This window comes from Diadema setosum, chromosome 9, assembly GCF_964275005.1.
Source record: "Diadema setosum chromosome 9, eeDiaSeto1, whole genome shotgun sequence".
NCBI classification, from domain to species: Eukaryota; Metazoa; Echinodermata; class Echinoidea; order Diadematoida; family Diadematidae; genus Diadema; species Diadema setosum.
This window is the reverse complement of record NC_092693.1, coordinates 33240128-33312216: the sequence shown is the minus strand read 5'-3', so window position 1 is coordinate 33312216 and position 72089 is coordinate 33240128. Positions and strand designations below refer to the sequence as shown.

Here is a 72089-nt window from a genome sequence, read left to right as displayed (position 1 = left end):
CAACCCTGTCTCTCCGTCATCAACCCCCCCCCCCCCCAAAAAAAAAAAAAAACATAGTAAAATGGAATCTCGTCGACAGGAAACAAATCAAGGAAAGCATGTAGAGTAAATAACATGAAAATATATGAGCAGCCGGCATTTACCTATTGATTACTAGTATTTGATCATGTTTTCTTTCTTATTTGCCCTTTCCCCCTCTTCCTCCTTTATCCTAGTTTACGTGGTCATAATATCTCTTCTTCTACAGAATGCTGCATTTTGCAAAGAAATTAGCCGCAGTACCTTATAGGAACATATTGTGTGTACAAATATGCTATAGCAAAATTGATCAACTGTACATAGAAATGATGAATGTTGGCGATGAAAGCGTTATAGAAAACAAAGACTCTAACAGCTTCAAAACTCATTTTCATTGTGCTCCCATGGTCTTGATTGGGTAGCAACTGACTGATAAAGACTGAAGTAAAATATTTCATGCATAACATGTGTCTTTGCTCATCAGTTCCTGAACATATTTTCTTAAAATAGCCGCATGTATTATCCACTTTATAGACTGAAAATAGAGTGAAAATGACAGTAATTGACAACGCCGATAACAGTTTAACGGATATACTGGTATAGAACAATGCCAGCAGGGATGCAGTTATTATCTGGAAAGCTGACACAGTTTCATCATTGAAAAAAAGAAGATATATTCATATATACATACGTCCATTTCACTTTCACGAATGGTGCCAAACAAATTAAAAACTATTAAAAAAAACCCTCAAAACAATATCATAAAAAAGTACATGAAGCTGTCAGTCAAAATCACCGGTAAATCTACAAAACCAGCTGCGTTGTCAGACATTAAGGTGAATCACGCCGGGGCATAGCTACTGTGACTGTGGCAAGACTGTCAAGACTATTAAGATGCCCAAAGCTCCCTGAGAATATTCTTGGATCTGTTCTTGCTCCATGGTGAACGCTCCCCCCAGCTTAAGATGGTTCATGACGTCGACAAAATCAAAAACCTCCGGAGGATTCTCCAAGTGTGTATGTCTCATGGCAATAACGATAAGGCCACCTGTGTTAATGACAATTATACAACACATATATAGAACCTTGCCATCTGATTGGATGAATACGGGCCACATGTCATGTACAATCCCACGCTCACTCTTAACGGCAGTGCATTTGACATCTGGTGAACGGTAAATCAAGTTGTTTGATGCTTCCGCGCCAGATCTAAATCTAGGCCTAACCGTTAGTCCTCCTCCTACCTAGATAGGCTTAGTCTAGTTCTGGACCCTTTTTATCGATTCTTTTTTTTTTTCGCCGACTATACGCGTAAAGCCGAGTGAAATAGACTAGGCTACGGTCACAACCCCTAAATCAGCCTGCTGGGCGACCGGTCGGCGAGTTTTTAGCCAATTTCGGTCGGACACCCACCGATGACTGACCGGTGACCGACCAGGTACCACTGATATTTAGGGCATTGGTCGGTCGCCGCTGAAGTTTTAACCCGGAGTTTAAATTTCAGCGGCGACCGACCAGTTTTCACTAGCTGCCCAAAATACCCTCGGTGTCTGAGCGGCAACCGCCAAGGCACTGACCTAATCGAGCGGTCGCCGCCGAACGATTTATTGGACAAAAATAATAGAGACAAAAATGACAAAAGAGCACAGAAGAAAATCAAGGGAATAGATCGAGCGGTCGCCGTCGAGCGATTTAGACCCTAAAAATCACAAAGATAGAAATGACAGAAGCACTGAAGGAAACCAGGGACTAGATCGGGAAGAGAAGCCAGGGCAATGTGGAAGAAGCAGGGGGAGGGATAGAGGCAAGGAAACCCCACTAACATCTCAGCATCTCAATATCTCGGCAACCAACATGAGGGAAATGGGAGACAGGGACAACCACTTTGGGGCAAAAGAGATGAAAGCTAAAAATTAGTGTCGATATGTAGACTTAGTAATATATGGTTTGGTTATCGTATCAATTATTAAAGGCCTATTGAATGAATTAGTAATGAATGACAGATAGGGAAATGAAAATATGAAATTGAATAGGAATAGAAAAATACTGTAAATATATAGAAGCAAATAAAGATATTTTGGAAAATTCTAATCTATTCTAATCTTTGTTCCATCTTGGGTTTTCCTCCCTTTTGTTTGATTTCATAATTTTTAGTTATCTGTGGTTTCACATAGCTGAGGTTTGGTAGTTGGTAATATAACTCTTAATAATTCTTTTGCCTCGAGTTTTATCTTAATGAATTGATTAATTATTTAATTATCACATCACAAATCACATAGGTATATGAATAAACCCAGGTAGCTCGTTAGAAAATTCCGGCAGAGGCCGGCGGGTGGCCGCCGGTACGCCTACGGGACACCGGTAGATGACCTATCGATCACCTGTCGGTCGCTAAGCGATTTCGTAAAAATCAGCAGGTGGCCGGTGGGAGATCGTCCAGTTGCCAATGGGGCATCGCTCGGTGACTGTTCAGTCTCTAAGCGGAGAAACCCCCATATTTCGCAAATTTTTCACCTAAAATCGACCGGTGACCGATTGAAAATCGCTCGGGCATCGCTCGGGCATCGCTCGGGCATCGCTGAGGTTTTATAGCCTGCTCGACATCTTCAAAAACTGCTGGGCGGTGCCAAAATTTCAGCAGCGACTGAGCAGGCTACAAATCGGTCGTCGCCGCTCTGAGTTGTGACCGTAGCCTAAGATAGGCCTTAACGTTAGATCTATTTTGGTCTAGACCAGGCCTATATCGTGTGTGTTTTGAATTTGACAGTCAGCAGGTGCTGGTTTAAACCTACAGGAGCTTTAAGTATTGAACAAATCAGGCTAATTCAAAACGATACTAGAATGATCCATTAACATAGGCATTGTTATCATCACATTGATTAATTTGCTATCTAGGGTGATTCTTATGATCAATATTTACCTGGTTTAACCAATCTCACTAGCTCCTTGAGACTACTTCCATCACAATGGCCGGGTAGAAACGCACCACTCGACACAGCAGCGTCAAAGGAATCTAAAACGAAAGGGGAAAATTCACATCAACAAATCTGCCTAACTAAAAAAGCCTTTTAGTCACACCAGGGAGGTGGAAGGGAGAGGTCAAACCACATAATCATTGGAAATATTCGATAGCGAGAATACATTTAAAGCTACTAAATACAGAAAAAAATAATGAAAATATGAGATATTTTTATCATAACTTCAAAAAATTTTTTGTTAGGTATCACTGGAAAGGTTTTATTTTGCGCTATCTGATCATGGACTATAATTAGATACGTTTAATTTTTTGCGATCAATTTCTTCATTTTGTAACATCTTGACTTAGAATTTGCAGTTGAGACATGCTTAATGTCTTTTGAATCGAATGTTAATTCTACTACTGAACATCCGCAGCAACATGAACAATGGCGTTACAAGAGCACTGAGGACTGAATCATTATCGAGTTATTGAGGGCTCTCAATAGACATGATAAATCATATTCCCCAAATCTTTGTGCTTTCCATCACTTGTTCGCTTCCGCTCAGAGCGATGGCCTAAGTCATGGCCTTATGCGTATCCTTAACAAATATCGGTTTCCTTAATCCAAGACATCAAGGTATTGCGTTATCCTGTATTCATGAGACCAAACTTAATTCATGGGACAAAAATCAAACCTAGGATATTCATTTTTGTAGCACCATATCATACGCATTCAAAATTCCAAGCTCAGTAATGATTGCCTATCAGTAGTATCTGCATTTTCTCCTGCCAGGGTTACCCTGACTCGTCTGAATTTTGAAGTTTGAAAGCATGGATTTAGTCATAAGAAATGGTACTCTGTAGAAAAAGAAGAGTGAAAATATTCACTCTTGAAGGAGTGAATAACAGAAAAGAGTGATTTTGGAGTGAAATTGGAGTGAATTTTGAGTGAAAATATTCATTTTCACTAATTTTGGAGTGACCTTAGGGATCACTCGAAGATTTTGAAGTTGGAGTTGGAGTTGGTGCTTTTATAAGATCCCCCATACTTTTATGTGACTTTGAGTTAACTTTAACAGATGTATTTGTAAGTCTTTACATAATTGATAATCTTGTGGACCCATATGGAAACCTGCTCTGCTGATCAGGGTGTTCCATCCCAGAAAGTGGTAATAAATTCAAATCAAATCAATTCAATCTTATAACATTATGTTGCACAGTACGTCACTACATCATGAAATCTAATACTCAATTGCCGCGGTTTTGAAGAGTTCTCGTGATTTACTAACCGTCCTTCAGAAGGAGTGGTGTTGGTCCGATGAAGCCCTTGATCAACTCCGTGTAACATCCTTTTGATTTGCAGACGTCGAGAAGTTTCTGGGAGGGATCGACGGCGCAGATGTTGGTAAAGCCGCTCTTGCAAAGCTGGATCAAAGAAGGAGTAAAGATTCTTTACCCGATATGACGTCATAGAATGCAGTTGAAAGAAAGCTTGTGTAGCTCTGGTCACAATATTGATTAATTTAAGTGCGAGCCCACTCCGTGTAAAGTTTACCTTATATGGATTAAGTAGAAGTTTAGAAACAGAACAGTAGACATCCGACAGAAGTTAAAACTGGACTCAGAATAATGAAGTTTATTCCAACTTTCGAGGCTCTTAAAGTATGCAAATTGTTAAGGCAATTATGTTATTCAGTTCTGTTTTCAATTAGACAGTTTCTGTAATGTTTATGATCTATGATTGTTTATTTTCCTAAACCTATCATTCACCTGCTCCCTTCAATGAATTTCCATAGGCAGAAATTCACTTAATTGTTGCGAGGTTGGGCAAGTCTCCGGGGCAGACTTTTATAGTTGTTAAGGGCAACTTTTCAAAACATAGCAGGCATAAAATTTGAATACATTGCCGAAACGGTCTTTTTCACATCTTTCTTAGTATGGTGTAATTTCGCAAGGCATGTAAGATAGATTTGAATTGAATTGACATTGAAGTGAATTGAATACAACTGAATGGAAGTGGAATGGAATTCTCAATTGTGCATTGTGAAAACCATTCAATGAACTCAAGATTTCGGCAGGAAATCCTCATTTATGGGAATTTAGGGAAATCCCATATACACATACATACACGCACACACACACACACACACACACACACACGATATGACCCGTCAGCAATTCGCTAACCTCCTCTCCGACGAGTCCCGTTCCGGCGCCGGCGTCTACTATTCTGGCATTCTTTTTGTCCCCGAGCAGGATGTCCAGCTTTCGCGCCACAGCAGTCGGTCCTTTGTAGCCGGCATCTGAAAGAACCTTCGAAACAGAATTAGATAAGGACCTTAAATGCAGGGTTTCCCTTCGATCACTATCAAAAAATTATCATCATTGGATCATGTAAAACACTCTGTTGCCGTCAAAATTATTTTTGACCGATGTGTTGGCTCAGTGAGTAGAGCGGCTGCCCTCACAATCGGGAGGTCGTGGGTTCAAACCCCGGCCGCGTCATACCAAAAGACGTTAGAAGATGGGAGTTGCTGCTACCTTGTTTGCTGTTCAACAGTTGAAAAGGTTAGAGCAACGTCGATCTGGCGCTGCTCAGTGGCTGCCGGGCCCAAGATCAATTGGGCAAAATGAATTTCCATTCTTGGACAATAAAATTTGGAGTTTATATCCAAAACAATTATTATTATTATTATTATTAAAATTAGGAGACGCAACAACAAGAACAACCACAAAATAAATGAAAGAAGAAGAATGAAACGAAAACAAAGAGGATTTTGTCGAGAACGACGACAAAAGCTTTAATACCTTGCAACATAATTATACCATTCAATGGCAGGCATTGATGGACGAAAACGAAGAAATCGACCTTCTCGTTTTATCTGTTTTCCATAGCAACACGATTACTATGCCACGGCATCTGGGCACCTTTCCTGCTAAATGTATGTCAATACTCAATTCTCCACTTCTCGAGCTTTAAAGGGTTATACGCCAGACAAGGATTTTTGTTTTTGCTATCAAATATAAATCACATCTGATTAAATCACAAATAGTGTATTTTCATATGGAATTTTCTTACGACTCCCCGAAAGGACAATGTCCACGCAGTCGACTATTGGTAATATAGGTCTACCAGGTACATGGTCCGCGAGCTACAGACCCTAGGCAAGCAATGTCTACGAGATCGACACTAGGAAAAAAAAAGGCCCACGAGCTGGACATTACATCACGGGGCTTTATCTACGTATAGTGTCGTGCTTGCAGACCCCCCTTTTTTGCCTGTAGTATCAAGCTGGTGGAACTTTATTTCCTAGTGTCGAGCTCATGGACCTTAATATAATCCTAGCATAATACAGCTCGTGAGCTGTATGACGCGTGTGCATTAGTGTGTGTATGTCCCGTGGACATTTTTTTCAATGTCTATCCTGTGGGCCGTATGACCCGTGGGTATCAAGGTCGTGGGGTGACCCCTTCAAATAAACCATCTATGGGTGCAGGTGGTTGTGTCCGCGAAACGACAGCTACATTTAGGTCTAATAAAATATGACAGCGTCTCAACGATCGTACGCGTAATGTAGGCCTACAGCACCCCTATTCTGAAACATAGACGAGCCAAACAGATTAGTAGCCTCCGTGTGTCCGTATGTCATTGGTATACGTTGCACTCTAATGAGAAGATTCTTGTCCACGTGTCCAGTGCAGAATGTATCTTCTTCAGTTCCATGTGTAATTTAGGCCTGATTTAGTTTTGTTATGAATAACACAAAGCACAAGAGGACATGGCAAAAAGTTGCATGTTTTAGATCACGCACCACTACAAGAAAAAAAAAATCGTTCTACATGCGCATTAGGAAACCCTGGATAGTTCAGCAAAACAAACAAAAAAAAAACAAACAAAAAAAAAACAGTGTCTACAGCTTTGACATTGGTTTAGATATAAGTTTTAGAATGACGAACCCATCAAGTTTACGTTTGACGCCACTCTACCTGGCCATGACCCAGCTTATTTCAAGAAGGATGGAATCTCGATCTGAATACATGTATATAAGGCCTGCGTTCAGAACCATCCATAGGTATCCATACGTAGGTATAAGTCCTGCATACTGAATGAATGCTACTCGTAATTGAGAGATAAGCCTTACGTCCCGCAGCGGATCCGCCCTTAATTTGAGTGCCCATTTTGCGACCTTTAAAATTACACTTCCTTCCTAAGTTGGCACATCACAGGTTCAGAGAATGTGATCTTTATAAGTGCATATGTTTATGCAGTTGTTACGAATTTGCCCATGTAATCACTTAACAATGTGGTCTTCATGTCTTATGATCATGTGTATGCGATCACACGTGCACGATCGCGAATGTTTGTAAACACCACCAGTTACGTAATCTCCTTTCGAGTCATTCGTTTTGAACCGCAGCCTAAGGCTGCGTTCACATAGAAGTATACTATTCGGGTATTCGGGCTCGTTTTTCGAGGGCACGCGAATAGCTTGAATCGAACGATAGGATTTCCTCACACCGGTTCACATAGGAGGGCACTATTCGAAAGTACCGAATAGCTGCGAAAAGTATAGCAAAGTGGGAATCGAACTTGTTCGATTTTCTTGCAGCGTATACCGTCTCTCGTTTATGAAATAATGGCACTTTTGGTCTGGATTTGCCCGTTAGCAAATATAAGCATGTAGACCGACATTCTGATGCAGTTTAGAAATTGTTAATAAGATTTGCTACGATGTACGAGGAAGAAATCCTCACTACATGGGATGGTGAGTTGACGGTGCGGGTGATGGTGTATTCGGTGCTCGAATAGCGAATAGCGAATAGCGAATACCGAATACCGAATACCGAATACTTCTATGTGAAAGCAGCCTTACACACTTCGCCCAGGTTGAGTTTAATGTTATGAATATATTAAGCTGGGCGTGCCTGACGGAATTTTCCATGTATGTAATAATGTTCATGTTAAAAATACATTGGTCGTGTCAGTCGACAATCGGACTCCGGTTAGAGAGGACCGTTATCACTTTCTCGGCGTTCCCGTCTACAATCTTGGGAGGAATTGCTTTCCCCAAGGAACGTGCTCTGCTAGGTGAATTTTAAGTGCTAAGAGGCGAGATAAACCAGGACATGCCGATTTGCCTCTAGCCCGTTTTCTTTCGACGACGACGGCGACAATAAGTCTTCGTCGATTTCCAGGTGAACCACCAGACGGTCTTGAGCCAACGCCCACCTGTGACTGCTGCACGGTGACTAGTGGGAGCCGCGCCGAGGTCGATACAGGGTGCCGAGACGCTGTGAGGGACCACGCGCACCCAGCGGCCAACGCCCTTCTGTCTGGCATAGTCACAGCGCTGCAAACTGTGCTGAGATAGCGTCGCCCGCTGATCCGACGACGTCCCGTGTATTGACGCGTTCTCCACGTGGTAGCGTCTTACGTCGCCTCCCCGCCACGTCGCAGATGAGTTGGGCCCCGACGTTGACTCTCTTAGGGTGAAACCCTGGCCAGGTATTACACAATCTGTACTTATGTTTTCTTAGTTGAAACGATCCCGTCTATCTTTCATTGTTATGGTTGATTTTGTTATTCCGGTTGGAAACTGATTGTTAAATAATTTCCTAATAAAAACCCGGAAGATTTGTTCATTTCAATTCACTGAGACCGCCTTGCATTCATTTGTGTGAACTTGACCGTAACACAGTAGAGACAAATAGTCTGTAAAAAAAAAAATGAAACTTTCCAAAAATGAAAATATTGTGAAGAATTTTCCTTCTGGCGCAGGTGTAATTCTTGCGTTTCAAAACCAGCCCTACATCGGAATTTTTATGATTGAATGTTTATGCGGTGGCGTGGCCGTGTGCATAGATTCAATGAAATTATTGTGTTTGTGGTAACAGGCAACCTTTAATTCAGTTGGAGGATACAACGCATAATGAGGGCTTTACATAGAGTTGGCTTATTGTTAAATTTTTGAACACATTTACACTACCAAAGTTACTGCCGTATTTACTGCCGTATACTCTCTTTGGAAACTCGGCTTTGAAAGTCCGAAAGGTTTCCTCCTGCGACTCAAGTTCCCCCTATCAAAAGTACCCACGAGACTCCCCGAAACCTTAGTAACAACAGGGAGGTGGAATCCACCTCCCTGGTAACAACAGGGAGGTGAGAGGAAAAGGAGTGGGCACTGGATTAGTGTCTTTTGAACCATCCTCGGAGCCGCACTCCCCAAGAGACCACTCCACTAACTAGATTACTGCCGCTTGGCCGCACAGTGCACATGCGCAATCCTTGTCAACAGGCTGGTGGGTCTCACCCCTCCCTGGCCAGAACCTGGATTACTCCACGTGGTACTGGTGGGTGGTGTATACTGGTGCATTACTGGTGCATTACCCATTGCTGTGCCTGCCATCAACACTGGTGCATTGTGATGTGCAGTGAACTGGTTGCATGGTCACATTTTGAATTTTGCAGCTAGTATTCCAGGTATTATAACTTATGTGCATTTACATGTCCATGTACTATAATATTTCTTGGGAACAAATGTACTTTGCATGCTATTATGGTGAAATAACTTTTACATGAAATGGAAACAAATTAACACAGACTTAAAAACAATGAATAATAATGATTAGCAGCACCAATAATAATATACTGACTGTAAGAATATGAAGGAAACATGAACCGCTGAGTAGTGGAACACAGGCCCTAATAATGTCTGATGATAATAATAATTTTAATACCAAGCTAGCACAGAAAATACCAACCACAACAGCAACAACCATCACAAAAATACCCATTCAGCTTTCAAATAAGAATAAAACAAAAACAGAGAGACAGACAAAAAAAGCGCCATGGTGAATATCTTATCAGGCATACAGTGATACAGGACATGTGAGATAGTTCAGCTCTCACTGAACTCTCACATGTTTTCACCATACACCAGGCAAGGAGGCAAGTTATTTCACCAAGATTAGGTCCTATCCAGTAGTCTCCATCATGACCACTCTGTTGTAGATTCGAGCCCTCCTGCCTCAATATATCCCCAGCATACAACAAAAAAACATTCAAATAGTGTTTTCATCCCCTGGAGAAGTAAAATTGTTCACAAAAATATGTTAGTGGGACCAGAAAAAACGTTTTGTCTCACCTCCCTGGTAACAACAATTATAGTAGCGGGTTGACTATTTATCGAGAGTCCCTGTCTTACGTAATGCAAGGTCGTAACAACGGTGTCGAGCGACGTATGACGAAGGTCGCACGCGACCAGATCACATCAAAAGGCGAGAGTGAAATCATGAAAAAGGCCAAAAAACATGTGTTTCTTTCCAGAACTTGCTCGGACCATGGACCTCCTAGGTCCATGCTCGGACAGCCGAGACAGCATTTCAGTGCGTGAAGTCGGAATGCCAGATTTGAGCGAGGACGAATAGCGAGGCCGTAAAGCATTCCAACCTCCCTGGATGTAGCGAGGACGGAAGAAAGGACACAGACGCGAGGTCGAAAGCAAGGATGAACTACAAGTAGCTCGGAAGAGGAGCACAGCTAATAATGAATGGTTAAATCTTACAACACAGACAGCACCGCAGTTTACATGAAAGCAATACACAATTCATTTTGGATGAACGAAATGAAAAGCAATCATACTCTTCTATCACTAACTTAAAAGGGCATTGAAGACGATTTTCATAATTTAATATCATATAGTGAATAAATCGACAACTCCATGTATAGATTAGTGGAAGTTTAATATTGCGGCCTTTGAGTAGGGAAACCAGTAAACCATGGACCTACCACACGCATGGACTATGAACGGTCTTTATTTGATCCCATCGTCACCACCGCCACCTGATTATGTGCATCTTACATTCGGACGTTTGGACAACGATGATTATGTAATTGTGCATTGTCACTGACAAAAGAACCGTTTCCCTCATTTCGGTCCTATTTGGCTGTGGTACCTTTTCAGACCCAACTGCCTTTGAATAAATAACAATGATGGGGAGCAGCAAACCTCAAACGAGGACAAATTTTGTGTCACAAAATTGGTAATTACTAAAGTGGACACTTTTTTTTTTTTTTAAGATTTCTCAAAGCGCCGTCTTGTTTTTAGCCAGGCTGGCTGTCGGTGGACAAGACTGGATCAAAGCAGGAAAGCATGTTTAAAATGTTTTTTTTTTTTTTTTTTTTTTTGTGACGCTTCCGCCAGAAACAGGTGCACGAATTAATCAACGAGCGATGAATGTCCATGTGTGTGGTAGGTCCATGAATAAACAAATAACACTGAAACTCTATACTCAGCATAACTAATTTATGGTACTTGTTCACATGTAAAAGTCTGAAAATCATCCGGAGGTCTCCTTTAATAACACAAAATCTAGCTATTCAAATTCCGTTACAATACTCATTCCACGCACATCAACATAATCTAATACTGACAGCAATTATGATAAAAATTATTGTACAACGAACCTAATTACATTATAGTAATAATAAATAGTCGAGGCTCTGTGGTAGAGGAGATAAGACGAGTGTTATGATACACAATAAAATTATACTCATCTGTAAATACACACAAACAAATAAAAGTGCATGTATCATTTATTGGCCTACATAAAACGTTTGTAGCTGACGTAAAAATAAAATCAGTTACGGAGTTTTCGGGTACGCTGCAGTACGACGAATCCAGTGTGCTTTCAGTATGCTGTCTGAAAAATAAAAATATGTATACCACTTCTAGATGCAATGGGCTCACACTGTAGTGTAGGACCCCATATCCTTTTGCTGATTTTTGGTGAAAGGGATCACAAACATATGGGCAAACGTTCCCCTTGACACCACCCAAATGTGCCTGCGTGCATCCATGCATAAGCTGTCAAGGGTATGGCAGTATAAGTGGGGTGGCTGTCCAAAGGAATTCTTGCCTTATACGTTTTAGTGTGCGTCCAAAAGAAATTCTTGCCCTCGTTGTTAGCGTAGGGATCAAAATAGTGATATAGTGAATACTTGGGCTATGAATTCTCTAACCTTGTCATAGCTGCCCTCCTCGGCCCAGTCATCGTAAAGTTTAGTTAATACCTCGGGTTGCACGTCTCTGCCGTACCTGATAAACTGCCCGATCATGCCCGTCATTTCCTCATCCATTTTCGCGTCAGGCGCAGTCGAGACACGCAGGTCAGTTTGCAAGCACAAGCCAACACAAACGCTCGTTTTGGTCGTAATGGCATGACGTTTGTGCCATACCAAGGAGGCATGAGAGCCTCCTTGGCCATACACAAACATCTCTTTGAGGGTTGTTGCATAATCCCTCCTAGTAATGGTAGCTGCTCCGGACAAGGGCAGCTACAGTACACGTGCTATTGGACAGTGCCAGTGATGCATGTAATCTTTTCGACGCAGACTCCTTTACGACCGATTTGTGTCTGCAAACTACAAAGGGTGTGTGTCTGCAAACTACGGCAATGCTGGCAGGATGCTGTCTTAAAGAAGAAGTCTACTCCAGAACTTTGTTAATTTCATAAGAAAGAGAAAAAAACACTTATATTTTGGTATGTAAATATGTTTTTGCCTGTCATAGCTAAAAAAAGACTTTTTTTTCGAATTTCATATAAATTGTGAGGGCAGGACATCATCAATTCTCTCATTTGAATAGTCATACCGAGTTGATAAGAAATGTTTTCCGAAAAAAAAAATGTGAAATTTCAAAATGTCGTACCTTTCTTATTTCTTATCCTACTTTGGTAATTTTTAAGGAGCGTTAATCGGTACTGAGGAATCTTGTTCTCTTTCTTTTAGAGTTTAATTTTGGATGGATCCTCTTTAAAATGGTCTGAGAGAAAAATGTAGTTTTCAGTGCTATCCCAATCATGGCTGTGTGGGTGAATACAATCGCTGAAGCAAGATTTTCGACAATGTTGCGTAACAGCTGCGATAGCTTGTTTGTGGCCGTTATCACCGAACTATTCAAAAGGTTACACTACCGTATACTACAACACTACCTATCAGCAGGGAGGTGGCCTCTCACCTCCCCGCTATCAGACAGTTCCGTTTCATCACGAGCATCGGTCGAACCCCTTTCGTGTATTGGAGTGGCCTAGGCACGTGGACAGCCAATCACGACTAGCAAGAAATCAACAAGGCAACTCGAACTGAGGCCAGTGAAGTGGGCTGTTGGTGTATAGATTATTTTCTGAATTGATAATGATGATGATAAAGCTGATGATGATTATAATAATAATAATGATAATGATAATAATAATAATAATGTAGGAAAACAGATTTATTTGGAATTAAGTAAAGTTCTGTAAATAAAGATTTGGCGTAAATATTTTAAAGGTAGGGAATACCTTTTACAGACCTCCCAAAATGCAGCAAAACATTAAATATGAACCCCAGGAGACTTACTTAGGCCACTGCTTAGAAATTTGGAAGTCAACAGTTATCTGAAATTTGAATATTAAATGCACAAAACTCAACAACTCAGTAGTTCTGTGTGTCAGCCACACTTAAGCCTTTTTGTTGCATTCTTCTGTATTTGTGATCTATAAACACAAATCTAAAAGTACAAGAGCTGATGTAATAACATATAGAGTGTGTGGCAAGAATGTATATAGAAATGTTTGTAAGTGTTGATAAACTTTCTTCACAAAATATACATGGACACACATGCAGTGTAGCGGCATAAGAAGTTTAATATTGACAACACTATCCCTCAATAGGTAGTGATTAACACCCCCAAAATAAGAGAGCAACCCCAAACCCCAAAACAATGCATGCTCTGTTCAGTACCCTAATTTGCATAGTAGAACACCCAAGCTAATTTGCATAGAGCACATGCCTTCACCCCCAAGGCAGTGCACAGTCTTTGTTAGCAGAGTGAGTTTGGAAGCTTTGAGGACAAGCAGTGTCTTCTAAGAGCAATGAGGAGAGTTATATTTAGTGACCAGGATACGTAACAGTTGGTAAGTCCAATTTATATTGATATCCTTCTTTGATTTGTGTATACACATATATTCCTCATTAATTGAGAGCAGAGTAATTAAGTTGTTAATGAGTATCTGAATGAGAGTAAATCTCTATGTTTCATTCTCCATGTCGATGTGTAGACATATTCAACCCACACAGGGTAGAATGTATTGGAATCAACTTTCCATGAGTACGAGAAGAATACTTTGATTGGTATATTACATAATGTATAATATGTGATGGAAAGGTGTTGTATTTCTAAAGTGTTCCTAGACAGTTTGGAAGACTAACTTTAATGACATATAAGATAGATTAACTTGTTTGGAGCATGGATATTCAAAGTGTAGTACATTGCACTTGTTCACTGTATATAGTGTATATATGCCTGTGTGTGTTTTAGGACCCAGAGCATGGCTGGGGGAGAGAGAGAGAGAGAGAGAGTGGTGGGTGCAGTGCAGCCCCAAGTAGAGATAGTTGCCATGGAGACCACTCCAGAACAGCGAGATGGTCTGTGTAGTTAGCTGTGCGGTGCACAGGATAGTTTGGTAGGGGGATGTAATCCAGAACCCTGTACAGCTGTACTATATAGTTCAATAAGGAAGTTAAGTACTGAAACAAACAAACAAACTGCCCAGTGAAGCTTAGGGGCTTTTGCCCATTGTAGTTGTACCAACACTGGCAGTGGTAATCAAACAGTGTATTTAATTTGTTTTATTCAGCCTGAATGGATAGGCTTCTACACAATTGCCACAAATTTAAAGTTATATGAAAGTTTGACGGCAGTTGGAATTAATATACTGACAGATATATGTCATATTCAGATCGACTACTGTACACTGAAAATGCATGTTGCATTAAGTAATTAACAGGTTTGTGATAATATTATTCAAACAGTAATAATAATGAACAATTTGTCGTAGAGCGCAAGCTACATTTAAGTTTTTGAGCGCTAAGTAATATGTATGTTAAGTTGGTGTATATCAATTTGGTTGAAGTTGATACAAGTGTAACTAATATGAATGTTTTTTCATGTGTTTCTGTCACAGTGAACCGCTACACTACACTACACTACACTGCACTACACTACACTACACTTCAATTCACTACATGTCGCTTGACATCGCTATACTCACGTCACACAGATGACATTATGCTGTTGTGAGCTGCATGAGCCGGATAACTGAATAAAGTCACTTTAATAGCCAGTGGAAAGCAAAGGACTGCGTCTATGACAAGTGTTATGATTCAGATTCTGACTGTGCGTGTATATGAACAGTGCGTTTGCAACGTTAAAAATCTACAAATGTAGTAAGGTCCTGCAAACTGAGATGAACTAAGAAAATAGTTTTAGATGAAATCCTCGAATTTCAACAACTTCACCGATCACAATGTCGGTGAAAACGGAGAAAGGAGTTGCGTTTCCCTTTTCAATGTGCTTGGACCAGGATTGTGATTTTGTTTTTGCTGTTACTCTTTATATGACTGCTTTTGGTTGCTATGACACACAGAATATTTTTTTTTTTTTTTTGTTGGGAGGGGGGGGGGGGAACACCATTCACCACAGTGATATATTTCAGTTCGTAGGTACAATTGAATTGAATTTAAGATTATCTTTTATACATTTTGATTTATGATTGATTGATTTATATAGTTTTGTTTCCGATCCAACCTTTTTGTCCCTGGGTTTCAGACTTTATGTGTAGGACATACATTATAATTGATCCAGTATTTCACTGTTTTTGTTTTTGTTTTTGGTTGGTTTTTTTTTTAGTCATTCTTCACAAAACCCAATAGTATTTATGAATTTCGGTGCATATACATTGTTAGTTGCACAGTGGTGTTACCACATAAGGATTTTCATAGAGAAAACGTTGGGTCATGGAGTCTCAGGTTAACGATACACGAAGCTAAGGTTTTGAAATCATTTTTTATTTTTATTTTTATTGTGTATCTAAGATGGTTTGGGTATGTTGATGATACCTGGTATCGTGAATTTGTTGTCTGACGGTGATTTTTTTTTCTTTTTTTTTTTTGAGGGGGGTGGGGGCAGAGGATTTGGGTGCTAAGAAAATATTATTAATTAGCAGTGCAGTTATATTTGTTTTTGTGGGTTTTTTTTTCAGAGATGTACTCTGATAACACTTTTTTTTTTATACTGGAGTGACTTTTCTTATGGGGGGGGGGGGGAGGGACGAATACCATTCCCCACAATGATATTTCTAATTTTTATGTACACTAATTCACCTGGTGTTCATGCTCAATTTGAAATTATTTGTATTATTATCTATACTATTATTATTTTTTATGTGTGTGTCTTCAAGTACTTCCTGACGTGCTTTGATCGTTTTTTTTTTTTCCAACCCGGCAACATAGGGAAGCTCACCATTAGGGAAATCCTGACATTTTGTATCCTTAAAGTAATTTGTTTGCTTTGTTTCTTTATCTGTTATCACTTGTATTGTATTGCAAATGTCGAAAAAAATAATAATGATAACAATAATAACTTCGTTTTATGTTCACCTTATTTCTTCTTATTATGTGCAAACATCTAAGATTAGATTCACAAATTTATACACAAAACATACACCAAATGAAACACTCTGTTGGTTGTGATTCATCCCTTTTCTCACCATTTAGTTCTTTAGGTGCCCCTTCTTTTCTTGCTTTTTCGCTTTTTCATGTGATCATTTCGTTTCAATTTCATGTGATGGTGCATGTCCAGAAGTAACCACCAGGTGGACCATGAGACTACACTCTATTTTGTTTTATGGACTGTCCACCTGACTGGTCATGACAGAAAATTCAGTGTAACATACCGTTAATAAGGCACCTTTTATAGAACAATATTAAATGATTCAATCAAAGATACATGTCCAACAATGAATTCGAGACAACTCACAAGCGCGCATACATAATCAAAGAAAGACAGTTTTCCTCTTTATTATTTTTATTTTATTTATTCGTTTTCCACTCATGGGAAGAAATTGCCCTTTCAGCTAAAGTTAGGGCTGATTTTCAAAGAGAAGCATGAAAAGTAGGGGCAGCTAAAGAAACATGCGGTGAGAAAAGAGGTGAATCATAACCAACAGAGGATTTCACTTAATTGGTGTATACATTGTGTAGAATATGATTATAAATTTGTTAGACTAATCTTAGATGTTTGCATAATAAGAAAAAAAAAAACTTAGAACGAAGTATGTAGCGCAATGGTCTGGTCATAAATAATAAACAAATTCAAAACAGAGTCTTTATAATCATATAGAATTGCTGAATAGGTTTAGAAATGAGAAGGGCCTACATTGAATAATTTACCAGTTCCACCCCCCCCCCCCCCAAGAAAAGCTACGATTGGTACTATTCTCCCTGTTGTCCTGGTACAGTGACAAAGGAAACGCAACTCCTTTCTCACGGTTTTCACCGACATTATGATTGGTGAAGTTGTTGACATTCGAGAATTTCATCTAAAACTATTTTCCTAGTTCATTTCAGTTTCAGTCGGAGGAGAAAAAGGTTTTCAGTAGATGGAAATATCGCATAATTACGGTCGAAAGTCTCTACAAACTTGTCGTTTCGCAGCAGAGCACGTCGCTACAAAGAGCTACACGCCATGTGCCTGCTGGATAGTTTGATGAGGTGCGTAGCATATCGTAGCCAAGGTATAGTCTCTTCATCTAGACGCTGAATAATACCGAACCGCTACCACTGATTTATGTGTCGAAATAAAGTGGCCGTTGGGGGCGGTCTTCAATATCCCGTCGCTCGTTGCAAATGGAAAATGGAAAAACGAATATTGAACCGATATCCTGTTTTTCATTTCCTATTTTTTGAAATGCTCAGAAAATAGGATTTTGAGTCATTTTTTTACATTTCATTATAATGAAACGCGAAAAACAGAATTTAAGAGCAAATCCATTATCCTGTGTTCCATATCAGTTGAAAATAGGATATTGATATTTTATTCATTTTTCCGTTGGAATAGGCGACGGGCAACGGGATTTCCACGCAATATTCGATTTTTCGACACCAGTTGTCGACCGGTCACTGAATGGTACTTTAATACCCTGATTTTGCTGCCCCGTTGTAGCCATCATACTGCGCGAGGGCCTTGACAAAAGGTTAGGTTTTTTGGCAGTATTAATAGCAAAAGTTTGAGGTTGTAATACATGTACTTTCAATATGCAAACTAATGAAATGGATGTTTCCACAAGTGTGAATGTTATCGCTGGATCAGTGTGATTACCTGGTCTACGCAAATTCGTTCTTGTTTTGAACATGATTGACGAATCCAATATTACGGTGGACAGACTTATGCTGTATGTCACTTTGAAAAAAAGAAAGTGAAAAAAAGAAAGTGAAGTACCTATTACATCAACTGCATGCAAAAAGTAAAGTCATTTGTACCACTGTGCACATGAAGTAACTCCGAACTTGCTTATTGTTATCGCTCGAAGCGACTTATGTGGGAAGATGGAACTTCAGACCAGAACTTTGAGGAGCATTTGCAAGTAGAAGTTTGATTGTCTATTATTTTGTGTTAGTGTACCAAACGTGAGCCAGTAATGAGTTTGTTCATTTATCACAGATCACTTTTTCTGAAATACCCTGTACCATCAAGGTACAATAACGCTTTACGTTGTCACAAATAAATGTGTGGAACACGCAGTTGACATATTGTGGGACCTGGGCGCCTTTGAATGGTCTTTACAGACAAATGGACTATATCAATGCTGTTCACCATTACAATCATCATCATCATCACCACCACCACCACCATCATCATCATGATCATCATCATCACAATCATCACCATCATCATCATCGTTTCGTCTGCACGCGTAATGGTAATCGTATTTGTGCAAATTATTCGGAGAAGTGCCATGTCACCTCTTCACATATATGCAGCCCCACAAAAGGATACGAAATATTGACAGGTCAGCTGTACCTAAACCATATTTTGAATTACGATTTATTGTTTGGTTTTCATAAATTTTCTGCGGATAATACCACATGCCTGATTTTGCATGTCAGGTTTTGTCACCACACTCGTCGCAACTTTCAGAACGATATCAAACGGGAGACGTAAATGTTTTTAAAAATAACATTTTACCCCATAGATACATATGATAACATATTAATAATTACTGCATCCAAGAATTCATAAATATATTGTATTCTTTGCCTGTAAAGTGAATAATAGGATATGAATTCTCTAACCTTGTCATAGCTGCCCTCCTCGGCCCAGTCATCGTAAAGTTTAGTCAATGCCTTGGGCTGCACGTCTCTGCCGTACCTGATAAACTGCCCGATCATGCCCGTCATGTTCTGATCCATTCTCGTGTCGCGCACAGCCGAAACACGGCGAAGCTGGAACACTGTGGAAGGACGAAGTTTTGGGTCTACTGTATTTGAAACGCTTTGGACTCCAGCTCTGTGCAGTCATCCATGCTGTGTGGGTATAGCATGCATACAATTACCGAAGCAAAATTTGCCAGTTTTGAATAAACAACTGCAATTTGTATAGAGTAAGTTATAAAAAAAAAGAAATAAACTGAATACGACCTTTCCAAGAGCTGAAGGGGTTTGCTTTCTCTTCCATCTGGAAACTGTGGATAAACAATTTACGATATTCTGCCTTTGTCCATGGTCCCTGGGAAATGCTGTGTGCGACCTCTTTTACCCAAAGTGTCTGAAGAGATGTATAGCCTTGTGACTGTGCACATTCCATGTTCAGTGAATGCACAATTAATTTTCTGTTTTTTATTTAATTATTTATTTGTTTATTTATTCATTTGCTCATTCAAGTATCTACGTGGAATCTTATACAAGACTATATAATACACTAGTCGATACTGGGAAGCTAGTCTTAAACCTCAGCCCTTTCTACAATGGCACACTTATTTTGTGATGAGACAGAAAAAGAGAGGGATAGAGAGAGGGAGAAAGGTGGATAGACAGACAGACAGACAGGCAGACAATCAAAGTGACTTAAAGGGAAAGTTGAAACAAATTCATACTATATGTGTGCATGGATCGAGTGAATGCAGCAATATAGTAGAATACATCAGCGACGTCTGAGGAAAATCAGACAATCAGTTGAAGTTTTAAAGTTTCATCATCACCATTGCTGAATGGAAAACTACAATAGTTTGTGACGTCACTGGATGCAGGGCAACAATATGGATGAGATACATAAGGAAAACCTTCAAACGTTATTGATGTGTTCTACTATTAAAGGGATCGTATACTTTGGTTGAAATCTAACTTCAGGTTTCTAACATTTCTTAGTGAGATAATAAGAAACCTCTTATAATATGTGAGAAAAGCATGTAATTCTAAAAGGAATTCAACGCTTATTTGATGAAAATTGGTTTTGAAATGGCTGAGATATCCAAAACAGAGCTATCCTAGTTAAAGGTCGGACCCATCTTTTATTACGATCGCTCTCTTTAACTTTGTGTTTGGATGTCTCAGCCACTCCATAACTGATTTTTATCAAATAAACTTTGAATTCCTCTTAGAATGGTATGCTATGTATTATTTCAAAAGTGGTTTCTTGATATCTTGCAAAAAGTTGAAAGCCCAATTGTCATCTCAACCAATACTATACCATCCCTTTAACATTGGTGCATTAACTCAATCCACATATATTTGGGCGTAAACTTTCCCATTGAAGGGAGGGTATAGTCTAGGTTGAGACCTGGCTTCAGGTTTCTAACTTTTTTGGTAAGATAGTATGAAACCCCTTATGAAATATGAAAGAGCATGTAATTCCAAGAGGAATTACAGGTTTATTTGATGAAAATTGATTTTGAAATGGCTGAGATATCCAAAAACAAAAATAGGTGGGGTCCACCTTTTATTAGGGTATCTTTCTTTTACTTTGGATATCTCAGCCATTTCAAAGCCGATTTTCATCAAATAAACTTTGAATTCCTCTTAGAATGATATTCTCTGTAACATTTCGTAAATGGTTTCTCAGTGTCTCGCAAAAGTTAAGAGCTCAACCCTAATTCCCACCAATCTATGATCCCTTTAATATCATCACGCGTATATAAACAGGTAAAAAAAACAATCGAAATGTTTAATCCACTTGTGGATACATGGGAATTTACAAAAACGTATCTTGGAATATTTCAAACCAAATATCAAGTATGCAACATACAACCGATATTACTGGTTTTTGTTGTTGTGGTTTTTTTTTGTAAATCTTTCATTCAATTCCACTTCGATTTCGACCAGTTAGCATTATAATAATTACTGGTTGCAAACCTCAGAAATGGCTCGTAAAGGGCAATTCTGCTTGTTTATGTGATAATGCACTTTATTCGTTACAAATTCAATGTTTACAGAACAATATTGAATATACTGCTTCTGATTTCATATTACGTGCAAATTTTTCTCTGTTTTCTTCTTATTTTGAGTAAAATACAGTGTGTAGTGCGTAGTTTAGGTAGTCGATATTATATAACTTGTATATTGTATAACTGATCAGTGGAATCAGTGGGAATGCTGGGGGATGATTGTTCCAATCCTTGTGGGATTCATTTAAGAGTACATTATATATCTATTGTTGTGTGAAAATTATTTGCTTCAGAATGGTCTCATATTCAAGTAATGTGCAGATCAATGTTTCCAGGTTAGCATGCCTGTACAGTGTCGGGGCGATTGTTAACGGCCCGTTAACGATCGCCCCGACATGAAACCATTCTGAAGCAAATAATTTTCACACGACAATAGATATATAATGTACTCTTAAATGAATCCCACAAGGATTGGAGCAGTCATCCCCAGGATTCCCACTGATTCCCACTGATCAGTTACTAGCCATCCCCTTTAATCTCAGGTCAGTGTAAAAATGTACAATCTTGTGAATATGAGTGAAAGAATGTGGTGTACAGCATAACAAATCAAGCTCATTGAACCAAAGCTGAAGGCACTTGCCACAATATCATTACATTTTCACATTACTTTTGAGGAGGAAAAAAGTAAAATGATGAATTAAGTCTCGTAAAATAACACTTTTAAAGTACTCCCTTAGTCAGCCTGGCATCACAAGTAATACAAATATGAAGACATGAGAAAGAAAGATTGTTTGGAATCGCATACCGAGAAAACACAGTCTACCCACAATGTTATACTGATATATTGTGGTCAGGTTGAATGGTGTATTTTCGCACGAATATTTTCTTGCCACAATGACCCAACTCTATCTTTCCTAAATCAATAAACGACCCAAAATCAGTGTAGTTTAGGGACTTACACTGCCTATGGTCTATTTCTATCAACATGTACTGCTGGTCTTAAAAGTGACAGTATCCCATTCTCAACAAGTGCTTTAAAATTTCATTGAAATTCTATGCATCACATCTGGATCTAAATTTACGGATATAATGAAAAAATACAATTCCATGCCATATTCAAGTTCACTGTCATAGCGTTTATTAAAAAAAAAAGAAAAAAAAAACACTAAACAGTCAAAATTCACCGTCGTAATCGGACACAAAGTAAGAAGTTAAGGAATATCTAATCTTCACATGGCTTGTGGTACAGCCCTCTCTTTCACTATATAGCTTTATATCGTTGTTTATCGCCCAGGAATTATCTTACAAGATCACTTTTTGACGATCGTTTCTCAGCTTTATTGCAAGCTAAAGCTATGTAGCCCTTGGAAGACTGCACTAAGTGCAACCAGAGGTGTACATATTGTGCACATACATTAGGCTGTGAAGCACAATACTCGCCGCTTAATTCGTAATTGAAACATTTTCCAGCAATCAGTAGGATTTTCAGCCCATCAGTCACAGACGTTCAGTGAAATGTTGGATGGAAAGTCCATCCTTGCAACTCCATGTATCTGCCAGTCAGTGCAAATTTGGTGCCGACTCTAGTACACGATGGAACTATACGGCACCACTATAAGTAACTCAGCGGAACTACGCTTTTAATTGTCTGACAAAAATTCATACAGTTCCAGCTCACTTGAACTCAGTGGTCGTGACCCAGATGTGCATTTATTTTATGAACCAGGATTCTTTGACTTTTGATCTGTTCTTCTGTGACCGCACTCTGCAACATTATACCAGCAGTCTATCATGGAAAATACACTCTTCACCAGTGAACCACATTGCCCCGACTAAGCACACAGGCCTACGTTACCATTTCACTACGAGACATTCATTCAGTCTCCAATATGACTGCCAACAGGTCTCCTGCCGTGAAAACAATTCAATCAAGTCACAGCAAAACATTATGTCAACTGTTATCAGAGTCATAGGGGCCGCTACTCTGAGATGAAGCCATTCTTGCCATGGTCGAATAACAAGCCTGCAAATGATTACAAGATTCAAACTGAGAAACAAGAACAAGTAGAATTCTGGTCCTAGAAGTCAGCAATGACAAAACAATTGAAAGAAATTGAGAAACTCTCAAACAAAATTTCCCAACAGAACAGACAAGATCCATTATGTTGAAACACCACGTAGATCTTCAGGAACAGTACTCCCGACGTAACTGCCTACAGTTTTGTTTCGTTTTTTGTTTTGTTTTGTTTTTTTTTTTTGCAAATGACATCAAAATAACTGTTGATGGTCTTCAAGTGACATTCTGATATTCATTCTTGAATTACCAAGGAAATTATTTACTTATTGGGGACGAAATTCTTGAATTCTTGAAATATTACGGAAACGGCGTAGAAATGATGCTGTCAAACGCCAATTTTGAAATTATTGCTTGTTCAGTCGCTTATCACTGCTTATGACTTATAGTACAGCTCCCTTATAAAAGTACATGTGTATTACTTTGTAAGTCTCTTAAAATAATACAGTCAACGTTGTAATTTTGTTCAGTTAAATTGCCAATTCCGGCTGCCTTCTGTTCTTCACAGAAACTGAGTTCTCTACGTTCCTTCTGAACAGTCTTCAGAAGCACCTTTTTTACGCAGCTTTTCCCCCCAAATTTCTAGCCTCAATCGGGAGGCCCTCCTTTCAGTTGCTTTGCTGTGTAGTTGGAGCTTCCTTGTCCGGGTGACATCCAGGGTGAAGTGCAGAAACTGTGAAGGCTGCTCCGGGTTCATCTCCTTGCATAATTTCTTGACTAGGCTCAGAGGAAATAGGTACGTCTAGTTTTGTTTGTTCGTGTGCTTCACCGCAGACAACGTCATCCACGGATATCGGTGTATCATCTTCTGTACGACGTGCTGCAGAATCGATGCCGCGTGCATCGGCCGTCCTGCCGGCCACTTCTTTGCTCGCCCGGAAAGGTTCCTGCTCCCTCTCTCTTGCCACTCGCTGGGAAGGCGGACTATTAACGGCGTGCGAGAATTTTGTGTAGGACTCCTTGGCGCTGCTCAGAGAGTTGGCGGGAAGCGTCAGCTGACCGTCCGGGTTTCGAGGGATCTCCAATTTGGAGTGCCTGCCGGAGAGCGAGTGCAAGACGACACCAGCTAAGGGGTTTCCCGCCCCCTTCTGGATCTTCTTAAGGAACAACGGGGTGCTACAAGGATTGTCCTCGTGGCCTGTCTCCCGAGTAAGGGGTCCTCTTGATTGCAACACCACAGTGGAACTGGGATCGCATAGTTGATCGTTCTTGGAGATTCCTAGCTTGTAGCGATTGACGATGCTTCTGTTTACCGGGGCTAGTTTGGCGATTTCTTTGATGTCAACCAGTTCTCTCCGCATCCTACTTAGCTCATCCTGGTTGTGTGGAGGAAAAGAAAAACACGAAAGACAATGGAAAGAATGATGTACAGAGAACATTTACCAATTAACAGAAATGTGGGTAAACATGAGAATAATTAAGTAACTGGGAGGGGGGATTTAAGATCGAGAAATTATAGTTTTATGCAATGTACCATGCGATTAATAAGAAATGTACAAATGCAACAGAACACGGATCGGATCAAGGGGCGCGCGAGGCCAGACGATTTCGAGATCCTTGAGAGGATCCGCAGTATCCATATTAGGACCACGTACTTACCGATACTTCTCGATTTTCATACGTGAACTCTATCTTATGTTCGGACGTATCGATGGTGAAGACGAGTGGAGTTTTCCTGCCGCTATTACTGGCTGTCCCGTCTGACTGTGACTTCTCCGTCTTTATCACTAAAACAATCTGCAAGGAGAAACAGAAAACCAGGAAACAAACAAAAAGAAAACAAAAAATAAAAAGAATATTTTACCCCATCCGATAATCAAATAAACGACTCGTCAAAGGAGTATAACCCTGCGTTAATAAACACAGTGTCCCATAATATGAAACATAGTGTGAACACGTTGAAAACACAATGTGAAATCTCTTCACACTGTTGAATTCGAGCGTTTTAACATTGTGAACGCATTGTGAATCATGAATTGACAGCGTGAATCATCAATTCACAGTCCGTGAAACAGAAAATTTGTATGTAAACTCTATGTGAAAATCCACGCCCCCAGAGTGAAATCATCTGCGCGCTGTTAACGGTTAAAGGTCCTGTTTACCTTTGAGAATAGTAATTTAAAAGATTTTAAAGATATGACATTTAATGCATTATGTGTAGGTCTGTTGTACCACAAAACATCCTATCATATAAAATTTTCGCGATAAAGCCTAAAATATAAGGAGATATTTGTATTTTTCTCAATAAAAAGTAACTGTAGATGGTTTAATCTCGAAACATTCTTATCATAACCGTTGTTCACATTTTGTGTATTTAACAATATTTAACATTAATTCTACCAATTCAAATTTTTACAGTGGTTGCTTGTATCCCTAACTCACATTTTAGAACTATTTTAAAGCACTAGTGATGGGTTTTTGTTTCATCTGCAAATGGTAAATTATGCATTTGGGTCAATCCACGTCAAATCATCCAATTTTCAGAAAAGTTGTCACCCGACCCCCTCCGATTTTCTTAAAAATCGCACCAAATGTTCCCCAAAGTGTCTGACGGAAAATCCCAAAATATTTTGCCCCAAGGTCAATTGGTTGCTAAGATACAGCCTCACATAGCAACCGGTGCGCATTCCAAAAAATTAGTTAAAAGAAAATTAGGCATTTTTGATTGACTGTTTTAGCTTGGATATTTATGCAAAAGTGTTCATTATCTGGAAATTGAGAGAACTTTATAGTCTTTGCAAGAAAAACTGACTGTAACGCGAAATTGACTTTTCGTTAACGTGCACGAGGTCACCGAAAATGGTGTTAAATGTTAATTTTGAATATTTGAATGCATATTTAGAAGCTAATATCTTCCACATTTCATCACATTAGGTTCTAAAATATTATGCTGTTGAAGGCTTTGACTTGCTCAGTAATTTTGAAAAAAATCGGCGCATTCATGATCACCGTTTTTACGGAGAGCGCCCTCAAAGTTGACAAAAATGAAAAATGTGCCAAATTCAAGGTCACGGATCACCCTTCGTCCCACCTAGGAATAGCATCAATTTTTGTATATTGATAGACATTTACCTATATTATCTTGGGTTACCAAAGAAATTTTGCTCCCGGAATGTTTAATGGCAAATTTACCCCACCGAAAATGGTCGTAAACGGCCAAATTCCCACGTAATATCACATATTGGGTTTAGAGGACATTTCAAATATCCACGCTTTCAAAATGAAAAGCACTAGCCCTGTGATATTTGCAGTAGGGATAGTCTGTTATACATATTTTAGTAATGTATACCACAAAACACTTTTATTACATAATAATGACCTTGAAATTTAACCCAAAATTTGATAAAAAACAATAAATCGCTCCATTTTCCTCATTGCACTGCATGTAAATGTGTTTTGAAAGACTTTTCACAGAGCAATATTTCAAGAATTATGAAAGCTGACAGCCTACAATATTAAGGTTCTAAAGTATTTGTGCTCTTCTTTCAGATTTTGTGTCAATTTGATCATGAATGTTATACCCTTGACCTTGAAGTACTTCTAAAAATAGCTGTAAATTTGTCAACTACAAAGTACACACACGACAGGTGTTTTATGGCATGATACACTTGTGATTCTTCCACAAACACAAAAGCTTTTTATAGTGTAAATGTTATATACTGGAATTAATCTATACATGCTTGCAAGATATGTTCCAATCAATTGCTTTGTTCTGACAATGACCCTCAATTCATGACCTTCAAAATCATGAGAAATGCCTATTCCTCTCCATAAAGACCTGTATTAAAGTGCGTAATAATAATTGATAATTATGGACATTAAAAAATTCGTATTCTAGCCTGTGAAACGCACATTAAAAGGACTGAGAGTCTTCTTTTTCGGGGAATTTGTTCTGTACCTAATGAAAACTTTCAAAATCATTTCAATTCTTATGTATTTTCTTGTTTTTGGAATTTCTTATGTATTTCTTTGTTTTTATTTTCTGCAGCATAGCCATGTTTTTTTTTATTGGAAATTGTCACATCCCACTTTTCTACCATAACTAGAATAGAATTAACCAATCAAAGTGATAGATAGTAAAAATGGTCAAGTTTTTATGAGTTTCACCACAAAAAGCACTGTTTTCCATAGGAAATGCACACAAAATCACAAAATATTACCATCCCCATTTTTGATTGAAATTGAGGGTCATTGTCAGAACAGAGTAATTAATTGTAACATATCTCGCAAACACGTATAGATTAATTCCAGTATATAACATTAACATCATAAAAAGCTTCTGTGTTTGTGGAAGAATAACAAGTATATCATGCCATAAAACACCTGTTGTGTGTGTAATTTGTAGTTAACAAATTTACAGCTATTTTTAGAAGCACTTCAAGGTCAAAGATATAACATTCATGATCAAATTGACACTAAATCTGGAAGATGAGCAGAAATAGTTTAGCACCCTAATATGGGAGAATGTCAGCTTTCATAATTCTTGAAATATTGCTCTGTGAAAAGTCTTTCAAAACACATTTACATGCAGTGCAATGAGGAAAATGGAGCGATTTATTGTTTTTTATCAAATTTTGGATTAAATTTCAAGGTCATTATTATGAAATAAAAGTGTTTTGTGGTATATATTACTAAAATATGTATAACAGACTATCCCTACTGCAAATATCACAGGGCTAGTGCTTTTCATTTTGAAAGCGTGGACATTTGAAATGTCCTCTAAACCCAATATGTGATATTACGTGGGAATTTGGCCGTTTACGACCATTTTCGGTGGGGTAAATTTGCCATTGAACATTTCGGGAGCAAAATTTCTTTGGTAACCCAAGATAATATAGGTAAATGTCTATCAATATACAAAAATTGATGCTATTCCTAGGTGGGACGAAGGGTGATCCGTGACCTTGAATTTGGCACATTTTTCATTTTTGTCAACTTTGAGGGCGCTCTCCGTAAAAACGGTGATCATGAATGCGCCGATTTTTTTCAAAATTACTGAGCAAGTCAAAGCCTTCAACAGCATAATATTTTAGAACCTAAGGTGATGAAATGTGGAAGATATTAGCTTCTAAATATGCATTCAAATATTCAAAATTAACATTTAACACCATTTTCGGTGACCTCGTGCACGTTAACGAAAAGTCAATTTCGCGTCACAGTCAGTTTTTCTTGCAAAGACTATAAAGTTCTCTCAATTTCCAGATAATGAACACTTTTGCATAAATATCCAAGCTAAAACAGTCAATCAAAAATGCCTAATTTTCTTTTAACTAATTTCTTGGAATGCGCACCGGTTGCTATGTGAGGCTGTATCTTAGCAACCAATTGACCTTGGGGCAAAATATTTTGGGATTTTCCGTCAGACACTTTGGGGAACATTTGGTGCGATTTTTAAGAAAATCGGAGGGGGTCGGGTGACAAGCACTGGATGATTTGACATGGATTGACCCATTTATATTCGAGCGTTTTCACATAATCGACTATGTGAACACATTGTGAGCACACTGTGAGACACTGATTTTCCAGCAGGAAATTCAGCGTGCATGTCACTGCAGTTAGTAGGACCTGTGTTTACCACTTGAAAACTTCTGTAATTTCCCTTATAGGCACTAGAAAAAGACAGAAAGGCGCGGATCTTACTGAAAAGGATCGAGCGACTAAAGTACACAAACGCAAGTCATGCTTTCTGAAACATCGTACCATTGATCTGTTCACTTTGAAGTTAACCGAAAAAGCCCAAATCTATAGTGAAGATGCGCTGCTCTATAAAAGCTGAAGAAGCATTTAGGTGGAGGTAAAAGTGATATCATTGTCATTATTATCACTTTTTATATCATTAACCATCATGCTAATTTCTTTTTCTACAGTTATTAATAATTATGGTCATGATCCTGATTACAACCTTCACAAAAAGACGAAAGATTTGAACTGAGAGAATGAAGAGATTCAGAAATTCGAACTCTGGAAAATATTTCACCTTTGACACGAAGATAAGGCACGTCATGACCGTGAAGGTGAGATGCACTCGAGAAAAGTCGATGAGAAGAGAGGAGTCCGGCCCAGATACCTCCTCTGGTAGCCTGTTCAAAAATAAACAAATCCCACGATGGGTAAAAGGCACATACCGAATACCGAAATACATGAAATTATGTTACAGAATAAAACTCAAATTACTATAAGTACTTTTATACTTGGTTCTACAGAAAACCTAAAGTGTTACAATGTGGTTTATTTGTATGCAAAATACTTTATATTTTCTGCTAGAAATAAAAACAAATCATTAGATTTTCGCCAATTTCGTTAATTTTCAAAGCAAGCGAAGAAAGTAGATGAATACATGTCTGAAAAAGCTAAAGATTTTCTATCCAATATTAATTGGAATCGTGTTCATATTATTTAGACGTTTTGAAGCTGCCTGACAAATTCTATTATTTGTCTTTATGTATCACATTATGTGCATTAATTTTGTACCTGAGGTTTAGTGAATTAAATTTCTTTATGAAATGAGGCTCGTGTCTCATAAGGTTCGTTATACCGAAACACACAAATTTCCTACACCTATTATGTTCGTTCATCCGAAAATGAAATAGAGGTTCTTTAATCCGAACATTTGGGATGTTATTCGAAAGATTCGTTAGTTCGAAAATGAAATAAGGTTGGTTAACGAGAAAATGAATGGAAGATGCGTACTAACGAACCTTGTAAATTAAAAATCTTATTTCGTTTTTGGATATAAAACAAACCTTTTTTGGTCATGGTGTTAAACGAACCTTTTTTTTCAACTTTTCATCTTCGGATTAGCTAGTCTTCAGAAGAACAAACCTTTGTGATAACAACCTAATCTTATTTTCGAATTAACGAACCTTCAATACAACAACCTTATTAACAGCTTTCGGATTAACGAACTTTTGGAATAAAGAAGTGTAACCGGACAGCATAAAAAAGCAAATATTATTAATGCGATAACCTTACACCTCCCCCAACACAAAAAAGGGGAAAAAAACCCCAAAACCTACAATCTCTCGCTGTCTAGATTTCAAGAAATATCGTTGTTGCAGGTTCTTTATTTCGTTCTTTCGACATTGTTCGATCGAGGCAATTAGGAAGCACAATAATCATCCAAACGACCTTCCTCCAATCACAGGCTGCTAATGTCGAAATAGATGGAGCTTTGGTTTGAGTAATCTACATGGTCGACTTAGCATGCTGTGAACTGTTAGTCAGTGATGTGATATAATGCCTCATTTAGCATTATTGGTGTGTAGTATTTTGTTTGGAATAATGCGTTTTACGCAATCGAACATGATCACAATAATTCATTTTTTTTTACATGCGACTACATTTTTGTTACTCATTATCATTTGTATTTTGTTAATTTACGTTTTGCAATTATTACAAATATGTTCGTTCTGCTTTTACATTGTATATGATTTTCTCTGTTTATTTGATGAAAATGAAAATTCTAAACTTGAACTTGATCTTAAAAAGGAACAAGTGTCTTGCTCCACATTGAAAAGGGTAAAGGGTGAAGTAACTGGCCGATAAATAAAACACTACACATTTTTGTCATTTCTTATCGCGTGTATCAGGATGTCTGGTAAGCGATGATATGGTATCTTTCCTGAGCTAAATCACTTTCCCTCCCCGTTTGCAATATTTACCATGAAGTTATCATAGCTCCATGGTAATAAATGGCTCTTCCAGATGATTTTCCCCAAGCCCAGCATTGCTAGGTACCCAGAGACATCAACAGGAAATAGATAAAGGACCTGGGCGCATTACTTCCTGTATGAAATATTCACACATTTTCACCACTGGTGGTAAAGCAGCGTACTTTTGAATCTTATTCACCCTTTAAAAAGAAATAAAAACACCATCTTATCTTTCCGATGATCTGATAGTAGTTGCAGGCACAATCGCAATATCTTGGACTGTCACTCGAAAATCGGTAGGACATTTTTACGCGATTGGTCATATGAGGGTAAGTACTGTTTTCATAGATCTCCAATGCACATCCCCACGCACACTACACACAGTATGTTCGTATTAGCTATACATATCTCTGAATTATGTACAACATTCATACATGGTAATATGTAATAACTCGTGCATGGTATCCAAGTATAGAGCATTTTTCAACTTCAATTCTAGAATTTGAAAGGGGGGGGGGGAGGTGGGCTTTTCTGCTTAAACCTGAAGTTCAGCGGTTTTGAAGACAGACTGGAAATTATTTTCATCCGTAACATTAGAAAATATAGACCTACAAGTTGTTTGTTTTTCTCTGAAACAATAATTCCTCATGATTGTGCGGATGTTGATATTTAGCATTTCTTTTGAGGCTAATATTCTCTTTATCAAAGCGAACCTCCTTTGAAATACAATTTAGCTTCATTTGGTAGAGGAAAGTAATGACATTTCGTACTCCTTTGTGCAATATGGCCCCGTATACTATGACGAAACAATATCTTACAAAAGCAGCTGCTGTGCAAAGAAACAAAAACTCTCGAATTTTAACAGAAATAGCTACTAAATCTGCAACTTTCAATATATCAGTATGTTTCTGTGATTAAGATCTTCTATCCACAGTTAAGGTTAACAACGATGCAGATTCGTGACCATCGTGGTGCCAAAAAAAAAAAAAAAAAAGATGATGATTTTGTAGCAAGTTTTTCCTACACATAATTACCTTTGACAGGATCACAGTATTGTCATACTGCCCTCTTGCGATATAAAGCATTCAAACAACATCAAACTATACCAGCTTTGACTTTGCTTATCATATTATGTGATGATGTCGTCCCACTTTTCCTTTCCCTATACCGATTCACATTATTTGCGTTACTCTGACTTTAGTGAGTAACAGTGACTTCGCGTAGAATGCGGAATAAATCAGCCTCTCAGTTACGATTTTCTGTCACGCCGATGCATAACTATTTCAAGTTCTTCCATTCATCTTTCTCCAGTATAATAATCTCCGCGTTTCATTATGGACGAATAGAAGGACTGATAACTGAATTGGTGAATAATGCATTATTGCCTGTTACTCTATCTCTGTCTTTACGTATTCATCTACTCTGCTGTTGGTATATTCAGCAGCTTTTCTCTTTATTCAATATCAACGGTCGTATAAAACATGAAATATTCCTACCATCAATAGGTTATACAATGTAAAATTCTAATAAGTTGAGTTTATCCTGACGTCTTAATTGCCTCATCTTACAGACAGGCAGACGAGACGGTTTTATGGCATTAATACAACCAAGCGATTGTTGACTTTTTGCATAAAAGGGAAGCAATATAACCGAGATTCTGTTTACGTTCTTAAGACTGGTCGAGTAAAATCAAACAAAATGGTAGGCGTTCATCGAAACTGATGGTAAAATGAGACAGTTATTGCATTCTTTAGATTTATCGCGTCCTTATTAGAGTGAAATCTAGTGCGCCATTAAGAGGAAGCGGTAATAGCATGGCCTTTCAAATTTCCCAGTGAGCTAATCAAATATTATTCTCTCTTGAGGTCATTTTTTTTTTTTCATATGAGATAAGTTCTGCAGTTTTGTGCATTGTTATTAAACAATAAGATTACCTTGCCTGGTTGTTTTAATAATTATTTTGTATTTCATAGAAGCCTAAATCTACCTAGACCTACTACTCGAAATTCACATAAATTTTATTTACCTTTTTTTTTTTTTGGAATTGCTATTAGATACAAAGATTCTGTTATTTAGAAATAAATACCATATTTTGGGTTCTAATTTCAACCTGTTAATGACAGCATAAGTGCAAATGTTATTGTCATCATAATACCTTATAGGCGATAATTTGTATCAGCCAAGATGTCACTATCTTATAATAGCCCTAACTTCACAGGAATGATCGCAATATGAATGAATGAATGCATCTTTACATCAACGTTCATTGAAGTCAATGTCATATAACTTGTATCTTACTCTCATTGAAGGATCTGACAGAGTAGAGGGGAAAACGTTGTCTTAAATCAACCTTGATATGTGTATCTCTAGGCTTATGGGAAAACTTGAATCTCAATTATATTAAGCAAGGAAATTTAGGCACCCTTCTAAAACATCCGTCGGACCGAATTACTGCATAGGCCTACATGATGATATTGTAGAGTACACATATCAATGAAACAATCTCCTCCAATATAAACTGGAGGAAGATTGAAAAAAAGAAGTTAAGGATTAATGTGAACATGGCAAGAAACGTACCACGTGCACTTTTGAAATGTTGGTTAAACATGTTGATTTGCGTGGATGCCAAACATTGATCATGGTGCAGAACATCTGTGGGTTTCTCAGATTTGTTTATATATTATATATATATATATATATATATATATATATATATCTAATCCTCACGTCTCTATGGAAACCTGTTTACTTGTGTGAAGTCTTTCCAAAGATGTCTGAAAATTTCAACCGACATTTATGAATGACGTCACAGTTGCGCACACACACTCACACAAACTGGATGATCGCGCCGAATATGTTGATGAGCGTTTCGTTGTAGATGGAGACGCTGATAAACCTGGACTCGTTAAAGGATGAGGGCGCTTTCCTCACCTTGATGCACAGATATATGCCCCAGCCTAGTAGTAAAAATTCGCCTGGAGATGAAACGAGGGAATTTTACAATAAAGAACAAACAAACAAACGATCAAATAGAATATTGAAGTCGCTTATAGCATTCCAGCAAAATAGAGAAAGAAAAAAAAAATCAACTTGACAGAATGTCAATGCAGTTTCATGAAAACCACACATCAATGTCACTCCAACACTAGTTTCCATGAATATAAAGTCGTTATGTCGTGACGGGGAGGTTCAGAGGGGGGAAAAAAATCTTGTCTGGGCATGCGCAGAATCGCGTATCAGATGTGATCTATTAAACAGCTCGCGCGCCTCAGTTTTCACTACGCGTTCTGTGCTATTTTTACGTCCGCTCAGTTCACGACGTAGATAGCTACTTGATGCATCGATCATAATTATGGGGGCGCCATTTTATTTTTTATACGTTGCATCTCGGCGTAATGTAAAGCTACTTTTCAGCACGACTCAAGGAAGAGGAGAACGTCGTCTCAGACGTCCGCGCCGCAAACCTAAAACTCTCTGATATCCGATGCCGACGGAGAATCTGCAACCTGTTTATCCTTGTCTATTCTGTCAGATTACACTTTAATCAAATGGCCCTTCCTTAAAGGAGCATTTGTGTAAGAGATATCCCATACAGAATTAGTCAATGATATTCAGATATTTTTTTCTTTAAAATGCAGAAATTATAATAATTCATGCAATTTTATCCTTTTAATGCACTATTGCTAATCAAAAACAAGAACGGCAATGCGTTAATGTGCTCGTTCTCTATTGTCTAGTTGCAGAGTACCCGCGATCTCCATCTCCCCTGTCAATATCAAAAATGTAAACAATAGTGTAAAAGTGCAAGCGCGTCAGGGAATGCGTGCATAATGTTCATTACGTGTGGTTTGCTTGTGCTAATATGGGTCGGTACATAAACACCGCAGGAGCAAATTGGTTCGTTTATTTGATTCATTTCCCCTAAAAAGACCAATCGTCAATTCTCCTCAAATTTCGTAAGCTTGGAATCTGGGATGCTGGTGGAATCATCTTTGACCATTCTTTTTTTTTTCTTTCTTTTTTTTACAAAGTCATCCACCGCTTTCATCTGGTTTTGCCTTCAGGCTTGTCAACAGCAATTCAACATCCGTCAAAACAGACCACGACTGACAGAAGATAATTCGAGCCTTCAGGCTTACAACACACCATCCGCAAAGAGAAACCACTGACTTTAAATAATTTGAATAGTCGACAAATGCTGAAATTTATGTAAATATTCCATACAAGACTAAAATGAAAGAGAAATTTTATAGATGTAGTAAATCACATTCATACAGTACGAAAAGTAAAGGCATTCATTCATCATTCGGTAATTATTATCAATAACATCATCATAATCATAATCATCATCAGAATCATCTTCAATAATTATACTGAAGAGAGAACAGAGGTAAGGTGAAACATGTGGTAAAGTAATGTGGAAAAGGGGAGACAACGAAAAAAATGAACACATAAGAAAAGATTAAACAAGGTTACAAGGGAAATAAAAATTTTCGATGGCAAAGGTGACTTTTTTGTTTGTTTTGACATATTGACTTATGCAGAAAAGCTGCTTTGATACAGAAACCATGTGTGTGTGTACGTGTGTGTGTGTGTGTGTGTGTGTGTGTGTGTGTGTGTGCTGAATATCCACTCTGCGTCGCAACCCAGTTATGCTGCATTTAGGAAATGGTGCCAGCACGCCAGCCAAATTGCCCATTGAAGTGTTACAAATATGTCAATTAACTGAAATGTGACTGTGCCTATAAAGTGAAGTAGGAACATTTCTGAAATGAGCTTTCGCTGCTCAGGAAAGTAAACGTTTCAAAACCGCTCAGTATTATACGTACTCATATGCAGGGTGAGTCAGTTAAAAAAAAAAGTCCCATCATTTTGAAGTTGTCTTGTTTGAAGTATGAACATTTGATCATGGGCACTGATGGGTTTCATGATATATCTTGGTAGAAGTATCCTTCCAGTGTTTCTAGTGCCCTTTTCCTTTGGATCTTTGCATGCTTGATTGAATATTAAACGGACAATCTTTAAGATTGTAAAATGCAACCAGTTAACGTAATAAAATTTTTATGTAGAAAATTCTTTTTTTTTTTTGGGGGGGGGGGGGGGGATTTTTTCGATTGACTTACCCCCTTGCCCGACGTAGTCCCACGTACTACGTGAACATTCGTAGAATTTCAGTCCATCTTCCTTGTACCCCAGTGTGGGTGTTGATGGATCCAGAAACGTCCAGGCGGAGAGATAGACGGCACACACAGCGAGCAGAATACCGATGCGCGCGTACAGATTGTTGTCCGTGATGCGGACGGGCTTGGCGCTGCGCACAGTGAAGACTTTTGTGATTCTGCAATCGTCGCAAACACATCGAAAAAAGAACAATGTAACAACAACAACCAAAAAAAAAAAACCTTACTTAGCCATCGACACGCACATACCAGGATACTTCAAATTTGCTCAACGCTCATTCTGAGGTATTGTATATGAAATACCGTCAATCTTACAATACTAAGTGGAACTCACATAAATAATAAAAAAAAACACACATTTTAAGCTGATGTTCCAAACCATTCACCTTCTCTCCTTAATTTCTATTGTTTTTACTATTATGAGTAGAATTTCTCCTAGTTTACAACTGTTTCAGTCCCAAGAGATTTGACTTATTCAAGCCTAACTGTATCCTAAAGAACACATTGGTAAAAGGAAGATACAAGCACATGAAATGGAATTGTTAACACTTTCACTTTATTTTTACAGCTGTGACGCATTCGGAGTTTTATCTTGCTTTCAGGAATACCAAATAAACAGCAGTGCATTCGAAACGACGTGTATATACCTAGCACTATGCTGTCATTGCGGGATTTCATTCGTAATTGATTTATTTGAGGATATAGATTCTTACCTCTTTTTACAATCACAGTACCGTGTGGGTTGGACAATAATCAATAAAAAAGTTATATTGGACAGGAATGGACCTGCAAAGCTCAAATAACAAACAGCGCGGACAAAGAAATACGGCATCAAAGCATAGCACGATTTCTCAAGATCTGTTAATTACGCCCATTTTGGTACCTATCGGATTTCATTCCTTCTGATCGGCAGACAATGGCAGATGTAATCAAAGAGAATGGGACACGATTAGCGACGTGTGTACATTGTAACCATACGCTTTAGTAATAAGTACGAGGTTCGGTGAGGTATAAATTTTCTATGAACTTTGCACTAGCAAGCTGCCAATATCACTCAGTTTCCTCTCACTGAATGTTACTGGAATACGACTGCACATGAGGTCGTCGGGAGTATTACGCTTTCGCATCAAATAGACACAACAATTCAAGTCCGTCGCAGAATCGAAACACAATGGTCAGAAGAATACGATCATGCACCAAACTAGCTTTCTTTTTGTTTAACCACACGAAACATTCGACGTCAAGCGCGCTCGTTGCCATGGTGACGGCCGAAGTGGCTGGCATTGATTGCCTACCTCCACGTCTTGTAGAGTAGGGCACCGTAAGCGAGACAGAAGCCGATGTAGCGACACCAGTTCAGAACCTGACAGGTAATGATGTTGAGGCTTAGAACCACGGCCACAATCGTCTGAAAAATACAAAGTCTTTAATTGTCAACGGTTCATGCCATTCATTTTCGGGTACACACAGTAATATATAGAGGGGAGACATTTTTTTTTTGTTTCATGTTTTATGTGCTTCTTTCAGTGTTAGCTACAAATTGACTGAAGATATAAAATATTCTTGAGTTGTGGGTTAGGGTCGTTTTCCTCATCAATCTTGATTTGTATACCACAAAATAGTCTCTAAAAACAAACTCGTACAGCCATCTCTTTAGAGCAGACACACAATTTTTTCCTACCATTTTTGTTTAATTTTCTGTCAAAAAAAGAAAAGTAGATTTATTGCAGTAATAATTAACGTCATCACAAACGTGCCATAAATGAACTTGATAGCTACAGCGTGAAATTAATAAGTCTGAAAATATTCGAAACAGATTGTGTTTTCTCGGAATGTGGATATCATCTTTGAGTCAAAGATGACTCCGATAGTAACGGTAATAAAACTCGATGAATAATGATGAGAATAATGTCAGTAAAGGTGATGATGATTGCCATTGTAATTGCAGTATGAAATTGATAATAATCACTCCAACAATAAATATGATACTAGCAAACATTTAAGATATTTCATTGAAGAAAAACGAAATGCAAGGAGAGGCAATAACATAATTAGGCTACTGTGCGTCGTATTTATATTGAAAATGCATTGTAACACTGCGATTGTCATTGTGGTAGTGACTGTTCGGTACCAATCATTTTTCATTTAGAAGCATACTTCATACTTCATTGCTGCACAGCCTGCGAAGCCACTAATATTCATACTGCCGCTGCTATTGCTGCAATATTCAAATGACTATAGTGCGGTGCGAGAGAAATACAAAACATGGCTCGAAAAATGAAATTCAGTGGGGAAGTATTTTTAATCAAGTTACAAATGCACTGGGGTGACTTCGGTGGGAAGTAACATTTCGCAATTTAGAGCATGCAATGTCTTTATTGGGCGCGCTCGTCAAACACACTGACCGGCGAAACTAAATAAAGAACAAGAAACGTCTGACAAACGTCAGTAAAATTTTGCAAACGAAGAGTGCCATATCAAGCAGGGTGATGCTCAATGCTCCGAAAGTTCGTTATTCCAGAACAGACAAATTGTATTTTTTTTTAACCTACATGTTCGTTAGTCCGACAGTGAAATAGGGTTGAATTCGGAGTTATTCCGAACGTACAAGGTTCGAGCAACAGGGTTCAAACAAACAAACAAACAAACAAACAAACAAACAAACAAACAAACAAACAAACAAAACCGGTGTGTAATTCGGACGTAACGAACCTTCGGAACTAATTGACGAGCCTTCGGTTGTCGCATCTTTTTTCCACTTTAGGATTAACGAACATTAGGTCTACCGAAGCAGATTCATTTGTGTGACGTTAACCTTTTCTGTGCCAATGTGTCAAATGTGCACAAATTGAATACACAAATTCATTGGTAGGGAATTGATGTGGCTCGCAGAGGGTTAATGGAGCTGTTTTTGTCCATTACCTGACAGTAGCAAATTCCGGTACCCACAAGGATAACGTAGAGTAATCCGGGACTGGCTGCTTTGAAAACCTGGAAGACATGAACGCAATGAAAAGATGGAGACACTATTAATCAGGTGCAGGAGAAGGCAAAGGGGTTGTAAAGGGATGATATAGTTTTGGGTGAAGTGAGGATTCGTATTTTGAATTTTTGCGAGATAATTAGAAACTAATTACGACATATATATGAAAGAGCATACACTTCTAAGAGGAAGTCAAAATTTATTTGATGAACATCGGTTGGGTCCCCCCTTTTATCAGGACCTCTTTGTTTTTGGATTTATCAGTAAATTGAAAACTAGTTTTCATCAAATGACGTTTGAATTGCTCTTAGAAGTGTATGCTCTTTGATATCTTATAAGAGATTTCTCACTATCTCAGGGAAAGTTGTTAACCTGAAGCTCCATCTCAACCAAAACTATATCAGCCCTTTAAGGCATAGTGTAGGGAGGTGGGGGGGGGGGGGTGACTGCGGAAAATGTGACAAGGCAGACGCTTGCCCTGGTACTTTGCATACCTGTCAGTAGTTACGTTCAGACGATGATCCGTAACTTCGAGGGTAAGCTAACTTCGAGGACAAGCTTGAAGTGCAGTATGGATCGCCAAGTGTCTCATGGTCTTTTTCGTCAAGAAGTGACAATACCTTGACGAAACTGTTTTTTTTTTCATTGACAATAGGCAGCGTCAATATTGTCAAAAAAATGTCAATTTCCTGACAAAATTGGTGTTTCGTCGACAAAACTCTCGTTTCGTGACGAAAGAGGCCATACGACTCTGTGTCCCATTCTGGTCTACAAGCTTACACTCGAAGTATAAGCCGTCACCGTCTGAACGTAACTAATGCAGCTTTCTTTAGATTCTGCTGCCGCCAGGCTAATATCTTTATTCTTGATTTTCACTCCGAATGAGTGTATGTGTGTGTGTGTGTGTGTGTGTGCGTGTGTGTGTGTGTGTGTGTGTGTGTGTGCGTGTGTGTGTGTGTGTGTGTGCGTGTGTGTGTGTGTGTGTGTGCGGGTGTGTGTGTGGTGTGTGTTTCCTATCTGCCTGGACACAACCTCGTATTCCTTCTCGTTGATGGCGTCCAAAGAGCAACCGTGTCTGAACATGTTTTCTTGGAAACGTTATTTTCATGCACCTGCAGCAATTACTAACCTTCGAATGAATAATCGCTAGCCGTATTTTCAGCAACAAAAAAAAAAAAAAAATCATCTTTCCTTGTTTTCGTTTACTTCATTATACAAGAAGTGGGGATATGCAATGGCTGGAACAGATAAATGAAGGATGACAATAAAATGTGTGTTTTTTTTTTTTTCTCATGTAATTATGTTTCTTTCCGAAATACGTGATGCCATACTGTCCTCTCTCTTTTATGTCTCTATTTTTATTTCCACTGGCGTTTTAAGTGTAACCCTCCAAACCGGACTGTGATGCATGTGATGCACTTCAATGGGGCGTCGAGTTCACGTGCAAAGTCACGTGACGATGACGTCAATATCAAAGCTATGATATCACATGTGTCATGAACCTTCTAATATGTGTGCATGCACGAATGTGTGTGTGTGTTTGTGAGCGTGTGCTCTGTGTGTGGGTGTGGGGGGGGGGGGGAATGTGTGCGTGTGCGCGTGCTGTGTGTGTGTGGGAATGTGTGCGCGTGTGCGTTGTGAGCGTGTGTGTATGTGTGTGTGTGTGTGTGTGTGTGTGTGTGTGTATTTGTTTCACCTGCTCACCCTGTTCTCTCTCAGCCGGTATGTGTAAAAGGCCAAGATAAGGAGCATGACCATCCCAAGAGTGTTGACGGCCAGCAGACTCCACCGGAGGACGACGTTCGGCTCGGCAAAGCATGGACTAGCATCCACGCAGTCCTCGCACCCATCCGGGCAGGGCAAACAATCGAATGCACTGCATTCGACGAGAAAGAGATTAAACAAATATTAGCTTGCACTCAATACAAAAAGGAAATCATGAGTCAAAATAATGTGTTTATTTCAAAATGAATTGGTGGTATGATGTGATTATGTGCGTTCATTGGCAAACCTAACTATGACCAAACGTAAACCTTGATGAGCATGATTAGTAGGGCAAGTTGAAACAAGATGGAAAAATGTGTGAGAACATACATGCCATGTGCGTGTGAATGTCACTGTGCGTATAATGTGTATAATGTGAGTGTGTTTTTTTAATAAAAAGAATGATAAGTGAAACTACTGGGCACAGCTCATTTGGAATAGCACATTAAAGGCAAGAGTAAAAAATGAGCAGAGCTGAAAACTACCGAAGATTTTTTTTTGTTTGGTTTTGGTTTTATTTCTTCCTTTTTCCCCAAATCACACATAAAAAAGAATGTATGTATTTAGAAATTAACATTATACGACGCATAAGCTAGCATACTGTCTTACAAATTAATTCAAGTATATATACATTCACTATGAACATGAGAGTATTCGATGTATGAGACGTATAACATAATATCACACACACCCACACACACCAAAAAATTGCTCAGAAGGAAATCGTGGAATTAACAGTAGTTGTAAATTATCTAAATGATGATTGATTATTCATTCAGAATATGTCCTGTCGTTACAATAAACGAATGTTAGAAGAAAAAAACATAAAAGAGGGGGATTTGAATAAATTGATTTTAGAATTGAGCATTTTTAGACATTAAACAGAAAAGCAGGAGACCGCGATCATAAGCAGCAGCTTGACATGGATCGAGGCCTCGGGGTAAAATTCGCGGAAACTTAAATTCGATTACATAACTGTATAACGGACGTGCGAAATAAAATCATTAATCAAATCCAAAATATCGTAGTAATTTGTGAGGTCAAAAAGAACAGAGGGAAAATTCAAAATAGGCAAAAAGGCAAATGGGTATTCTTTACTATAAGATACTGTGCTGAGGTGTGTGCTGTGCTGTGCTGTGTATGCCATGAAATACAATTTTGTTAATTTAACGTTTGGGCATATAATACATAATTGGGTCTATATTTTAGTGTATTTATGAGTCATGTGTATGTCATATGTATGTTACATATTTCTGTTTGCAATATTAATTAATTTTAGTATAATCATAAATGTAATAGAAAAAAAAACTCATGCAGCAAATTACTAAACTCCTAATGTTCCCTGTATAAGCTGTTTATGAATTAACATGAAAACCCCAAAATTTCTTATCACTCGTACATTATTATATTTCGATAAAAGATATTTTTCATAAGTGGCTTAAAAGAATATAATTTAGTGGTTGCCTTTATTTGCTCAGGGAGATTATTCCAAACGTCTGGTCCATGGTGTCTAATTGACTTGAGGGCTATCATTAGCTTGGGATTGTGAAGGTGATACTCTTTGGAATGTCGAGTTGGGTAAGCGTGGACGCTGGAGTTCACAGTGAATAGGTTGTGGAACGAGGAAGGGAGGGTGTTGGATGTGTATTTATACATGAATATTGCGTATTGTAATGTATGAATATCGTTTATTTTCAGGGTTTTCAATTTGGAAAATAATGGTTCAGACTTTGCAAGATAATGTGAGTTGTGCAAATGCGGAGTGCTCTTTTTTTGGAGAAGGTGAACTGATTGAATTTTTGTCTTGTTAGAATATGCCCATACCATATTGCAGATAGTCAAATCAGTGCATTATATGATATAAAAAGAGACTTTTCTATCAAAATATCTTTCAGTTTGAACAATATACCTATATTTCTCGATATAATACTACTTATATTGTTTACATGTTCATTCCAGGTAAGATTAGCATCAATAATTACACTAAGGAATTTGGTAGACTTTTTTTTCTATAAGGGGTAACCCATCAATATACAGATTACATTCAATATCAGAAGCATGAACATTTTTTGAAATATATAAAATTAGTTTTATCAATGTTTAAAGATAATTTATTGCATTTGAACCAAGAAGAAACTTTACATAATTCAAAACTAAGTGTGCGGATAAGTATCTGTGGATTTTTATGTGAATAAAATAATATGTTTGTATCATCTGCAAACAAAATGTGAGTTAAAATTGGTGAAGCATTGGTTATATCATTAACATAGATAAGAAATAAAAGAGGGCTTAAGATAGACTCTTGTGGTAATCCACAATTGACTTTTAATCTCCTGGGTGCGCCTGGAGGAACATGAATCAAAATCAACAGATTGCTCACGGTTAGATAAATAATCGGTGAACATAAGAAGGGTATTCCTCGAACGCCATAATGTTTTCATTTTCGAATAAGAATTTCGTGATTAATAGTATCAAATGCCTTACTCAGGTCCATGAAAATTCCAATGATATGTTCCATGTTAATAAAAGCTTCAATTATTTTGTCACAAAATTGAATAATGGCGTAATCTGTAGAATGATTTTTCCTAAATCCGAATTGATTCGGAATAAGAATTTCATTTTCATTTAAAAAAGAAAATAATTTTTTATAAACAATTTTCTCTAAATTTTTTGATATGCTGGGGAGAAGTGATATTGGGCGATATTTTTTTTTAGATGTGTTTGGGCAGCGGCCTGAATTGAGAGATATGGTGAATATGTGTACTAGTGGGGGTGCGATGAAATGAATAATCTGTTTAAAGAGATAAACACATAAACCATCGTAACCCGAAGACTTGCTGCATTTGAGATCTTTTACAATGGTAACTATTTCATAGCATGAAGTTGGTGAGAAAAAAAGAGAAATACCAAGTGATTCAGAAAAATACTGCATAAAATTACTATGGGTTACATTTATGGAAGATGCTAAATTTGATCCTATATTAATAAAATACTCATTAAAAGAATTGGCAATAACATTTGGGTCCGTAATTTCATATCCATTCTCAATGATTTTAGAACAGGTGGTTTTTTTTTTAAATTTCCCAAAAGATCCCTAATTACCTTCCAAACTGAGGTTGTATTGGATCCTCTAGATTCAATATTTTTTGAATAATGAAATTTGCGTGACTATCGTATGATAGTTGTTAATACAGTTCTGTACTTTTTATATCTATCAACATCAACATCTAAACGCGTGTGTAACGCTTTCCTGTATAAATTATTGCGTGTTTTTATCAATAACAAAATACCCTTGGTAACTCATGGTCTGCCAGGCTTTCTCCTACTTTTTTTTTTCATTCGTACAAGGGGTATAGTCTTGTTATATAAAAAAAGGAGCTTATTTATAAATAGTTCGTACGAGCTGTTGACATCGGATACACCGAATACATCACCCCAAGACTCAACTGCCAAATCAGCAATTAATCTATCAATATTTTGCTGTGTTTCCCTTCTGATATATTCACGTTTGTGCTTATTTCTGATACAATCAACCTTCTGAGAAATAACAAAAATAGGGAGATGGTCAGATACATCAAAACATAAAATTCCATTAAAGTTTTCTGACTCACAGACATTGGAAAATACATTATCTATAACTGTATAAGAGTTTCGGAGTTGTTAACTATTCTGCTTGCTTTATTGATGTGAGGATGAAGACAATACGGGGACAATGTATTCAATAATTTATAACTGTTCTTATCTAATTTAGAGGGTAAAATGTCAATATTACAATCACTCATCCGATAAATATATTTATTTTCACTTGCCAATTTATTGAGAATATATTCTAATTTTTCTACAAACAAATCTATTGAGCTGTTAGGGGGTCTATAAACCACTTAGATAATCATATTTTTTTGAGGTACTACTTGTAAGCTCTACAAATACATTTTCAGTTCCTTCAATGTATATATAATTTCTGTTTTTAAAAGTGAGAGAATCATGAACATATATATAAGGCGATACCTCCTCGTCTGAGTCTGCGATCATTTCTTAAAATTTTATAATTATCGATATCAAATACGGGGGCAGAGTTTTTATGTAACCAAGTTTCGAAATTTTGATTCATACTTCTAGCATTGAAAGGAAACAGACTGAAGTGATGTTTGACACTTTCAGTCCTAACACTCCGTTCAACTGAATCATTATAATGAAAATGAAAATTATTATCATTATCAATCTTAAATTTTTCATCAAATTATTCAACCGTATAATAATGAGAATGATATACAGCTATATCTCTGTCGATATCAGATTCAGTATTAATAGGCAATGAAATTCTTTTTTTTTTTTCCTTGAGTAATGAGTTAGGGTCTGTAAGTAAAGGCTGCTGCATGAGTTCGAGGTTGGCAAAACGTGAGTACCTGTAGTATGTGTTTGGCCGTAAGATTGGGTGCAGTGAACGAAAATAATAAGTGCGCAAATATGGGTGCTGAGGAAAGGAACTGAATAATGACATACATTTCATGCATACACGTTGCACGTGTGGGCTGATCTGGTATGCGACCATCGACCGATTAGTGGGATAGGGTGGGGGGGGGGGGGTTAAGACAGGGAATAGAAAATTACAGTGGGAGAAATGAGCAATAGAAAACAACAACAACAACAGCAAACAAGTGCTTGATTGTACAAACCATTGATTAAAATAGCTCGAGTAGTTTTTGTAAGGTAATTACATTATCGGGGGGGGGGGGGACATGAGCGGTCCCTACAGCCACTTCACTTCGCTATGATTGCTCTTTCGCGTTATTAATTTTGTCTCCATGTCTTTCGTGTGTATGTCATGTGTTTATGTGTATGTATGTATGTATGTATGTATGTATGTATGTATATTATGTGTCTGTGTGTTTGTGTGTGTGTGTGTGTGTGTGTGTGTGTGTGTGTGTGTGTGTGTGTGTGTGTGTCTGTGTGTGTGTAATTGGGTGTGAGAGCGTTCAGGCTGGAAAAATCATGGAACCCAGCTCAAGGCCATCCACGGTTCTTAATGACTTTCTGCCTAATTACCCGTATTTACATTAATGGTGATTAAACCAGGGAGACACATCCCTGATTAAACCCTCGAGAAAATTCTCGCCATGACGGATTTCAGGACAACTGGTGACATCGAAAATAGACACCTTCACTACCGATCGGTTCATCCATCAGCGATTTGTTACGTAACATCTCATTTACATTTATTCATTACGGACAAGAACCGTACGAAAAACTTGCATCTGGTCATAACGGTAAAACGCTTTCTTCGATACAAAGATGGATAATGATTGACGTAATACAATGTTGCAGATGTTTCACTGTAAAGAAATGGCACATATACTCTTAAAGGCAAAATTTACCATTTGCAGATGAAACAAAAACCCACTATTAGTTCTTTAAAGTAATTCTAAAATGTGAATTAGGGAGAGAAATAACCACTGTAAAAATTTGAATCCATATTATCAATGTTAAGTGTTGCTAAATACACAAAAGGTGAACAATAGTTACAATAAAAATGTTTCCAGACTAAACCGTCTACAGTTATAGTTTAATGAGAAAAATACTGATATCTCCTTATATTTTAGGCTTTATTGTGAAAATTTTATATGGTAGGATATTTTGTGATACAACAGACCTACATGCATCACAAGTGATATCTTGAACATTTTTTATATCACTGCTCCCAAAGGTAAACAGGACCTTTAAGGGAACAGTGATTTAAATTAATGTTCGAGTTATCACATTTGATGTATATGTGTGGGTCAGTTGTAACACAAATCACCCTACAATATAGGCATTTCGCAGTAAAGCCTAAATACAATGATATATCATTATTTTTCTCAGTAAACCATAACTGTAGAATTATTCTAGAAACAATTTTATTAAAACTATTGTCGACATTTTGTATATTGAACAATACTTTGCATTGATTATACTGATTTACATTATCACATTTGTTGTTTCTATCCCTAACTCACATTTTAGAACTATTTTGAAAGACTAAACCTGAGTTTTTGTTTCATCTGCATAATATGGTAAATAATGCCTAAAAGAAAATAAATGCACTATGTTTCAGAATGCGATGAAGAATTAGATATTACAGTGAGAATATGTTATGAAAGATGATTACGTGTCAGTGGTAAAAGGATTTTATATTTTTTTTTTAATATAAGGATGAGCATTTTACAAGCATTGCAATTCAGACGGTCCCTTTAGTTTTTTGGGAAAAGTTTATTCCCCCCCCCCCCCTTGGGTCAGGCTTATATCGGCCTTGTATGTATAAACAATGATTTAAATTCCTTAGAATGTATCGTTACAGTTTCCTTCTTTAATTTAAAGCTCAACTGAAAATCAAACAAAGTTGACTTGAATATGTATCTGATTTTCTTCTGTGTGTGTGTGTGTGTTCGTGTGTGTGTGTGTGTGTGTGTGTGTGTGTGTGTGTATGTGTTATTAAGCGCTATCACATGGCATCCGTACACGCAGTATAATTCCTCATGTCATTTGACGAGATGATCTTGGAACCACAGGCCACTCATTTTTTTTTTTTTTCACTCGATGGAAATTCCAAGGTAAGATTGATTTACAGCAAGATGGAGGAGACATCTACACATGACTGTGTCGTGAATCACATGCCCGCTATTGTCATTATTTTACGTCCTCATTTGTCCTGTTGGGTCTTTTATTCTTCCTTCTCTCTCTTTCTTTATGCTCGTGAGTTGTTGTATGACATCCACGTTCACCCTCCCCCCCCCCCCCAAGCAAAGGGGGTTCTTGAGAAATCGGTTCAAAATTGCCGAACAAAAGCAAAGTGTACTAACGGCGGATGATTTTTTTGCTGTTTTTTTTTTAACGAAACAATTCAAACAGCCTTTCATCGAAACTATGTGCTTGTTAAAATTCTAATCTATTTGGTCCGTTTTTAAGATAGAGATGAAAAGTTTTATCTTCATGTTAGTGTGCTTGTTTGCTTTGCTGTTTTTGTTGGTTTTAGTTGTTGTTGTTGTTGTTGTTGTTGTTGTTGTTGTTGTTGTTGTTGTTTCTGTTCTTGCCGTAAGTTTGTGGAAAGAGCTCAAATAACATGTTCAAATAACACGCCGGTGGAGAGTTTCACATCTTGAAAATTTAACGGCCTCAAAGTAAGGAAGCCAAAGATCTGCAACTCGTTCGGGCTTTATATAAAACGGTCTGGTCAAACCATGTCCGTTCAATAGCCTTTGGAGCTTTTAGCAGTAGAAAGCATTTGAAGCGTTTGATCGCGAAAAGGCGTTAAGGAAACCCTAACCCAAAGAGAAATTTGTTAGTTATTAAGTTTGAAAGTTTTGGTGTTGAAACCACTGGATAAGGAGACTACTTGAGTTTATGACATCATGTGTGGACAACAATAATAAAAAGAAAATATAAAGAAAATTCAACATGCTTTCACTTTTCTAGCGTAATGAAAGAGCACTTGACTAACCGCTTTCAAAAAGTAGGGGGAATAATAAATTGCTACCCTTAACATATGTCAGTATCAAGTTGATGGAATGTGTATTTTTCATGAAAAATGAATTTTTGTGGAATTCTCTTTATGTTTTCTTTATATTGTTGTCCACACATGACGTCATGAACTCTAGTAGTCTCCTCATCCAGCGGTTTCAACACTAAAACTTGTAAAATTCATAACTTTTGCATCGATTGTCCGATTTTCTTCAAACTTCACTGATGTGTTTTACTAATGTTGCTGCTTTCACTCAATCCACGTAGCTCTTTGGGTCATTTTCAAACATTGTAGAGTTAGGTCATCATCAGATAGAGGAAGTTAAAACATTCCCACTGATATTTTACTTGTTGCATAAAAAAGGAATATTTCTGAGGTTATGATTAAGAACATCCCATATTGTTTCATTATCTTCTCTGCTTGTAATTTTCGCAGGTTTAATACCTCAACTTGGCAGTTCTGCCATCAAACTCTTCAGTTTAACTCCTTACCTGTCGTAGAGGTTGTCCTCTCCGTAGACTTTCTTATTGTACTCGGCCTCTATGGCACTTCCGGAAAAGGCGCGATGTTCTTCGTTGTCGACGTCGAGCAGGTAAGTGGGAACGTTGTCGACCGGAAAGTAGTAGCCCGGCTTACACTCGCAACGATAAGCACCACGTTGAAACCCCAGCCCAGGGATGTGAGTGCACTGTTATATACAACGAGTTCAGACAGCAGATGACAACAACTACAAAAAACTCGAGTTAAAAAAAAATAAGGCAAGGCATACAAGAGAACAAGACAAAACAAGAGAAAGTAAAACAATGTACAACAGTTTTGTCTTGCGATGCTACATGTAGAAAGAGGGAGATCATCGAATTACATTGAATCGTTTAGTAACTCGGATGTCACGGCCTATTTGAAATATTAGCCACGATGCCCTATGACAATTAGGTATGAGTTGGCATGGTTAAAAAAGACACACATGCTCACACTATTTTTGATAGATTATTATGTATAAATGTGACGTGAGGCAAAATGAGGACTGTTTCAGAGCAATTTATGACTCCTGAATAACGCCGTTACTCCCCTGATCTGTCCCAATTTACTGATTTATCCATTAATTCATTCAGATAGACATTTATTACGTCTTCCACAAATGACGCGATGACATAGATTTACAGATCACACAATAGTATTAAACACAGATGTGAAAATCCCGTGCGTACAGACTAAGTTTACCGTCAAAGTTAGGGAATGCACCGAAATGTCATATATCCGTGCACTTATCTAACGATCTCTTTTCATATCTATTTATCCTATCTGTTCATCTATCTATCTATCTATCTATCTATCTCTATCTATCTATCTATCTATCTATCCATGTATTTATCTATCTATCTATCTTCATATTTTTCGGGGGGGGGGGGGGAGGGAGGCAGGGGAGGTGACTTCCCGCTAGTCACTTTCTAACATGTTTTGTTTCAGGTACAGAAATATGTTCCTCCGAACAGCACAGCGAAGTCGTGATTTTACACAGCTACTTGAGATTACATTCGTAACCATGGCAACACGAAAGGCGAATAGAAAAAAAGAAAAGATAAAGAAAAGAAGAAGATATTGCCCCTTCCCTTTGATTGTACGTCAATCATGCCAGCTTGTGCAAATATAGCATATTATGCAAACTCTTTCGACCACTTATGTATGTGGATCGAACTGCTCATCAGTCTAGATCTGGCGTTGCTCCATGATCTAGCACGTCTTTCGGCGTCGGCCAGTGTCTGTGCAAATACTGAACTGTCGCATGTCCAGTCTAGAATTGATTGCGACCAGTACTTCGAGTTTTATCTCATTTATGGTCCTGATTGTTCCCGAGTTTACCTAAAAAGGGACCCTCGACGTTCTTCTCCCAGCAAGGACTATTACCGTGGGTTTGAGAGACTTGAGGGAGAGCCTTCTCATTCTTATTTAACAATTCATTATGTTATTTTCTGTCTTCAGTCTTTACCTTAGCACGTGCTGGACATGTGATGGTGTGATTCAAAGGGACATGTGTTGGACATGCGCTGCAGGTTTGATTTACAGGGAAAGGTTACGGTTACAAGAGACGGCTTTATCTTTTAGCTACAGCTATGAGTAGATTTGTTAGCTACGTTCGTTTGATTGCTGGTTAAGGGAGGGTCACCTTTCTTTTTCTTTTTAAGTGTGGCCCATGCGCTCTGAATGCTGAACTGCAGAGAAATCTTCAGACAATTAGCTAGTAATGTTTTATCTACCATGTATCTTGTATTGATCCAGGTATTCAATTAAGTAAGGCCTACCAGGTAATGTTGACAGATGTCTGTCGTACAAGTATTTGATTTAATTTAAGAGGCTCCACATAGATGAATAACTATCAATACTTTTTAAAAGAATAATTTCCAATCATTACATACCTGTTTCTTCATTGTTTACTTTTGCTATATTTCCACTTTCATGATTCGTGCAACGCTTGAAATCGTGCTCGTATAGTAAACAAGGTGATCATATCAACCTATAAAACCATTATCGAAGGGATCCTATACGTAATTCATACGTCTCACTTTCACGAAATTGAGCAAAGATGGACATACGATTAAGGACATGTTCAGATTAAGTTCTGGTAAAATCGGTTGTATAGACAAACTTTGAAGTCATTCATGAGGGCAGTTCAAGTCATCGAATGACCGCCGGTGGAGTTTATCAGGCAGCAACTTTGAGAACAAGCCAAGAATTAGCCTGAAGATCTGGCCAAGGTTCACTTCATGATAACAGATTCACATCTTCGTGTAGCCTTCTAGTGTGCTACTGGTGTCACTGGGTGGACCTTCGGCTATTGATTGGTTTTTAAAGGGAAGGTAAACCCAAAGAGCAATGTGGATTGAGTGAAAGCAGCAACATTAGTAGAACACATCAGTGAAAGTTTGAGAAAAATCGGACAATCGATGCAAAAGTTATGAATTTTTAAAGTTTTGGTGTTGGAACCGCTGGATGAGGAGACTACTAGAGGATATGACGTATGAGTGGACAACAATACAAAGAAAATATAAAGGATATTCAATAAAAATTCACTTTTTCTAGAATTATGAAAGAGCAGTGGACCAACCGCTTTCAGAATGCAGGGGGAATAATTGCTACCCTTAACATATGTCAATATGAAGTTGATGGAATTTGTAATTTTCATGAAAAATGGATTTTTGTAGTATTTTCTTTATATTTTCTTGATATTGTAGTCCACTCATACGTCATAACCTCTAGTAGTCTCCTCATCCAGCGGTTCCAACACCAAAACTTTAAAAATTCATAACTTTTGCATCGATTGTCCGATTTTCTTCAAACTTTCACTGATGTGTTCTACTAATGTTGCTGCTTTCACTCAATCCACATTGCTCTTGGGGTTTATCTTCCCTTTAACCAAGTTCGGGGCCAATTTGGTGCGAAATTGAAATATTTCTTAATCGTATGGCCACCTTGTGTCAATTTCGAGACAGTGTGAGGCCACCCTATAACTGCGGTCAATACCGTGCAATTCATTCACTCCCTGTTGAAGTTACAGTAAAATCAAATAATCACTAACTCATTAGTATAGATTCGTCATCAAAATCGGACATTCAATGAAGTTTCACATGTTTTCTTCGAAAAGTGGTAGTGGTAGTCATCCCAGCAGTATTTGCACACTACCTGTAATCAAAGCGATGTTGTCATTAGCGTACAACACGCCCATTGCTTTGTGCACTAAGTGATTCTAAAATTGCAATTTTAGTCGATAAATTAGAAACTACAATCGAGTGTAGGTGAATGAAAGATTCCGTAAATCTATTGCATCATCACCTCATTCAATTTTAATGGGGGCATATCACGAGGATTGTGCACAAGTAGGCCTAATGCATTCCACGAGTTATACAGCTGACGATTCATAATGCCCATGAGTCGTCAGCCCACGAGTTATACAATTCACGGGTCATACAGCCCACGAGCCAGTCACTAAAATTTAATGTATATGATATAATATATATATATATATATATATATATATATATATATATATATATATATATATATATGGTACTAGAGGTAGACACAAGGCTTGATTTGCCTATAGTGTCTACTCTTCGGCCTGTTTTACCTGATGGTGTCTAGCTTCTAGACTGTATGACTCGTGAATGTGTGTCATACGAACCTCTTTTTTTTATGTCTAGCTCGTGGGCCGTATAACTCGTGGGTGGCTCGTGGGATGATCCCCATTCACTTGACATATCAGGTTGCTGTTGATAGTTTCGCGAAAACATGCGAAACTTCAGAATTCATGTAAACAGGTTCGATTTCTATCAGACCCCTTTCATGTGCACGTGTTTGTTGGGCGTTGTCATTTTGTATTTTCAACAAAGCCAAGTTGGCTATGGTGTGCAGTTGCATTATAGCAAGCTGTTGTTATTATTATTATTTTTTTTTGCAATTTCTAAATTACATCGCCCTGGTGTTAGAGCGGAGTGCTCTCCTGACGGTAGTTGTAGACATGAAAGATGAAAGGTGGTAGGCCTAAGTGAATGCATTTCCTCAATTTCACTGTACATTAACCTTGACATAGCGTGCAAAAGAATCTAGTAAATTCATAAGTATGCTGCATTTTCCTAATCAATTTCATCCCACGATGATGTCTTCCTCATGAGTAATTAAAGCGAGGCCGAGCATATACCTCAGAGTTTCTAAACTAAACTTTACATTATTCTACATTTTGTAGAAGCCTTTTGATAAGACAACGTTTCTTCTATGTAGAGGTAGGTCGATTACAATGTACTTGTGTAACCATGCCAACCTTCAACCGGAACGCATCAATCTGAACAACAAAAAAAAAAAAAAAAAGCAGAAAATAAACAAACAAAACAGAAATCACCATTTGTAAAGTACATGAGGCACGGAGGAGCACTATTAATTTCTATTTGATTTAACCTTGAGGATAACGCTCACTGTGCTGACGCCATCACTAATTGTGGTTTATGATGTTAACCTTGCCAGTGACAGTTACGAGATGATTGCCATATCCACCAAACTCTTTACCAAAAATAGATGGCTAACATTTCGTATTTTTTTTCCTTTCTCACCCTTACACTTCATATATCCAGTCAGTGTTTTCTGCGCCTGATATTGTTACAGTCATTTGAACATCAGTATCAATATCAGTTACATACTGCATACTTTATACAAAACGTACCCCATAATGTGTATTAATGCGTTGGCATAATACATATGATTTATGACATATCGTCATTTTTTTTAATACATTGTACTGAAAACGGAACGCAGATATAAAGTGAAGTGAACTGAACTTATTTGATATCTAAGAAGAGATATCCACAGATATCTACCATTGTCTACAGGTGTAAGTTCATCACTGAGGTGAACAAAAAAACAAAAAAAAAAACGCTATGGCACTAGAGTAGGACACATAAATGCTTATGTATTAAAAAAAAAGGCGTTTCTGGTTTGTGTTTGGATTCATAATTCCACGCTTAATTATGAGCAAGCTACCAAAGGGCCGAGGCTTTGAGCCACTTCCTAGGAACTTTAAATGCAATGAGGGGAAACACTGCAGGAAGAGAACGTGGTCATATTCAAACCTTGAAGAAAATAATGATGCATTAATTTTGCCTTTCGTAGTCAATGGGTGGATGGACAACTTTGGTTCCATATATATATACATATATATATATATATATATATATTTTTTTTTTTTTTTTTTTTTTGGGGGGGGGGCTTGTTTATCTTTCAAAACCATATCATACAAAAACACTAGCTATCATGCATTGGCCCTAATGTCTTAAATGTAGACATTAACCAAAGCACAGTCACATTAGTCTACGCAAACAACAACAACAACAACAAAAACAACAACACACACTCACACACGCACACACAAACGCACCCACACTAACGTACGAACACACATAAAACACACACACACACACACTCACACAAACAGCAACACGCACACAATACACTACTCTGTATACATAGTAATAGAATTTGTACCCTGTCTCAGCACAAATCTGTCTGAAAGCGTGAGCTTTCCAGACATTATAGGGCATTCAAACAGCGCTCAGTCGTTTGTACGTGCCACTCTAATTCTTCATTCATTATTAACGCGTTTGAAAGAATGACATCATCAACGCTCGCGACGAATCAATCTCATCAATTATTGATTATAAATACCTTCGTTGTGTTTTTGCAGTGATCCGTTCCCACGAACGGGTCGAAGATTTCGCTGTCCCCGCCGTCACTGTGATCGGTGTTGTTCACAATGGGACACTGGTAGATGTCGAGGTAGTCCAGCGAAATGTCAATCGTTGTCACCCCGCTGTAAAGGGATTAATGCGGGAAACATGTAACCTTGATATTTCTCAAGATCTCTTTGAAAGGTTTCGCTATGCTTCTCAGTTCATAGAAGCGGGGCCCCGTGATTATTGCTTCATTTAAAATGGGTTAATCAACGCCAACCCCGCCCCCGTCCAGTCAGCCTCTTTCGAACTATTAATTCATCCAACATGTTATCAACATACCATCCTCTCCATTGACTTTTTTTTTCTCCAAACACAGTCACCACTTGATTGACTTCAATGCGATCTGATTTAAACGATTTCACCTACATCTATCATCAAGCAGGATTGACACATTGGACTACGTATTTCCTCCGTCAGGTTCAACTTAACTCTTGTCATATTTTCATTCTTTTCCCAAAGCCCTGCTTTTTTGCAAAGCCATTTTTGATCAGGCTACATTCGTAACATGGCGTACACATGTACCTAATTTTATTTTGATAACAAAAGATCGCATGAAGGTTGTCCTTTCCTTCGCTTATGATTGTAAGTATTGAGACATTGAACTATGCTCTTCCCCAGTCGAATTCAATTCGTCATTTCCACATTCTTTTTCCCGCGCCCTGCATCTTCGCATTGGCACCTTGATCACGTTACATTCGTAACATGACGTACGCATGTACCTAAGTCTATTCAATAACAAAAGATGGCATGAAGGTGGTCCTTGGTTTCACTTATGTTTCTCAGGATTGAAATATTGGACTATGTTCTTTCCCAGTCCGATTCAATTTAACTCTTGTCATATTCACATTCTTATTGGTGTGCCCTGCATCTCCGCAGAGCCGTTTTGATCAGGTTATACAATCGTAACATGGCGGACACATTTTTACTTCGGAAGTAAGTAAATGATTCTTTCTTTACTTGTCTTTCTTTACTTGTCTTTGTCTTGAAAGTGGTCTTCTGTGCCTAAATAAAGTTTATATCTGTCATCCGTGGTCATGCAGCGATGTCAATGTAGTCTCATCATTAAAATCAGTTTTTGGTAATGACCAAGAAAAATATTGCAATGTAACATGGATCTGATACGAATGCGTAAGGATTTGTCTCTTGTGATTAGGAGTATTACTGCTGTAATATGTTCCCTCGTTGATTCGTTTTGAGTTTTGCATAAAATATGAATACCCATTACAAAATGATATAGCAATGTTGTCATTAAGTGATTTCGTTACTAGTACTCTCAGAGTTGTGAGGATGATAAAGGTATTCAGGACATTTAAAGAACTATTTGTTGTTATTTGCAGTTTGACACAGTGTTTTTATACAATTCTACTCATACGCCTTGCAAGGGAGCAGATATTAAACGGTCTCTGTGCAGAGGATCGGGCCTACTTGTATTTCTGAAACTACTGCAGTTGTCTATAGGAAATTTAATGCGTGTTGTAGCAAAATCAAACCAAAGCGATTCAAGGAGCTTTATTTCAGCACTCAACCATCCTACATCGATGGGTGCGTAACAGGAGCTCAAAAGTAACCTCGACTATTGATTATATTCACATTGTGCTTGTGTTTGCGTTTTTTTTTTTTCCTTCTTCTATTGTGAAGTTATTACCACGGGATCGGGAAAACCGTTGACTTCAATTACGAGTACATGTCAGCTTGCAAAATGCACTTTTTATAGCTCAGAGACACTGGAATGGTAGCGTCGAGATGTCGATCATGGCAATTATTGCAGATTGGTGGTCACAAATTAGGAGTGCATGGTGGAATTGGGTCGCCGATTAATGCCAGGAATGACCATACCTAGTATAACGTATTAATGCTTCAATTTCCTTTCTTTTGGAAGCCGAGTGTTGTTTTTTTTTTTCATATTCTTCTATTTCATTTTCGTTTTTGTTTGTTTCTTCATAATGGGATAAACATTTCAGAGTGAGGCAACGCTATAGCTATATATGAACTGGCTGGTACTTTCTGGCTGGGCATTACACTGATCTGCTTTCGTCTTGAAATTGAATCCATAATTCATGAAACCTCCCATTGCCTTGAAACTATAGGATAAATTTGAAAAACATGTATTGTTACTTGCCAAATTGAAAAGCGGGTGTGTACTCAATACAAACTTACAAACTTACACACACACACGCACACATACACACACACCCTTAATACATACTGCATTTTCATATCATGTTTATGTGTCGGTATGTATGTGTGTGTGTGTGTGTGTGGGAATATTTTCTTCGTGTAGAACTAGCCTACCAACAAATGCTGGCCGCTTCGATTTCTTTAAAGTGCATGTGACATTCGAAAACGCTTTGTAGTCGTTCTCTCTCCTTCACTCTCTCTCCCCCCCCCCCTCTCTCTCTCCATTAATGCATATATAGCTGGGAATATTTAATTAAAAGTTAATGGACTTTTACGCTCAAAAAATGGATCGTTGAAACTCAAGATCAAATAACGATATGTGTATTTCAGTACTCATATATCTAATGACGTTTCTTTTTTTTTCCTTCTTAAAACTTCTTAAACAGCACATCTATGCAGCCCCTTAATATAATATTCTACCAGTAGCAGTCGCATTATACACTGCATATATGTTCAAGTTGTCTTCATTAGTTTTATTTGCGAAGCGCAGTCATGGAAACATAAACGACTAGTGTTAAGAGAAAGAGAACGAGAAAGAGAATAAATACACACATCCCATTCGCAAGGGGCGCTGTTAGTTATTCCGAAGGTTCGTTAATCCAAAACACACAAATTCCCTATACCTAGAGGTTCGTTAATCCGAAAATTGAAAAAGGGTTCGTTAATCCGAACATTTGCTATTTTGTGGCGTTATTCCGAAGGTTCGTTATTCCGAAGGTTCGTTAATCTGAGCATTTGTGGCGTTATTCCAAATGTTTGTTAATTCGAAAATGAAATGGGATTCGCTATTCCGAAGGCTCGTTCATCGAAAATGAAATAGGGTCCGTAACGAACCTTCTGAATAACAAGTCTTATTGCATTTTCGGAATGAACATTCGGAATAACAAACCTTATTCTATTTTCGGATTAACGAACCTTCGGAATAACGAATCTTCGGAATAACGAACCTTTGGAATAATGAACCTTCGGAATAAAGATTCTTCGGAATAATGAACCTTCGGAATAACGAACTGTAACCTTCGCAAGAGTGGCTGGAACGATTGACAGAGAAACGGGCAAAAGAAAGACAAAGAAGGAAAGGAGGAGAGGGGGAGATAAAAAATACAGACACACAGCATATTCATCAATATTTGTATTACTCTATTCTTTCATATCAAATATAATGATTTTGTATTCATAGAATTCGATGTAGTGGAAGTGAATATGACGTTTGCTGCTCCACAAGTTGAGAGTGAATAAACAGTCACATAAACACATACACGCATACATATTGATATTAGGTATACATAATGTATATATCTATAACTATACATATATATCTGTACACAAGAATATGGAAGATGGCGAGCATATTTCTTGACATTATAGAGTGTACATAAGCATCCTAAAATCTATAGGAGACACTGATTGTTGACGTACATTCAGGTTCGGGCTTTAGAGCCACTGTGCGATTTTTGTGAGCAGTGCCCCTGTAAAGCCAGTTATTGTCTTCTCAAAAACCGACTTGGCGTTGATGAATGCAAATACAGAAATTGAATGGAAACTTTCTGTTTGTAAATTCACAATCTGTTTTGTGTTTACAGGTTTGGATGTACATGACATATAGAGCCGCGAGGGACGAAACTAGCATTTAACAGGATAATAAGCGCACAGCACGCAAAACAGCAATTGTAACTATGGCAACGTCTCATCCCACCTCCCTGGTCTCATCCAACCGACTGCGTACCATTTTTTTTTTTTAAGTTTTATGCACACAACTGATGAATACTATAATGTCATTGACAACACTAAGCTTTCATAGAATCCAGTTCAATCCATGTTCCCACATTTTAAGAATGACTTATCTTCCACAATGCATATTTCATTTATGTTTTTTTTTATTTTTATTTTTTTTTTTTACTTAGTAATTCGTTTTTCTCTCAACTCTAATACCTATTCTGCAATTTTTCTTCAAGCCATCAGAGCGTTCAAGGTTTAATCTTAGCATGGTTTCAAATGACATGCATATAGAAATTGGAAGCGTTTGAAATGTGTTCCTGGTGACAAGTGGGAATAAGATGGACAGGAAGAAGAAATGGTCAGCCTGCGCTGCCAATAGATTTATTGGTGTAACCTTCCTGATGATGTCAGTTTGGTGGTATCATTTTCATATGAATGGGGAGAGTAAGGTTATAAATTATTGTTAAAGCATATCTAATTGGGGTGGGTTTTTTTTGTGGGGAGGGTGAGTGTCGGTGGGGATGTCAAACTTTAATAGCGTTAATAATGGGTGTAAAAATGATGGTATATAATTTCAGCTGAGATGGTTCTTCAGGAATCCAACCTTTTTAATGTTTTTTTTTTTTAGATAATGAGAAACCTCTTCTGAAATATGAAAGAACATATAATTCTAGGAGGAATTCAAAATTCATTTGCTGAAAATCGTTTTTTGAAATGACTGAGATATCCAAAACAAACCTATCCTTGTAAAAACATTATTTCAGCCATTTCAAAACCAATTTCATCAAATAAACTTTGAATTCCTCGTAGAACTGCATGCTCATTACTTTCATAAAGTGGTTTCAAATCGTCTCACTAAAAAAAAAAAAAAAAAGAAAGCTGAATCCTCACCTCAACCAATACTAAATTATCCCTGTAAGTAATCTTATGATTTGTGATAGGCAGCCAAAGGAGCATGCAGTGAATGCTTGTTAGACCATGTAATAAACAAGTAAGGTGTACACTGCAGCATCCAGGGGACTTGAACCAGAAACCTCGTTGATTGACAGCCTGTGGCCATGTCCACTGAGCCAGAGCAGCTCATATCTGCTCAAATGCACAAATTCCACAGGTTCCAGAGTTTTTATAGTTATTTTCTGTAACTGCATCGACCGCTGTTATTTTAACTGACATGTTTCTGCTGGCATGTGAACACAGATGAATGCGGTACGTATGAAGAGGGGGGGGGGGGGGGAGAAATTCACCCATCTATAAGCAACTTGTTAGTGTGTGTGTGTGTGTGTGTGGGAGGATGGGTGTTTATTCATCATAGAATCATCCTCACGATATGATTATGCACTCTGCATTGCTCACAGTAAATGTACTTTTCGTGTGTGTGTTCGCAAATGAATGTAGCGCTATACACACTAGCACGGTCAGCTATGAAAACGACATAATATTATATGCAGCCATGCAATTATTTTTTCATTAGAAGAGATTTGACGCAGGGTTTCTGGACGAACGCACATAATTGGATAATTAATCCAGACTTAATTGAATTTTATACATTCACTAGGGAAGGTGAGACTCTATGACTATACTATGCATTTTTATAGAGATCCAACCAGGATAACATAATAACGATGTTCCGACTGACGATGAGGATTAATTATCCACAGCGGCTATGCTTTCCTGTCCCTGTGCTCTTATGTAAATTGCAGTAGCGTCTTCTACTTGAAAGCCGTTGTATTAATACAGACATATTAAAATGACATATATGCGACGGTGCTAGTGGTGAGGATGCATACAATTATGGGTAATTATTTCATTACACTGGGTTTGATAGATTCACATGCGCTATGACAGACTGCATGGTGCTTTTGTTATTGATTTGTAGCCCAGCATGCAAGCCAAAAATAATCTTTCATGGTGAAACGCTGCAAGTTCATGAAGCACCCGCGGCCGCCGAGTGATCTAAACTGAGAGCAGACATAAACATATTGGTGAACAAACAAAGAAACAAACACAGAAATCGATAAGTCTGCTATATTGTCAGCATCTTCTTTGTTGACGCAACGTTATGAGCTTCTGAAAGGTGATACTGAATAAGGGTCTTTGAGATTGAGTTCAGGGTAATGAAAATCATGTTTGAGTTGACAAAAGCGAGTCAAGAGTATTAACGCTGCAATTGTTAATTGACTCGTAATTAATCAATTTCCCTTCAAGGACATTACTGTCTTTCGGGTGAGTTTAACAACATCGTTGTCCATTGCTATATAACATGCAGAATTTTAATGCGTTAGGCAATTACGGACATGGTTTTATAAACTAGCGCTCTCTGTCATCCATTGCTGGGTTATAAGATAATTAAACACACACACACACACACACACACACACACACCCACCCACACACACACACACACACTCACACCCAAAACAGAACATAAAAACGACATTAACAAAACAACAACAGCAGCAGCAGCAGCAGCAGCAGCAACAACAACAAAAACAACAACTGTCAGCCTTTTACGAGAGCGTCATCTTTTTTTTTTTATACAAAGTACCCGGATTCATGTGTGGATCAATTAACATGATTAAGATACGGCCAAGAGTACCATCAAAACTGCCTCTAACATGACTGACGTCATCAAAAGCCAACGATATACCCGATACACTGTAGACATTAGTTGAGAGCTGAGAATCTCAACTTTTCCATTTCGGGTATCCCCTAATTCTTGTCCATTAATTTCCTTTCTGTCTAGTTATATCCCCCTTGTGCTGTCTTCCTCGGTCAAATAACACTGCAAATACCTGAGAGCTCATAGTATTTTGATATTCTGTGAATTATTATGTGTTTTGTTCCTTCAGTTGTAAACAAGAGAGAACTGTAACAAATCATATTATCGAGAAATCGTTATCCAAGTCAGGCGAATTGCCTACAGATAACAATCTCCTCCACCTGCGAACTTTAAGATTTTCCATGAAATATTTTCATGAGAATGTTTTTTTTTTTTTTTTTTTTTTTTTACCATACTGATTTCTTTCATACAAGTGGAGGAATAAAACTTACTGAAACGGAAAGTTTAAAGAAAAGAAAACGATGTATAGGCCTACGTCATTATCGTCTTCCTATCATGCCTATACATTGTACTTCATCTGGCCGAATTTGGTCTACCGTGTATATCTCTTTATTACGATAATTCTGAAGCTAATTACGACAATGCATTGACAGTTAATTACCTTCAGATTAACTCCCATCATTTTTGACGCAGACGTTCCCCCTTCTGGAGGCACCCCACCCCCGTATAAAGGAGATCATTGAACGATGAAATCGATTATCAAGTAGGCTTCAATTATGATATATGTAGAGAACATTGATTGTCTGAAAAAGGGGAAAAACACCAGGGACTCGAAATATATGAGATAATGGAGTCCAGTTAATAATTCTCTCATAGACCAGCTTCGGTTCGAGTAAAATCCATATCAAACGTCTCAAGCTAACGCACATAATTGTACTTGCTAGATGAATATTTCATGAGTTCAAACTCTATTATCAAATCCAATATGGTAAAGCGGGACACGATATGATTACTGCGGTCCATAGTCCGTCTGCTCGTGTCTTACCGTCCGCAGGAGCATTGTTATTATCACCATCATTATTCGCACTGTAAATCATCAATATTATTAATCATCATTATATTACTACTGTTATTATTAAAATCACTATTATCATAACTATGGTTATGTATTCGTGTGTGTGTGTGTGTGTGTGTGTGTGTGTCAGTTATATTGCATTACAGAAGTATTGCTGTAGTATTATATATTTTTTTCTCGTCACATTTAAATTCACTGTGATGGCAATTTAGGCGATTACACTCATGTTTTGACTAATCTCTTTTATATATTTTCTGTACCTGTATTGATTTGTATGTCTGCATGTGTCTATTCACATAGACATATATGTGTAAAATGTACAGTTTTTGTTTTTGTTTCTGCTTTTGTCTTTGCTTGAAGATCATCAGAAGGCACAGATACACTGATTAGGAATGTGCAAGTTAGAATAGGATAAGAATGTGTGTACAAACATACATTCTTCCATTTGCACTAAGTATACATGCAAACTTTCACGGTGAATGTACAGATCTTTGCCTTTCTATTCATCTTCTACGATTACTTTGATTAAACTTCCCTACTCCACAAAACCTGCCCATTTAAAGCACTTTCCTATAAAAACACGAGTCCATTCACATCACAAGGACAAGCGTCTGTTCAGAATCTGCTCCCTTTTTTGAAGACTTCAGGAGGCTTTTTGACAGCATCAAACTCCCCGTGCTTCTCCGGAACACGTTCCCCCGTTACTCGCTTTCAGTCAGTCTACTACCAACATCCATATCTCTTTATACAACGACGGAAACTGATTTCATTTCCAATCCTGTAGTGACTGGTCTTGTGAGCATGTCTTGTGTGAATTGTAGTTGACTTCGAATGCTTTGACTTGGGATCTATTGAGTGGCGAATATAATGCGGAAATTAACCTTCAAGCAGAAATACAAGGCGGAGTCCTAAGGTTTACCTTATGTCCAATCAACGTTGAAAAGCTTTTTTTTTTTTTTTTTTTTTGCTGTTTCATTATGATATATATATTCATATTATATATGAATATGAACTAAAGAATTTGAAACGGCCTTGGTCGGAGTGTGAGAAAGAGGTCGAGATGTCAGATAACTAAAAAGTAATAAAATGAAGAATTGTACAGATTGAGTACAAGGTTTTCGATATTGACTTAGTAGTCACTCCTTTTTTCTATCGCGAGGATACCGTCCCATTTACATTTTCTTGAAGGACTATCATTATTTCATAGTCATTTATGAAGTTTTCAAAAACTTGAAATCAGCACGAAAATGAACAAAAAATCAACCCATAGGAAAAGATACAATCTTATATTTATATATTCATATATATTTTCAGGAATCTCTACTTGATTTCATTCAATACACTACGATTGCAAGAATTATAAACATCCACTTGAACGTGTATGAAACAGGCTATTGAAAATTTCAGTACAATCGTCAATCATCTCAAAACAAATTTACATACCTCATGGTATACAAACATCATTTTCAAAAGTATATGAAATCAGTAATCCAAATACAGTCTGTCCTTCGGATCCCCGTCAATTACCCCTCGCCACATCAACCCCATCTCATTTACATATACACGGACTAAACTACTACATTCAACACCCATCCTCACACACCCACACCCATCCACCCTCCCACACACACACACACATACCGCCACACATTCGTGTTTCATAAGCTCATAAAATTACCGAAGTAAAATTATATGTATGGACTAGTTCAAAGGTAATTGTTCCTTTTTTCCGGTCATCTGATTTTTTTTTTTTTTAATTCAGTCTGACTTACACTTTTCAAACTGTGAGATAGGAGATGTAGATGTTTACACACACTCTCTTTTACACACAGACACACACACACACACGTACACACACAAATACACTATTATATATATATATATATATATATATATATATATATATATATATATATATATGTACATTATTATACCGATTTTTTAACATCGTTAAGAAAAACCACTTGATTTACCCTTTTCAGAAGGGGATAGGGGACATGACATAAAATTTCCTTTTACATACTCATCTCAGTAGCAAGCCGAAGGAATGTGTAGACACCTACTTGTACTGTCTATGACAAATGAAATTAATTCTCTTTATGATGAAATTGATTCTGTTTAAATGGATGTCATACTGTGACGTATCAAATAGTTGTAATCTTCTTATCTATAGCGACGACGACACAGTGATTTAACCAAAGTCTAAAAAAAAAAATGATTTCAAAATATACGACTCATTCATACATTTTCAACATATTGTCCGATTTTCCTGAAATTTCGCTGATGAGAAGCACTGCTCTTTCTGCCTTCACTTAATAAGCCAGTTGGCATCTTCCACTTTGCGCATGAGCAGAAAAAGAAGGTGATTCGTACCAACAGGCATGTTAGCTTTTTAAATTCACTGGGATAATAAGATTTTGTGATGTTATCATTATTCATGTAATCCGTATAAATGCTGCTTGCCAGCACATCCACCTGATAGTAAAAGTGGTATTTTACAAGATCAATAGAGAGAGATTGTTAATACATTCAATGCAAAATAATGAAATAGATGCTTCCTCAATTGTTAATTGATGGATTATTCTGGTCATTTTGGTCTACACAAGTTCGTTTTTTGTTTGAACAAAGTTGATGAATTAACTAGGACTATGTTTGCTAAATCCATGTTTTCTTTTACTGGCCCCAAATTTTGGAACACTCTCGATAATAGTGTGAAACAAGTTCTAAGTTTAAACACATTCACATTTAAACTGAAGAAGTCGTTCTTAAATTCTTATATAGTTGAATGAGTTATATTTTAATTAGCCTTAATTCTGAGCTCTCTTTTATATTCGTTATATTCACTCTTTTCTTTTATCTATTCCTTTCCTACATTATGTACATATACCTCGGTGATCCACCGCATCATGTGCCTCGCGTGTGCTGGTATAGACCCTTCATCTCTTCTCCTTTCTCGCCTTTCCCTGTCCTCTTGTCTCTTTCTGTTTCTTCTTTCAAAATAATTTCCTCTTTTCCTCTTTTTCCTTTACTGTGTTTTGTTTTTTTCTCTCTATCCTTCTCTTTACAAGAGAGGTTGCTTGTGTTTGTTTGTCCTTTTGTTTGTTTGTTTGTTTGTTCATATGTATAGGTCTGTAAGTGTTGTACACCGATATATTATGTCTAGCTAATTGCTTTTTGATGTTATTTAGTCTTTTTGTCCACGAGGAGACTGCAAAATACAAGCTTAGCTTTTTAGCATGTCTCCTCCATTTCCTGCAACTTTAGTTTCAATTCAATTTTCATTGTTTACTTTGCTTTTGTGATGCGTAGTATTGTCAACTTCACGTAATTTTCTTTGTTACTACATTGCATTGATGTTGTGTTATTTTGTGTATGAAAATGTTGTTGGAAATGAAATAAATGAAATGAATGAATGAATGAATCCCATAAATTGTTACGTAACGCTCATGCATTATTTCGCTCTGAAAACAAATGAAGTGTCCCTAACTGACTGAGAGAGAGAGAGAGAGAGAGAGAGAGAGAAAAGGTCATTCGTATCAATGTGCCCATGTGCTAACTCTGCACTGGCCTATTCTCAGTGATTCTCATGTAGTATTGAGGTACACTCGAAGAGTTTTATTCCAGAACAAGTTAACTCCATTCTTGCTAATTTGAGATATTTGCTGCTGAAGCTGCTAAAAAAGAGAAAAAAGGGGTATTTCTAATCATAGCTTTTTAAAGAACATACCTTGTTTTGTCACAATTGAAAGAAATTCACCAGAAAAGATCATACGAAAAGTTTTGTTTTGCCATGTTTGCTATGATGATGGACTTACTCTAAAATGTTTACAAATGGCGTTTAACGCGTTTTGAGATCAGACTCTTCATTTATATATCCTTCTTTAATAAGTGTGATGTGTTATTGCTTTTGACATGACACAAAGTGTTACTTACGCAAAGGTGAAATATTCCAGCCCCGATGGATCTAGGTCTGCCCAGAAGAAAGGCACGGAGAAGGTGACCATCCACACGTCCCCTCCGCCGCAGTCGAAGTAGGGCTTCGTCCAGTAGCCGTCTGATAGATCAACAAACTTCATAGACTCAAGGAAATACACCCCTTCCGTCGGTCCGATGGTGGTGTCAGGCTCCTTCGCGACGATGGTGGTGGCTTGACTCGAGTTGCCGGGAAACGAACAGTTACCCAGTCGTCGATTGCAACTACTGACGCTGGAGGATGCAGCATCGTTGAGTCGGTCTATGGCCCAGGAGGTGATTGTTTCTGGCAAGAGAGCGAGTCGATAGTCCTTGTAGGAGTTGAAAGGAACTTGAAACCAATCTGTTTCCTCTTCTGTGTAGTTGTAGCCGATGGAGAGATCCTTGGCGGTGATCTGATCGGGAGCTCTAAAGGCGTACGGACAGAAGATGGCGTAGTCGCGATAGAAGTCGCTCTGGAAGGCGATGGCAGAACCGAAGACGTCGTCGTTGTTCTTGACGTTCGATATCACGATCGAGTAGAGGAGATCTTCGTCCTCGGGATGTTCGCCTCGCATGTGGTTGCCGGTGCGGGAGAGGGTGGACAGGAGGTTGGCCGCCCTGACGGCCACCTCTGCCTGCGATGTCCATCGCGACTTTCCGTACTGCAGGTCCAGCGAGGGACCGAAGGAGCAGTTGTTCTTCTGCTGGGCGATCTGCTCGACGTACTCCAAAGCTTTCGTGACCGGATCGACGGCGGCGTGCTCGGCTGCTGATGCGGAGCCCAGAGCACGGCACGCCAGACACACCAAAACACGCAGAAACCACAACAAACACATCTTCGCCGATGCTGTGGTCTACGTCAATGCGTCAGGGCATGTCACTTGAATTAGTGCTGAGCTGCGCAAACAAGACATTATGTACTTTCTCGTCTCGCACTTTATATCACTAGCAACGGCCATTACGTCACATGTCTTTGTCTTTTTTTTTAACGATCATATCATTATTCTTGTTTCTCGATTCCCTATCCGCTCTACGTCTCTGACAATGTGCGGAACGCATTCGATGCAGAAGCTCAACCGGGATTTTCTCGCACATGCAGAATTCATGGTGTGCTCTGTTAGATTCGATTACTCGCCAAGCGGAGACCACTTAACAACGGATCGCCTGACCTCACTGTTGAATGGACAGGGCAACGAACTATGCCGGCGGTAAAATTAATAAGCCAGTGTTAGTCTCCCTCCCTAGACGATTGTCACGGATTTGTGACTAAAATCTATGATGTCATAATCATCGAATCAGTCTATAGCCTGGATAATCTAGTAGCACTCGTAAGTTCTCTTTGCTAAAGTTATAGTTATCTCAGAGGATAAGTTAAAAGAGAACTTCAACATTGTACTGATGACTTCATCGTTTCGATGAGGTTAAGTTTAAAGCTTTTGATAACATAATTATAAATTATTGTTGTCTATTTTTATCTTTATCTGATCTAATTTGATGATCATATATTCCATTTCCAATTTACATGAGAGCTCGTAGGCCACAATGGTCAAGTTCAATTTAGCACCCTTAGAAGTTAGGCAATCATTTTTTCCCCGATAAACAAAGCATGGATCTTTACTCCATGGAGTAAGCTGGTGTTCATCATTGTCACTTTTTTTTTTTTTTACTATTGTTGTCATTATTTCAAGTCATCTATTCACTGCTGCTGTGCTGCGCTTATCATAATCATTATAACGTTCATCAACGTGACTAATGTCAATACAAGGCTATTACTGTTCATGTTGTTTTTATGACACCTAACCTTATTCCTGACTCCAATGTGTACAACGTTTTATACCACCTTGCTATGTTCATTGCTGCTGCTGGATGAGACAGTTCCATGACATTTGCTCCTGCAACAATTGCTCCTATGAAATATCTGCACGCTATTATAAGCCGAACATAAATTCTACCCACGAACATAACCCTAATCCTAATCCTCACATCAAGCTAAACATAACACTCTATCACAACCCTAACCCGTAACCCTCAAACAAAATAAGACCGGAGCACATTGTCGCAGAAGCAAAATCAAAATGTCGTGTCACCGGCGGGATGCGGCACCCAAACTATTCATATTGACGTCAAGAGAGGGCGTGATTACGCTTACCGTCTTTTGGGGGTTGCAACTCGTGAAGAACCGACAGCTGCAGCTGCGCTGCTGCTGCACATTAATTTCGCAGGACGTATCACCGACCAACTTAATGTGTTTCTCAGCATCCTTATCAACAGGTGGTTTAAGTGACATGAATTAAGATGAGACAATATCTGCTGAAATTGTAGCAGTTAAGGTTAAACGGAAAACAAAGTAGACAGACAATTAGCTTCCGTTTTCGTGATTTTGCCGCAGCCTTGATCTTCGTTTTGCTTTTTTATTTTTTCGTTTTCATGCTAAAGTGAGCGAGAGCAACACTTTGGAAATTGCTTATATATTTCATGACAATGCTATTAGCTATGTTATTGCTATGTGGGTACATTTCTTTCTTTTTATTGCTTTTTATTCATAATAATATTTGTGTTCATAATGCTGTGGCTTGTTTCTCAAATAAATTTCTGTCAAAAATGATACAAAATGTCATCACAAAGAATATCATTAAAGCAGCTTGCAACAAAACTGCACTGGAAAACAGCTCAGAAATGTTATAAACATTAATTTTGAAATCTACTCGGATACAATCGCGAAGATTTAGATTTTTTTTTTCATAGATACTTTATTTTAAAAAAATGTATCTGGGCGTTGCGGTAGATAAATTTGTCACAACTATACGTAACTGAAACACTAGCAGCTATGTTTGGTGTTGACAGGAGTAATTGCAATAAGTATTGAAAACATTTCCCATATTCATTTCAGTAGTATGGACACGTACTTATGAAGTATCCATGACGTTGTAGATACTGTACAAAGACCCTGACACAGAAACTGAGAATGTATTTAATATATTGCATTTATTCAAATTGATGAAATTAATTCTTCGAGTCGTTTTTGTTTTAATTGCAACTGATTGACAAATTGCTCTAAATTTACGTGAGTAAGCACTCAGTTAATCAGTGTTTTTGTATAGCAGCCATGACAAAAAACGTCGATGTAGGGCAATTTGTCAATCAGTTGCAAGTTGCAACCAAAAAAAAAAAAATCGAAAAAACAAAACAAAAACTTCATCAATTTTAGCAATTACGCATTAACCGCTGCATGTTATGATGATTGGAACCAGCACTGCAATCGGACAGAGTCTCGCTGGTCTAGTGGATAAGGCGCCTCTCCGGAGATCAGGAGGCCATTGGTTTAGAAAACGCTGATCAATTCAGTGCGTATTCATGTCGATAGGGAAATTTGCCAATCAGTGGCAATAAACAACAACAGATATATGTATCTATATGATATTACATTGCATTTGTTGTGGCTATTTATTGTTTTGTATGTCATGTACGCTCAAAACAGTTCTTGATTATTTGATATTGATATGCAAATGCGTGAACTGATGATGTTATCACCTCACAATTTTCCATTGATCACATGCATAATAAGTACAAGAATTCAGTACCATAATCTCTTTAAAAGTGTGATCAGTCGGAGGCTGGGGCATAACTGCTTTTGGACCATATAAAAAAGATAAATTTCAAGATTGTACGTGCAAGGTGTACATGTATGTGGCAAGATTCGATGACACCATCAACTCACTATCTGCATATTCATATTGACGGTTCAAGAACTGTTTAAAGAGAATTAACGAAATTTCAGTCACTACAACTTCTTGACTTTCCTAATCTTTATCCGATGTTGATCAATTTTCACTGTCGTGCTTGTGAAACTTTTCTCTTTCTTTTCGGAGAACTTTTAACTCGTACAGAATCCCCCTTCAATGACATACGATAAAATATTCCACATCATCTTTATGTCGAGTTTCTTCCTAGCCAATAGGAGCGTTCAGTCAGTATGACTGAACAAAAAAAAACAAAAAACAAAAAAAAAAAAATAATTATTTATATGACTAATGTTGGTCTCCCGATAGCAACATCGCATATCGTTCCCTCTTCCAGCAAACCAATTCTATTATTCTAAATTCCAGCCTATTTGCCCTTGCGCACTTTCAAGCACTTGCACGCACATTCACCACCATCACACATCAGTTATTTTCCCCTGCTATCTTCGCAGCAGAATTTGTATTGTTACGAATCTAGTACGTCCCTACCTTTTTCTCGGGCCGACCATCTTTTCAAGCAATGCTTACAATGACGGCTCTCTGCATAATCGCTTCTTAACTACAATTGTTATTGTAATCCCTGCTGCATAGACATGCATACTGTATATTATATCATTAATTTCATTTAATATCGTTGTTTATGCAAGTCAAACGACTCTGTTTTAGATATACTTTGTATGTTTCCCACATGTTCATGATTATGTAACTTATGTATATTGATTTGCAGAAAATAAAGTATCTATCAAACAAATGACAGAAGTAGCTATTTTTCACCGTCAATATTATTACAGAGATCTTAATTTCCAGTATCATTATTAATTATCATAACAAAATGTACAGTATTCAACTGGACTTCGTGAAAGTCCAGCTATAATGTAGCTGAAAATGGACTATCCTAAACCATACTCTCAGGTGTGAAATGAAATAACAAATATTCATTGAACTATTGTTACTTTTATTCAACCCGTATAAGATAGTATGCTGTCGTTGTTTTCTCCGGAACGAAACTATAACAAACGAAACCGAAATAGGTACTGATACAGGTTGTGCTGATTATGTCAGGGCAAAATTGTCACGCTTACACTCACGCTCTCCGGAACAAGGTTAGGATATTGTTATCTACCACGGTAACCTGCTTTTGATTATAGTCTGTTGAACTTTAAGAGGACCTATTTAAATGCCATGATCAACTAAGTATCATTAAATGAATTAACAGAATATCTGAATTTGATCAAAGTCAAACACATGTGACAAGACAGGTGTGGAACTAAAATGCATCACATTCTACAGCAAACAATGTACATAATTGGTCACAAAATTATATCGGATGAATTTTCCGGTAAACTGTGCGCTTAGAAACATCCGTATTAAGCGCCTAATAAATGTATTGTATTATTATCATTACTATTGTTATGAGGCGAAGGTGCTTTACTACTTTATTTGTTCCTGTTTTGTCGTTCCACAATTCTAATTTTCCTTTTACTGGGTTTTAAAAAAATGAGCTCATGATCATGAATCCAAGAACAAAACAAAACAAAAAACAAAAAAATCCAGACACAAAAACAAAACAAAACAAAACAAAACCCAACCCAAAACGAAACATGAAACAAATTAGAAGATTCAGTCGTAAATGATTCATTTGGAAACAAAATCAAAGGAATTTTGATGCGATGTAAAAAAAAAAATGATAATCACCACCTCTCATTAGCAAATGCATGGTTAAGAAGGTCATCGTCGCTCTATATCGAAAACATGTAAAGCGTGTATAAATGCCAGAGTTTGGTCGTTAGTTGTTGTTTGTTGTTGTTGTTTTTTTAATTCATCTTGTCTCTGACGTCAGTGGAGCTATCACCTTCCTGTTACATTGCAGTTTAAATGCACTTTCGAGCAAAGTCATTTTGACAGCGCATGGAATTGAATTCCCCTGTAAAGATAATAAATGCAAGTGGTACGGTGTGATAGTCGAGATAAAGTGTTGTATGGAGAAAATTATTTTGGTCTGCAAATGTTATTGTGCATGGATGTGCAGGGAATGCACGTTTATGTTTTCTTATAAACCACGAGTACAGGTAGTGGAATATTTTGGACTTGAATTGCTTTAGCTATTGGAATTTTCATTCATTCATTCATTCATTCATTCATTCATTCATTCATTTATTCATTTCATTCTCATTTTCATTTTCATTTTTTTTTCTTTCAACA

At 37.8% G+C, this 72089-nt stretch overlaps 2 protein-coding genes across 2 annotated transcripts; both read right to left on the bottom strand.

Moving 5' to 3' along the window:
* Positions 1-867: 867 nt before the first annotated feature.
* On the bottom strand, positions 868-12186 carry LOC140233162 (methyltransferase-like protein 27). The gene is made up of 5 exons (XM_072313279.1): positions 12000-12186; positions 5165-5290; positions 4267-4402; positions 2939-3031; positions 868-1066 (listed from the first exon to the last, which is right to left on the bottom strand). Exons 1-5 carry the CDS (start codon positions 12114-12116, stop codon positions 876-878), a joined length of 663 nt encoding a protein of 220 aa, XP_072169380.1. The 5' UTR covers positions 12117-12186; the 3' UTR covers positions 868-875.
* An 11734-nt stretch (positions 12187-23920) lies between these two features.
* On the bottom strand, positions 23921-66983 carry LOC140233329 (metabotropic glycine receptor-like). The gene is made up of 13 exons (XM_072313437.1): positions 66399-66983; positions 66127-66272; positions 54594-54738; positions 48878-49074; positions 40832-41003; positions 39067-39135; positions 37440-37552; positions 36088-36302; positions 33795-33939; positions 29273-29392; positions 27176-27210; positions 24912-25003; positions 23921-24628 (listed from the first exon to the last, which is right to left on the bottom strand). Exons 1-13 carry the CDS (start codon positions 66981-66983, stop codon positions 23921-23923), a joined length of 2742 nt encoding a protein of 913 aa, XP_072169538.1.
* Between the last annotated feature and the right edge of the window lie 5106 nt (positions 66984-72089).

What these genes read in the sequence shown, in the direction of transcription:
- LOC140233329 (XM_072313437.1), bottom strand. Translation starts at nt 66,983, where the DNA reads ATGTGTTTGTTGTGGTTTCTGCGTGTTTTGGTGTGTCTGGCGTGCCGT. An exon ending in ACCGGCTGAGAGAGAACAGG is followed by an intron (nt 39,136 to 40,831) that starts GTGAGCAGGTGA and finishes CATGTCTTCCAG; the next exon opens with GTTTTCAAAGCAGCCAGTCC. An exon ending in CCCGAAAAAGAAGACTCTCA is followed by an intron (nt 25,004 to 27,175) that starts GTCCTTTTAATG and finishes CAGACGGGACAG; the next exon opens with CCAGTAATAGCGGCAGGAAA.
- LOC140233162 (XM_072313279.1), bottom strand. Translation starts at nt 12,116, where the DNA reads ATGGATGAGGAAATGACGGGCATGATCGGGCAGTTTATCAGGTACGGC. An exon ending in AGGAGGGCAGCTATGACAAG is followed by an intron (nt 5,291 to 11,999) that starts GTTAGAGAATTC and finishes TCTGTTTCGAAG; the next exon opens with GTTCTTTCAGATGCCGGCTA. An exon ending in AGTGAGATTGGTTAAACCAG is followed by an intron (nt 1,067 to 2,938) that starts GTAAATATTGAT and finishes TCATTAACACAG; the next exon opens with GTGGCCTTATCGTTATTGCC.